This window comes from Taudactylus pleione, unplaced genomic scaffold (genome assembly GCF_031769625.1).
Source record: "Taudactylus pleione unplaced genomic scaffold, aTauple2 ptg001040l, whole genome shotgun sequence".
NCBI lineage: Eukaryota > Metazoa > Chordata > Amphibia > Anura > Myobatrachidae > Taudactylus > Taudactylus pleione.
Genome location: NW_028285441.1, coordinates 1,231 through 73,319, shown reverse-complemented (window position 1 = coordinate 73,319; position 72,089 = coordinate 1,231). Strand labels below are relative to the sequence as shown.

At 43.6% G+C, this 72,089-nt stretch overlaps 1 protein-coding gene across 1 annotated transcript; it reads left to right on the top strand.

The window, feature by feature from the left end:
* Positions 1-29,714: 29,714 nt before the first annotated feature.
* LOC148454019 (uncharacterized) lies at positions 29,715-65,995 on the top strand. The gene is given in 8 exon segments (XM_088461347.1): positions 29,715-29,738; positions 32,072-32,110; positions 37,725-38,274; positions 40,728-40,922; positions 41,016-41,873; positions 55,451-55,569; positions 55,635-55,781; positions 64,796-65,995. Coding segments are annotated over 8 exon segments (3,132 nt in total).
* Positions 65,996-72,089: the final 6,094 nt, after the last annotated feature.

The window sequence follows — 72,089 nt, the reverse complement described above, 5'->3', positions numbered from 1 at the left end:
ATCTCTATGGGGTATTACTGTTACTGGCTCCATCTGTAGGAGACACACAGTGACTGAGTACATTGTATTTATGTGATTCTCCTCTGTACAGTGCTGGGAATACAGAGGACGGGGACATTTCTCTGGGGTATTACTGTTACTGGGCCCATCTGTAGGAGACACACAGTGACTGAGTACAGTGTATTTATGTGATTCTCCTCTGTACAGTGCTGGGAATACAGAGCATGGGGACATCTCTCTGGGGTACTACTGTTACTGGCTCCATCTGTAGGAGACACACAGTGACTGAGTACATTGTATATATGTGATTCTCCTCTGTACAGTGATGGGAATAAAGAGGATGGGGACATCTCTCTGGGGTATTACTGTTATTGGGCCCATCTGTAGGAGACACACAGTGACTGAGTACATTGTATATATGAGATTCTCCTCTGTACAGTGCTGGGAATAAAGAGGATGGGGACATCTCTCTGGGGTATTACTGTTACTGGGCCCATCTGTAGGAGACACACAGTGACTGAGTACATTGTATACATGTGATTCTCCTCTGTACAGTGCTGGGAATACAGAGGACGGGGACATCTCTCTGGGGTATTACTGTTACTGGCTCCATCTGTAGGAGACACACAGTGACTGAGTACATTGTATATATGTGATTCTCCTCTGTACAGTGCTGGGAATACAGAGGACGGGGATATCTCTCTGGGGTATTACTGTTACTGGGCCCATCTGTAGGAGACACACAGTGACTGAGTACATTGTATTTATGTGATTCTCCTCTGTACAGTGCTGGGAATACAGAGGAGGGGGACATCTCTCTGGGGTATTACTGTTACTGGCTCCATCTGTAGGAGACACACAGTGACTGAGTACATTCTATATATGTGATTCTCCTCTGTACAGTGCTGGGAATACAGAGGATGGGGACATCTCTCTGGGGTATTACTGTTACTGGCTCCATCTGTAGGAGACACACAGTGACTGAGTACATTGTATATATGTGATTCTCCTCTGTACAGTGCTGGGAATACAGAGGATGGGGACATCTCTCTGGGGTATTACTGTTACTGGGCCCATCTGTAGGAGACACAGTGACTGAGTACATAGTATATATGTGATTCTCCTCTGTACAGTACTCGGAATACAGAGGACGGGACATCTCTCTTGGGTATTACTGTTACTTTGGCCCATCTGTAGGAGACACACAGTGACTGAGTACACTGTATATATGTAATTCTCCTCTGTACAGTGCTGGGAATACAGAGGACGGGGACATCTCTCTGGGGTATTACTGTTACTAGCTCCATCTGTAGGAGACACACAGTTACTGAGTACAGTGTATATATGTGATTCTCCTCTGTACAGTGCTGGGAATACAGAGGACGGGGACATCTCTCTGGGGTATTACTGTTACTGGCTCCATCTGTAGGAGACACACAGTGACTGAGTACATTGTATATATGTGATTCTCCTCTGTACAGTGATGGGAATAAAGAGGATGGGGACATCTCTCTGGGGTATTACTGTTATTGGGCCCATCTGTAGGAGACACACAGTGACTGAGTACATTGTATATATGTGATTCATCTCTGTACAGTGCTGGGAATAAAGAGGATGGGGACATCTCTCTGGGGTATTACTGTTACTGGGCCCATCTGTAGGAGACACACAGTGACTGAGCACATTGTATATATGTAATTCTCCTCTGTACAGTGCTGGGAATACAGAGGACGGGGACATCTCTCTGGGGTTTTACTGTTACTGAGCCCATCTGTAGGAGACACACAGTGACAGAGTACATTATATATATGGGATTCTCCTCTGTACAGTGCTGGGAATACAGAGGATGGGGACATCTCTCTGGGGTATTACTGTTACTGGCTCCATCTGTAGGAGACACACAGTGACTGAGTACATTGTATATATGAGATTCTCCTCTGTACAGTGCTGGGAATAAAGAGGATGGGGGCATCTCTCTGGGGTATTACTGTTACTGGCTCCATCTGTAGGAGACACACAGTGACTGAGTACATTCTATATATGTGATTCTCCTCTGTACAGTGCTGGGAATACAGAGGATGGGGACATCTCTCTGGGGTATTACTGTTACTGGCTCCATCTGTAGGAGACACACAGTGACTGAGTACATTGTATATATGTGATTCTCCTCTGTACAGTGCTGGGAATACAGAGGATGGGGACATCTCTCTGGGGTATTACTGTTACTGGGCCCATCTGTAGGAGACACAGTGACTGAGTACATAGTATATATGTGATTCTCCTCTGTACAGTACTCGGAATACAGAGGACGGGACATCTCTCTTGGGTATTACTGTTACTTTGGCCCATCTGTAGGAGACACACAGTGACTGAGTACACTGTATATATGTAATTCTCCTCTGTACAGTGCTGGGAATACAGAGGACGGGGACATCTCTCTGGGGTATTACTGTTACTAGCTCCATCTGTAGGAGACACACAGTTACTGAGTACAGTGTATATATGTGATTCTCCTCTGTACAGTGCTGGGAATACAGAGGACGGGGACATCTCTCTGGGGTATTACTGTTACTGGCTCCATCTGTAGGAGACACACAGTGACTGAGTACATTGTATATATGTGATTCTCCTCTGTACAGTGATGGGAATAAAGAGGATGGGGACATCTCTCTGGGGTATTACTGTTATTGGGCCCATCTGTAGGAGACACACAGTGACTGAGTACATTGTATATATGTGATTCATCTCTGTACAGTGCTGGGAATAAAGAGGATGGGGACATCTCTCTGGGGTGTTACTGTTACTGGGCCCATCTGTAGGAGACACACAGTGACTGAGCACATTGTATATATGTAATTCTCCTCTGTACAGTGCTGGGAATACAGAGGACGGGGACATCTCTCTGGGGTTTTACTGTTACTGAGCCCATCTGTAGGAGACACACAGTGACAGAGTACATTATATATATGGGATTCTCCTCTGTACAGTGCTGGGAATACAGAGGATGGGGACATCTCTCTGGGGTATTACTGTTACTGGCTCCATCTGTAGGAGACACACAGTGACTGAGTACATTGTATATATGAGATTCTCCTCTGTACAGTGCTGGGAATAAAGAGGATGGGGGCATCTCTCTGGGGTATTACTGTTACTGGCTCCATCTGTAGGAGACACACAGTGACTGAGTACATTGTATATATGAGATTCTCCTCTGTACAGTGCTGGGAATAAAGAGGATGGGGACATCTCTCTGGGGTATTACTGTTACTGGGCCCATCTGTAGGAGACACCCAGTGACTGAGTACATTGTATACATGTGATTCTCCTCTGTACAGTGCTGGGAATACAGAGGACGGGGACATCTCTCTGGGGTATTACTGTTACTGGCTCCATCTGTAGGAGACACACAGTGACTGAGTACATTGTATATATGTGATTCTCCTCTGTACAGTGCTGGGAATACAGAGGACGGGGATATCTCTCTGGGGTATTACTGTTACTGGGCCCATCTGTAGGAGACACACAGTGACTGAGTACATTGTATTTATGTGATTCTCCTCTGTACAGTGCTGGGAATACAGAGGAGGGGGACATCTCTCTGGGGTATTACTGTTACTGGCTCCATCTGTAGGAGACACACAGTGACTGAGTACATTCTATATATGTTATTCTCCTCTGTACAGTGCTGGGAATACAGAGGATGGGGACATCTCTCTGGGGTATTACTGTTACTGGCTCCATCTGTAGGAGACACACAGTGACTGAGTACATTGTATATATGTGATTCTCCTCTGTACAGTGCTGGGAATACAGAGGATGGGGACATCTCTCTGGGGTATTACTGTTACTGGGCCCATCTGTAGGAGACACAGTGACTGAGTACATAGTATATATGTGATTCTCCTCTGTACAGTGCTGGGAATACAGAGGATGGGGACATCTCTCTGGGGTATTACTGTTACTGGCTCCATTTGTAGGAGACACACAGTGACTGAGTACATTGTATATATGTGATTCTCCTCTGTACAGTGCTGGGAATACAGAGGATGGGGACATCTCTCTGGGGTATTACTGTTACTGGCTCCATCTGTAGGAGACACACAGTGACTGAGTACATTGTATATATATGATTCTCCTCTGTACAGTGCTGGGAATACAGAGGATGGGGACATCTCTCTGGGGTATTACTGTTACTGGGCCCATCTGTCGGAGACACAGTGACTGAGTACATTGTATATATGTGATTCTCCTCTGTACAGTACTCGGAATACAGAGGACGGGACATCTCTCTTGGGTATTACTGTTACTGGGCCCATCTGTAGGAGACACACAGTGACTGAGTACACTGTATATATGTAATTCTCCTCTGTACAGTGCAGGGAATACAGAGGACGGGGACATCTCTCTGGGGTATTACTGTTACTGGCTCCATCTGTAGGAGACACACAGTGTCTGAGTTCATTGTATATATGTGATTCTCCTCTGAACAGTGCTGGGAATACAGAGGATGGGGACATCTCTCTGGGGTATTACTGTTACTGGCTCCATCTGTAGGAGACACACAGTGACTGAGTACATTGTATATATGTGATTCTCCTCTGTACAGTGCTGGGAATACAGAGGATGGGGACATCTCTCTGGGGTATTACTGTTACTGGCTCCATCTGTAGGAGACACACAGTGACTGAGTACATTGTATATATGTGATTCTCCTCTGTACAGTGCTGGGAATACAGAGGATGGGGACATCTCTCTGGGGTATTACTGTCACTGGCTCCATCTGTAGGAGACACACAGTGACTGAGTACAATATATATATGTGATTCTCCTCTGTACAGTGCTGGGAATAAAGAGGATGGGGACATCTCTCTGGGGTATTACTGTTACTGGCTCCATCTGTAGGAGACACACAGTGACTGAGTACATTGTATATATGAGATTCTCCTCTGTACAGTGCTGGGAATAAAGAGGATGGGGACATCTCTCTGGGGTATTACTGTTACTGGGCCCATCTGTAGGAGACACCCAGTGACTGAGTACATTGTATACATGTGATTCTCCTCTGTACAGTGCTGGGAATACAGAGGACGGGGACATCTCTCTGGGGTATTACTGTTACTGGCTCCATCTGTAGGAGACACACAGTGACTGAGTACATTGTATATATGTGATTCTCCTCTGTACAGTGCTGGGAATACAGAGGACGGGGATATCTCTCTGGGGTATTACTGTTACTGGGCCCATCTGTAGGAGACACACAGTGACTGAGTACATTGTATTTATGTGATTCTCCTCTGTACAGTGCTGGGAATACAGAGGAGGGGGACATCTCTCTGGGGTATTACTGTTACTGGCTCCATCTGTAGGAGACACACAGTGACTGAGTACATTCTATATATGTGATTCTCCTCTATACAGTGCTGGGAATACAGAGGATGGGGACATCTCTCTGGGGTATTACTGTTACTGGCTCCATCTGTAGTAGACACACAGTGACTGAGTACATTGTATATATGTGATTCTCCTCTGTACAGTGCTGGGAATACAGAGGATGGGGACATCTCTCTGGGGTATTACTGTTACTGGGCCCATCTGTAGGAGACACAGTGACTGAGTACATAGTATATATGTGATTCTCCTCTGTACAGTGCTGGGAATACAGAGGATGGGGACATCTCTCTGGGGTATTACTGTTACTGGCTCCATCTGTAGGAGACACACAGTGACTGAGTACATTGTATATATGTGATTCTCCTCTGTACAGTGCTGGGAATACAGAGGATGGGGACATCTCTCTGGGGTATTACTGTTACTGGCTCCATCTGTAGGAGACACACAGTGACTGAGTACATTGTATATATATGATTCTCCTCTGTACAGTGCTGGGAATACAGAGGATGGGGACATCTCTCTGGGGTATTACTGTTACTGGGCCCATCTGTCGGAGACACAGTGACTGAGTACATTGTATATATGTGATTCTCCTCTGTACAGTACTCGGAATACAGAGGACGGGACATCTCTCTTGGGTATTACTGTTACTGGGCCCATCTGTAGGAGACACACAGTGACTGAGTACACTGTATATATGTAATTCTCCTCTGTACAGTGCAGGGAATACAGAGGACGGGGACATCTCTCTGGGGTATTACTGTTACTGGCTCCATCTGTAGGAGACACACAGTGTCTGAGTTCATTGTATATATGTGATTCTCCTCTGAACAGTGCTGGGAATACAGAGGATGGGGACATCTCTCTGGGGTATTACTGTTACTGGCTCCATCTGTAGGAGACACACAGTGACTGAGTACATTATATATATGTGATTCTCCTCTGTACAGTGCTGGGAATACAGAGGATGGGGACATCTCTCTGGGGTATTACTGTTACTGGCTCCATCTGTAGGAGACACACAGTGACTGAGTACATTGTATATATGTGATTCTCCTCTGTACAGTGCTGGGAATACAGAGGATGGGGACATCTCTCTGGGGTATTACTGTCACTGGCTCCATCTGTAGGAGACACACAGTGACTGAGTACAATATATATATGTGATTCTCCTCTGTACAGTGCTGGGAATAAAGAGGATGGGGACATCTCTCTGGGGTATTACTGTTACTGGCTCCATCTGTAGGAGACACACAGTTACTGAGTACATTGTATATATGTGATTCTCCTCTGTACAGTGCTGGGAATACAGAGGACAGGGACATCTCTCTGGGGTATTTCTGATACTGGCTCCATCTGTAGGAGACACACAGTGACTGAGTACATTGTATACATGTGATTCTCCTCTGTACAGTGCTGGGAAAACAGAGGACGGGGACATCTCTATGGGGTATTACTGTTACTGGCTCCATCTGTAGGAGACACACAGTGACTGAGTACATTGTATTTATGTGATTCTCCTCTGTACAGTGCTGGGAATACAGAGGACGGGGAAATTTCTCTGGGGTATTACTGTTACTGGGCCCATCTGTAGGAGACACACAGTGACTGAGTACAGTGTATTTATGTGATTCTCCTCTGTACAGTGCTGGGAATACAGAGGATGGGGACATCTCTCTGGGGTATTACTGTTACTGGCTCCATCTGTAGGAGACACACATTGACTGAGTACATTGTATATATGTGATTCTCCTCTGTACAGTGATGGGAATAAAGAGGATGGGGACATCTCTCTGGGGTATTACTGTTATTGGGCCCATCTGTAGGAGACACACAGTGACTGAGTACATTGTATATATGAGATTCTCCTCTGTACAGTGCTGGGAATAAAGAGGATGGGGACATCTCTCTGGGGTATTACTGTTACTGGGCCCATCTGTAGGAGACACCCAGTGACTGAGTACATTGTATACATGTGATTCTCCTCTGTACAGTGCTGGGAATACAGAGGACGGGGACATCTCTCTGGGGTATTACTGTTACTGGCTCCATCTGTAGGAGACACACAGTGACTGAGTACATTGTATATATGTGATTCTCCTCTGTACAGTGCTGGGAATACAGAGGACGGGGATATCTCTCTGGGGTATTACTGTTACTGGGCCCATCTGTAGGAGACACACAGTGACTGAGTACATTGTATTTATGTGATTCTCCTCTGTACAGTGCTGGGAATACAGAGGAGGGGGACATCTCTCTGGGGTATTACTGTTACTGGCTCCATCTGTAGGAGACACACAGTGACTGAGTACATTCTATATATGTGATTCTCCTCTGTACAGTGCTGGGAATACAGAGGATGGGGACATCTCTCTGGGGTATTACTGTTACTGGCTCCATCTGTAGGAGACACACAGTGACTGAGTACATTGTATATATGTGATTCTCCTCTGTACAGTGCTGGGAATACAGAGGATGGGGACATCTCTCTGGGGTATTACTGTTACTGGGCCCATCTGTAGGAGACACAGTGACTGAGTACATAGTATATATGTGATTCTCCTCTGTACAGTACTCGGAATACAGAGGACGGGACATCTCTCTTGGGTATTACTGTTACTTTGGCCCATCTGTAGGAGACACACAGTGACTGAGTACACTGTATATATGTAATTCTCCTCTGTACAGTGCTGGGAATACAGAGGACGGGGACATCTCTCTGGGGTATTACTGTTACTAGCTCCATCTGTAGGAGACACACAGTTACTGAGTACAGTGTATATATGTGATTCTCCTCTGTACAGTGCTGGGAATACAGAGGACGGGGACATCTCTCTGGGGTATTACTGTTACTGGCTCCATCTGTAGGAGACACACAGTGACTGAGTACATTGTATATATGTGATTCTCCTCTGTACAGTGATGGGAATAAAGAGGATGGGGACATCTCTCTGGGGTATTACTGTTATTGGGCCCATCTGTAGGAGACACACAGTGACTGAGTACATTGTATATATGTGATTCATCTCTGTACAGTGCTGGGAATAAAGAGGATGGGGACATCTCTCTGGGGTATTACTGTTACTGGGCCCATCTGTAGGAGACACACAGTGACTGAGCACATTGTATATATGTAATTCTCCTCTGTACAGTGCTGGGAATACAGAGGACGGGGACATCTCTCTGGGGTTTTACTGTTACTGGGCCCATCTGTAGGAGACACACAGTGACAGAGTACATTGTATATATGGGATTCTCCTCTGTACAGTGCTGGGAATACAGAGGACGGGGACATCTCTCTGGGGTATTACTGTTACTGGCTCCATCTGTAGGAGACACACAGTGACTGAGTACATTGTATATATGAGATTCTCCTCTGTACAGTGCTGGGAATAAAGAGGATGGGGGCATCTCTCTGGGGTATTACTGTTACTGGCTCCATCTGTAGGAGACACACAGTGACTGAGTACATTGTATATATGAGATTCTCCTCTGTACAGTGCTGGGAATAAAGAGGATGGGGACATCTCTCTGGGGTATTACTGTTACTGGGCCCATCTGTAGGAGGCACCCAGTGACTGAGTACATTGTATACATGTGATTCTCCTCTGTACAGTGCTGGGAATACAGAGGACGGGGACATCTCTCTGGGGTATTACTGTTACTGGCTCCATCTGTAGGAGACACACAGTGACTGAGTACATTGTATATATGTGATTCTCCTCTGTACAGTGCTGGGAATACAGAGGACGGGGATATCTCTCTGGGGTATTACTGTTACTGGGCCCATCTGTAGGAGACACACAGTGACTGAGTACATTGTATTTATGTGATTCTCCTCTGTACAGTGGAGGGAATACAGAGGAGGGGGACATCTCTCTGGGGTATTACTGTTACTGGCTCCATCTGTAGGAGACACACAGTGACTGAGTACATTCTATATATGTGATTCTCCTCTGTACAGTGCTGGGAATACAGAGGATGGGGACATCTCTCTGGGGTATTACTGTTACTGGCTCCATCTGTAGGAGACACACAGTGACTGAGTACATTGTATATATGTGATACTCCTCTGTACAGTGCTGGGAATACAGAGGATGGGGACATCTCTCTGGGGTATTACTGTTACTGGGCCCATCTGTAGGAGACACAGTGACTGAGTACATAGTATATATGTGATTCTCCTCTGTACAGTGCTGGGAATACAGAGGATGGGGACATCTCTCTGGGGTATTACTGTTACTGGCTCCATCTGTAGGAGACACACAGTGACTGAGTACATTGTATATATGTGATTCTCCTCTGTACAGTGCTGGGAATACAGAGGATGGGGACATCTCTCTGGGGTATTACTGTTACTGGCTCCATCTGTAGGAGACACACAGTGACTGAGTACATTGTATATATATGATTCTCCTCTGTTCAGTGCTGGGAATACAGAGGATGGGGACATCTCTCTGGGGTATTACTGTTACTGGGCCCATCTGTCGGAGACACAGTGACTGAGTACATTGTATATATGTGATTCTCCTCTGTACAGTACTCGGAATACAGAGGACGGGACATCTCTCTTGGGTATTACTGTTACTGGGCCCATCTGTAGGAGACACACAGTGACTGAGTACACTGTATATATGTAATTCTCCTCTGTACAGTGCAGGGAATACAGAGGACGGGGACATCTCTCTGGGGTTTTACTGTTACTGGCTCCATCTGTAGGAGACACACAGTGTCTGAGTTCATTGTATATATGTGATTCTCCTCTGAACAGTGCTGGGAATACAGAGGATGGGGACATCTCTCTGGGGTATTACTGTTACTGGCTCCATCTGTAGGAGACACACAGTGACTGAGTACATTATATATATGTGATTCTCCTCTGTACAGTGCTGGGAATACAGAGGATGGTGACATCTCTCTGGGGTATTACTGTTACTGGCTCCATCTGTAGGAGACACACAGTGACTGAGTACATTGTATATGTGTGATTCTCCTCTGTACAGTGCTGGGAATACAGAGGATGGGGACATCTCTCTGGGGTATTACTGTCACTGGCTCCATCTGTAGGAGACACACAGTGACTGAGTACAATATATATATGTGATTCTCCTCTGTACAGTGCTGGGAATAAAGAGGATGGGGACATCTCTCTGGGGTATTACTGTTACTGGCTCCATCTGTAGGAGACACACAGTTACTGAGTACATTGTATATATGTGATTCTCCTCTGTACAGTGCTGGGAATACAGAGGACGGGGACATCTCTCTGGGGTATTTCTGATACTGGCTCCATCTGTAGAAGACACACAGTGACTGAGTACATTGTATACATGTGATTCTCCTCTGTACAGTGCTGGGAAAACAGAGGACGGGGACATCTCTATGGGGTATTACTGTTACTGGCTCCATCTGTAGGAGACACACAGTGACTGAGTACATTGTATTTATGTGATTCTCCTCTGTACAGTGCTGGGAATACAGAGGACGGGGAAATTTCTCTGGGGTATTACTGTTACTGGGCCCATCTGTAGGAGACACACAGTGACTGAGTACAGTGTATTTATGTGATTCTCCTCTGTACAGTGCTGGGAATACAGAGGATGGGGACATCTCTCTGGGGTATTACTGTTACTGGCTCCATCTGTAGGAGACACACAGTGACTGAGTACATTGTATATATGTGATTCTCCTCTGTACAGTGATGGGAATAAAGAGGATGGGGACATCTCTCTGGGGTATTACTGTTATTGGGCCCATCTGTAGGAGACACACAGTGACTGAGTACATTGTATATATGTGATTCTCCTCTGTACAGTGCTGGGAATACAGAGGATGGGGACATCTCTCTGGGGTATTACTGTCACTGGCTCCATCTGTAGGAGACACACAGTGACTGAGTACAATATATATATGTGATTCTCCTCTGTACAGTGCTGGGAATAAAGAGGATGGGGACATCTCTCTGGGGTATTACTGTTACTGGCTCCATCTGTAGGAGACACACAGTTACTGAGTACATTGTATATATGTGATTCTCCTCTGTACAGTGCTGGGAATACAGAGGACGGGGACATCTCTCTGGGGTATTTCTGATACTGGCTCCATCTGTAGAAGACACACAGTGACTGAGTACATTGTATACATGTGATTCTCCTCTGTACAGTGCTGGGAAAACAGAGGACGGGGACATCTCTATGGGGTATTACTGTTACTGGCTCCATCTGTAGGAGACACACAGTGACTGAGTACATTGTATTTATGTGATTCTCCTCTGTACAGTGCTGGGAATACAGAGTACGGGGAAATTTCTCTGGGGTATTACTGTTACTGGGCCCATCTGTAGGAGACACACAGTGACTGAGTACAGTGTATTTATGTGATTCTCCTCTGTACAGTGCTGGGAATACAGAGGATGGGGACATCTCTCTGGGGTATTACTGTTACTGGCTCCATCTGTAGGAGACACACAGTGACTGAGTACATTGTATATATGTGATTCTCCTCTGTACAGTGATGGGAATAAAGAGGATGGGGACATCTCTCTGGGGTATTACTGTTATTGGGCCCATCTGTAGGAGACACACAGTGACTGAGTACATTGTATATATGAGATTCTCCTCTGTACAGTGCTGGGAATAAAGAGGATGGGGACATCTCTCTGGGGTATTACTGTTACTGGGCCCATCTGTAGGAGACACCCAGTGACTGAGTACATTGTATACATGTGATTCTCCTCTGTACAGTGCTGGGAATACAGAGGACGGGGACATCTCTCTGGGGTATTACTGTTACTGGCTCCATCTGTAGGAGACACACAGTGACTGAGTACATTGTATATATGTGATTCTCCTCTGTACAGTGCTGGGAATACAGAGGACGGGGATATCTCTCTGGGGTATTACTGTTACTGGGCCCATCTGTAGGAGACACACAGTGACTGAGTACATTGTATTTATGTGATTCTCCTCTGTACAGTGCTGGGAATACAGAGGAGGGGGACATCTCTCTGGGGTATTACTGTTACTGGCTCCATCTGTAGGAGACACACAGTGACTGAGTACATTCTATATATGTGATTCTCCTCTGTACAGTGCTGGGAATACAGAGGATGGGGACATCTCTCTGGGGTATTACTGTTACTGGCTCCATCTGTAGGAGACACACAGTGACTGAGTACATTGTATATATGTGATTCTCCTCTGTACAGTGCTGGGAATACAGAGGATGGGGACATCTCTCTGGGGTATTACTGTTACTGGGCCCATCTGTAGGAGACACAGTGACTGAGTACATAGTATATATGTGATCCTCCTCTGTACAGTACTCGGAATACAGAGGACGGGACATCTCTCTTGGGTATTACTGTTACTTTGGCCCATCTGTAGGAGACACACAGTGACTGAGTACACTGTATATATGTAATTCTCCTCTGTACAGTGCTGGGAATACAGAGGATGGGGACATCTCTCTGGGGTATTACTGTTACTAGCTCCATCTGTAGGAGACACACAGTTACTGAGTACAGTGTATATATGTGATTCTCCTCTGTACAGTGCTGGGAATACAGAGGACGGGGACATCTCTGTGGGGTATTTCTGATACTGGCTCCATCTGTAGGAGACACACGGTGACTGAGTACATTGTATATATGTGATTCTCCTCTGTACAGTGCTGGGAATACAGAGGACGGGGACATCTCTCTGGGGTATTACTGTTACTGAGCCCATCTGTAGGAGATACACAGTGACTGAGTACATTGTATATATGTGATTCTCCTCTGTACAGTGCTGGGAATACAGACGATGAGGACATCTCTCTGGGGTATGACTGTTACTGGGCCCATCTGTAGGAGACACACAGTGACTGAGTACATTGTATATATGTGATTCTCCAGTGTACAGTGCTGGGAATTCAGAGGACGGGGACATCTCTCTGGGGTATTACTGTTACTGGCTCCATCTGTAGGAGACACACAGTTACTGAGTACATTGTATATATGTAATTCTCCTCTGTACAGTGCTGGGAATACAGAGGACGGGGACATCTCTCTGGGGTATTTCTGATACTGGCTCCATCTGTAGGAGACACACAGTGACTGAGTACATTGTATATATGTGATTCTCCTCTGTACAGTGCTGGGAATACAGAGGATGGGGACATCTCTCTGGGGTATTACTGTTACTGGGCCCATCTGTAGGAGACACAGTGACTGAGTACATTGTATATATGTGATTCTCCTCTGTACAGTACTCGGAAAACAGAGGACGGGACATCTCTCTTGGGTATTACTGTTACTGAGCCCATCTGTAGGAGACACACAGTGACTGAGTACACTGTATATATGTAATTCTCCTCTGTACAGTGCAGGGAATACAGAGGACGGGGACATCTCTCTGGGGTATTACTGTTACTGGCTCCATCTGTAGGAGACACACAGTGTCTGAGTTCATTGTATATATGTGATTCTCCTCTGAACAGTGCTGGGAATACAGAGGATGGGGACATCTCTCTGGGGTATTACTGTTACTGGCTCCATCTGTAGGAGACACACAGTGACTGAGTACATTATATATATGTGATTCTCCTCTGTACAGTGCTGGGAATACAGAGGATGGGGACATCTCTCTGGGGTATTACTGTTACTGGCTCCATCTGTAGGAGACACACAGTGACTGAGTACATTGTATATATGTGATTCTCCTCTGGACAGTGCTGGGAATACAGAGGATGGGTACATCTCTCTGGGGTATTACTGTCACTGGCTCCATCTGTAGGAGACACACAGTGACTGAGTACAATATATATATGTGATTCTCCTCTGTACAGTGCTGGGAATACAGAGGATGGGGACATCTCTCTGGGGTATTACTGTTACTGGCTCCATCTGTAGGAGACACACAGTTACTGAGTACATTGTATATATGTGATTCTCCTCTGTACAGTGCTGGGAATACAGAGGACGGGGACATCTCTCTGGGGTATTTCTGATACTGGCTCCATCTGTAGGAGACACACAGTGACTGAGTACATTGTATATATGTGATTCTCCTCTGTACAGTGCTGGGAAAACAGAGGACGGGGACATCTCTATGGGGTATTACTGTTACTGGCTCCATCTGTAGGAGACACACAGTGACTGAGTACATTGTATTTATGTGATTCTCCTCTGTACAGTGCTGGGAATACAGAGGACGGGGACATTTCTCTGGGGTATTACTGTTACTGGGCCCATCTGTAGGAGACACACAGTGACTGAGTACAGTGTATTTATGTGATTCTCCTCTGTACAGTGCTGGGAATACAGAGGATGGGGACATCTCTCTGGGGTATTACTGTTACTGGCTCCATCTGTAGGAGACACACAGTGACTGAGTACATTGTATATATGTGATTCTCCTCTGTACAGTGCTGGGAATAAAGAGGATGGGGACATCTCTCTGGGGTATTACTGTTACTGGGCCCATCTGTAGGAGACACACAGTGACTGAGTACATTGTATATATGTGATTCTCCTCTGTACAGTGCTGGGAATAAAGAGGATGGGGACATCTCTCTGGGGTATTACTGTTACTGGGCCCATCTGTAGGAGACACACAGTGACTGAGCACATTGTATATATGTAATTCTCCTCTGTACAGTGCTGGGAATACAGAGGACGGGGACATCTCTCTGGGGTTTTACTGTTACTGGGCCCATCTGTAGGAGACACACAGTGACAGAGTACATTGTATATATGTGATTCTCCTCTGTACAGTGCTGGGAATACAGAGGACGGGGACATCTCTCTGGGGTATTACTGTTACTGGCTCCATCTGTAGGAGACACACAGTGACTGAGTACATTGTATATATGAGATTCTCCTCTGTACAGTGCTGGGAATAAAGAGGATGGGGGCATCTCTCTGGGGTATTACTGTTACTGGCTCCATCTGTAGGAGACACACAGTGACTGAGTACATTGTATATATGAGATTCTCCTCTGTACAGTGCTGGGAATAAAGAGGATGGGGACATCTCTCTGGGGTATTACTGTTACTGGGCCCATCTGTAGGAGACACCCAGTGACTGAGTACATTGTATACATGTGATTCTCCTCTGTACAGTGCTGGGAATACAGAGGACGGGGACATCTCTCTGGGGTATTACTGTTACTGGCTCCATCTGTAGGAGACACACAGTGACTGAGTACATTGTATATATGTGATTCTCCTCTGTACAGTGCTGGGAATACAGAGGACGGGGATATCTCTCTGGGGTATTACTGATACTGGGCCCATCTGTAGGAGACACACAGTGACTGAGTACATTGTATTTATGTGATTCTCCTCTGTACAGTGCTGGGAATACAGAGGATGGGTACATCTCTCTGGGGTATTACTGTTACTGGCTCCATCTGTAGGAGACACACAGTGACTGAGTACATTGTATATATGTGATTCTCCTCTGTACAGTGCTGGGAATACAGAGGATGGGGACATCTCTCTGGGGTATTACTGTTACTGGCTCCATCTGTAGGAGACACACAGTGACTGAGTACATTGTATATATGTGATTCTCCTCTGTACAGTGCTGGGAATACAGAGGATGGGGAAATCTCTCTGGGGTATTACTGTTACTGGGCCCATCTGTAGGAGACACAGTGACTGAGTACATAGTATATATGTGATTCTCCTCTGTACAGTACTCGGAATACAGAGGACAGGACATCTCTCTTGGGTATTACTGTTACTGGGCCCATCTGTAGGAGACACACAGTGACTGAGTACACTGTATATATGTAATTCTCCTCTGTACAGTGCTGGGAATACAGAGGATGGGGACATCTCTCTGGGGTATTACTGTTACTAGCTCCATCTGTAGGAGACACACAGTGTCTGAGTTCATTGCATATATGTGATTCTCCTCTGAACAGTGCTGGGAATACAGAGGATGGGGACATCTCTCTGGGGTATTACTGTTACTGGCTCCATCTGTAGGAGACACACAGTGACTGAGTACATTATATATATGTGATTCTCCTCTGTACAGTGCTGGAAATACAGAGGATGGGGACATCTCTCTGGGGTATTACTGTTACTGGCACCATCTGTAGGAGACACACAGTGACTGAGTACATTGTATATATGTGATTCTCCTCTGTACAGTGCTGGGAATAGAGAGGACGGGGACATCTCTCTGGGGTATTACTGTTACTGGCTCCATCTGTAAGAGACACACAGTGACTGAGTACATTGTATATATGTGATTCTCCTCTGTACAGTGCTGGGAATACAGAGGACAGGGACAACTCTCTGGGGTATTACTGTTACTGGCTCCATCTGTAGGAGACACACAGTTACTGAGTACATTGTATATATGTGATTCTCCTCTGTACAGTGCTGGGAATACAGAGGACGGGGACATCTCTCTGGGGTATTTCTGATACTGGCTCCATCTGTAGGAGACACACGGTGACTGAGTACATTGTATATATGTGATTCTCCTCTGTACAGTGCTGGGAATAGAGAGGACGGGGACATCTCTCTGGGGTATTACTGTTACTGGCTCCATCTGTAAGAGACACACAGTGACTGAGTACATTGTATATATGTGATTCTCCTCTGTACAGTGCTGGGAATACAGAGGATGGGGACATCTCTCTGGGGTATTACTGTTACTGGCTCCATCTGTAGGAGACACACAGTGACTGAGTACATTGTATATATGTGATTCTCCTCTGTACAGTGCTGGGAATACAGAGGATGGGGACATCTCTCTGGGGTATTACTGTTACTGGGCCCATCTGTAGGAGACACAGTGACTGAGTACATAGTATATATGTGATCCTCCTCTGTACAGTACTCGGAATACAGAGGACGGGACATCTCTCTTGGGTATTACTGTTACTTTGGCCCATCTGTAGGAGACACACAGTGACTGAGTACACTGTATATATGTAATTCTCCTCTGTACAGTGCTGGGAATACAGAGGATGGGGACATCTCTCTGGGGTATTACTGTTACTAGCTCCATCTGTAGGAGACACACAGTTACTGAGTACAGTGTATATATGTGATTCTCCTCTGTACAGTGCTGGGAATACAGAGGACGGGGACATCTCTGTGGGGTATTTCTGATACTGGCTCCATCTGTAGGAGACACACGGTGACTGAGTACATTGTATATATGTGATTCTCCTCTGTACAGTGCTGGGAATACAGAGGACGGGGACATCTCTCTGGGGTATTACTGTTACTGAGCCCATCTGTAGGAGATACACAGTGACTGAGTACATTGTATATATGTGATTCTCCTCTGTACAGTGCTGGGAATACAGACGATGAGGACATCTCTCTGGGGTATGACTGTTACTGGGCCCATCTGTAGGAGACACACAGTGACTGAGTACATTGTATATATGTGATTCTCCAGTGTACAGTGCTGGGAATTCAGAGGACGGGGACATCTCTCTGGGGTATTACTGTTACTGGCTCCATCTGTAGGAGACACACAGTTACTGAGTACATTGTATATATGTAATTCTCCTCTGTACAGTGCTGGGAATACAGAGGACGGGGACATCTCTCTGGGGTATTTCTGATACTGGCTCCATCTGTAGGAGACACACAGTGACTGAGTACATTGTATATATGTGATTCTCCTCTGTACAGTGCTGGGAATACAGAGGATGGGGACATCTCTCTGGGGTATTACTGTTACTGGGCCCATCTGTAGGAGACACAGTGACTGAGTACATTGTATATATGTGATTCTCCTCTGTACAGTACTCGGAAAACAGAGGACGGGACATCTCTCTTGGGTATTACTGTTACTGGGCCCATCTGTAGGAGACACACAGTGACTGAGTACACTGTATATATGTAATTCTCCTCTGTACAGTGCAGGGAATACAGAGGACGGGGACATCTCTCTGGGGTATTACTGTTACTGGCTCCATCTGTAGGAGACACACAGTGTCTGAGTTCATTGTATATATGTGATTCTCCTCTGAACAGTGCTGGGAATACAGAGGATGGGGACATCTCTCTGGGGTATTACTGTTACTGGCTCCATCTGTAGGAGACACACAGTGACTGAGTACATTACATATATGTGATTCTCCTCTGTACAGTGCTGGGAATACAGAGGATGGGGACATCTCTCTGGGGTATTACTGTTACTGGCTCCATCTGTAGGAGACACACAGTGACTGAGTACATTGTATATATGTGATTCTCCTCTGGACAGTGCTGGGAATACAGAGGATGGGTACATCTCTCTGGGGTATTACTGTCACTGGCTCCATCTGTAGGAGACACACAGTGACTGAGTACAATATATATATGTGATTCTCCTCTGTACAGTGCTGGGAATACAGAGGATGGGGACATCTCTCTGGGGTATTACTGTTACTGGCTCCATCTGTAGGAGACACACAGTTACTGAGTACATTGTATATATGTGATTCTCCTCTGTACAGTGCTGGGAATACAGAGGACGGGGACATCTCTCTGGGGTATTTCTGATACTGGCTCCATCTGTAGGAGACACACAGTGACTGAGTACATTGTATATATGTAATTCTCCTCTGTACAGTGCTGGGAAAACAGAGGACGGGGACATCTCTATGGGGTATTACTGTTACTGGCTCCATCTGTAGGAGACACACAGTGACTGAGTACATTGTATTTATGTGATTCTCCTCTGTACAGTGCTGGGAATACAGAGGACGGGGACATTTCTCTGGGGTATTACTGTTACTGGGCCCATCTGTAGGAGACACACAGTGACTGAGTACAGTGTATTTATGTGATTCTCCTCTGTACAGTGCTGGGAATACAGAGGATGGGGACATCTCTCTGGGGTATTACTGTTACTGGCTCCATCTGTAGGAGACACACAGTGACTGAGTACATTGTATATATGTGATTCTCCTCTGTACAGTGCTGGGAATAAAGAGGATGGGGACATCTCTCTGGGGTATTACTGTTACTGGGCCCATCTGTAGGAGACACACAGTGACTGAGTACATTGTATATATGTGATTCTCCTCTGTACAGTGCTGGGAATAAAGAGGATGGGGACATCTCTCTGGGGTATTACTGTTACTGGGCCCATCTGTAGGAGACACACAGTGACTGAGCACATTGTATATATGTAATTCTCCTCTGTACAGTGCTGGGAATACAGAGGACGGGGACATCTCTCTGGGGTTTTACTGTTACTGGGCCCATCTGTAGGAGACACACAGTGACAGAGTACATTGTATATATGTGATTCTCCTCTGTACAGTGCTGGGAATACAGAGGACGGGGACATCTCTCTGGGGTATTACTGTTACTGGCTCCATCTGTAGGAGACACACAGTGACTGAGTACATTGTATATATGAGATTCTCCTCTGTACAGTGCTGGGAATAAAGAGGATGGGGGCATCTCTCTGGGGTATTACTGTTACTGGCACCATCTGTAGGAGACACACAGTGACTGAGTACATTGTATATATGAGATTCTCCTCTGTACAGTGCTGGGAATAAAGAGGATGGGGACATCTCTCTGGGGTATTACTGTTACTGGGCCCATCTGTAGGAGACACCCAGTGACTGAGTACATTGTATACATGTGATTCTCCTCTGTACAGTGCTGGGAATACAGAGGACGGGGACATCTCTCTGGGGTATTACTGTTACTGGCTCCATCTGTAGGAGACACACAGTGACTGAGTACATTGTATATATGTGATTCTCCTCTGTACAGTGCTGGGAATACAGAGGACGGGGATATCTCTCTGGGGTATTACTGTTACTGGGCCCATCTGTAGGAGACACACAGTGACTGAGTACATTGTATTTATGTGATTCTCCTCTGTACAGTGCTGGGAACACAGAGGATGGGTACATCTCTCTGGGGTATTACTGTTACTGGCTCCATCTGTAGGAGACACACAGTGACTGAGTACATTGTATATATGTGATTCTCCTCTGTACAGTGCTGGGAATACAGAGGATGGGGACATCTCTCTGGGGTATTACTGTTACTGGCTCCATCTGTAGGAGACACACAGTGACTGAGTACATTGTATATATGTGATTCTCCTCTGTACAGTGCTGGGAATACAGAGGATGGGGAAATCTCTCTGGGGTATTACTGTTACTGGGCCCATCTGTAGGAGACACAGTGACTGAGTACATAGTATATATGTGATTCTCCTCTGTACAGTACTCGGAATACAGAGGACAGGACATCTCTCTTGGGTATTACTGTTACTGGGCCCATCTGTAGGAGACACACAGTGACTGAGTACACTGTATATATGTAATTCTCCTCTGTACAGTGCTGGGAATACAGAGGATGGGGACATCTCTCTGGGGTATTACTGTTACTAGCTCCATCTGTAGGAGACACACAGTGACTGAGTACATTGTATATATGTGATTCTCCTCTGTACAGTGCTGGGAATACAGAGGATGGGGACATCTCTCTGGGGTATTACTGTTACTGGCTCCATCTGTAGGAGACACACAGTGACTGAGTACATTTTATATATGTGATTCTCCTCTGTACAGTGCTGGAAATACAGAGGATGGGGACATCTCTCTGGGGTATTACTGTTACTGGCACCATCTGTAGGAGACACACAGTGACTGAGTACATTGTATATATGTGATTCTCCTCTGTACAGTGCTGGGAATAGAGAGGATGGGGACATCTCTCTGGGGTATTACTGTTACTGGCTCCATCTGTAAGAGACACACAGTGACTGAGTACATTGTATATATGTGATTCTCCTCTGTACAGTGCTGGGAATACAGAGGACAGGGACAACTCTCTGGGGTATTACTGTTACTGGCTCCATCTGTAGGAGACACACAGTTACTGAGTACATTGTATATATGTGATTCTCCTCTGTACAGTGCTGGGAATACAGAGGACGGGGACATCTCTCTGGGGTATTTCTGATACTGGCTCCATCTGTAGGAGACACACGGTGACTGAGTACATTGTATATATGTGATTCTCCTCTGTACAGTGCTGGGAATACAGAGGATGGGGACATCTCTCTGGGGTATTACTGTTACTGGCTCCATCTGTAGGAGATACACAGTGACTGAGTACATTGTATATATGTGATTCTCCTCTGTACAGTGCTGGGAATACAGAGGATGAGGACATCTCTCTGGGGTATTACTGTTACTGGGCCCATCTGTAGGAGACACACAGTGACTGAGTACATTGTATATATGTGATTCTCCAGTGTACAGTGCTGGGAATTCAGAGGACGGGGACATCTCTCTGGGGTATTACTGTTACTGGCTCCATCTGTAGGAGACACACAGTTACTGAGTACATTGTATATATGTGATTCTCCTCTGTACAGTGCTGGGAATACAGAGGACGGGGACATCTCTCTGGGGTATTTCTGATACTGGCTCCATCTGTAGGAGACACACAGTGACTGAGTACATTGTATATATGTGATTCTCCTCTGTACAGTGCTGGGAATACAGAGGATGGGGACATCTCTCTGGGGTATTACTGTTACTGGCTCCATCTGTAGGAGACACACAGTGACTGAGTACATTGTATATATGTGATTCTCCTCTGTACAGTGCTGGGAATACAGAGGATGGGGACATCTCTCTGGGGTATTACTGTCACTGGCTCCATCTGTAGGGGACACACAGTGACTGAGTACAATATATATATGTGATTCTCCTCTGTACAGTGCTGGGAATACAGAGGATGGGGACATCTCTCTGGGGTATTACTGTTACTGGCTCCATCTGTAGGAGACACACAGTTACTGAGTACATTGTATATATGTGATTCTCCTCTGTACAGTGCTGGGAATACAGAGGACGGGGACATCTCTCTGGGGTATTTCTGATACTGGCTCCATCTGTAGGAGACACACAGTGACAGTATATTGTATATATGTGATTCTCCTCTGTACAGTGCTGGGAATACAGAGGACGGGGACATCTCTCTGGGGTATTACTGTTACTGGCTCCATCTGTAGGAGACACACAATGACTGAGTACATTGTATTTATGTGATTCTCCTCTGTACAGTGCTGGGAATACAGAGGACGGGGACATCTCTCTGGGGTATTACTGTTACTGGGCCCATCTGTAGGAGACACACAGTGACTGAGTACAGTGTATTTATGTGATTCTCCTCTGTACAGTGCTGGGAATACAGAGGATGGGGACATCTCTCTGGGGTATTACTGTTACTGGCTCCATCTGTAGGAGACACACAGTGACTCAGTACATTGTATATATGTGATTCTCCTCTGTACAGTGCTGGGAATAAAGAGGATGGGGACATCTCTCTGGTGTATTACTGTTACTGGGCCCATCTGTAGGAGACACACAGTGACTGAGTACATTATATATATGTGATTCTCCTCTGTACAGTGCTGGGAATAAAGAGGATGGGGACATCTCTCTGGGGTATTACTGTTACTGGGCCCATCTGTAGGAGACACACAGTGACTGAGCACATTGTATATATGTAATTCTCCTCTGTACAGTGCTGGGAATACAGAGGACGGGGACATCTCTCTGGGGTTTTACTGTTACTGGGCCCATCTGTAGGAGACACACAGTGACAGAGTACATTGTATATATGAGATTCTCCTCTGTACAGTGCTGGGAATAAAGAGGATGGGGGCATCTCTCTGGGGTATTACTGTTACTGGGCCCATCTGTAGGAGACACACAGTGACAGAGTACATTGTATATATGTGATTCTCCTCTGTACAGTGCTGGGAATACAGAGGACGGTGACATCTCTCTGGGGTATTACTGTTACTGGCTCCATCTGTAGGAGACACACAGTGACTGAGTACATTGTATATATGTGATTCTCCTCTGTACAGTGCTGGGAATAAAGAGGATGGGGACATCTCTCTGGGGTATTACTGTTACTGGCTCCATCTGTAGGAGACACACAGTGACTCAGTACATTGTATATATGTGATTCTCCTCTGTACAGTGCTGGGAATACAGAGGACGGGGAAATCTCTCTGGGGTATTACTGTTACTGGCTCCATCTGTAGGAGACACACAGTGACTGAGTACATTGTATATATGTGATTCTCCTCTGTACAGTGCTGGGAATACAGAGGATGGGTACATCTCTCTGGGGTATTACTGTTACTGGGCCCATCTGTAGGAGACACAGTGACTGAGTACATTGTATATATGTGATTCTCCTCTGTACAGTACTCGGAATACAGAGGACGGGACATCTCTCTTGGGTATTACTGTTACTGGGCCCATCTGTAGGAGACACACAGTGACTGAGTACACTGTATATATGTAATTCTCCTCTGTACAGTGCTGGGAATACAGAGGACGGGGACATCTCTCTGGGGTATTACTGTTACTGGCTCCATCTGTAGGAGACACACAGAGTCTGAGTTCATTGTATATATGTGATTCTCCTCTGTACAGTGCTGGGAATATAGAGGATGGGGACATCTCTCTGGGGTATTACTGTTACTGGCTCCATCTGTAGGAGACACACAGTGACTGAGTACATTATATATATGTGATTCTCCTCTGTACAGTGCTGGAAATACAGAGGATGGGGACATATCTCTGGGGTATTACTGTTACTGGCTCCATCTGTAGGAGACACACAGTGACTGAGTACATTGTATATATGTGATTCTCCTCTGTACAGTGCTGGGAATACAGAGGACGGGGACATCTCTCTGGGGTATTACTGTTACTGGCTCCATCTGTAGAAGACACACAGTGACTGAGTACATTGTATATATGTGATTCTCCTCTGTACAGTGCTGGGAATACAGAGGATGGGGGCATCTCTCTGGGGTATTACTGTTACTGGGCCCATCTGTAGGAGACACCCATTGACTGAGTACATTGTATACAAGTGATTCTCCTCTGTACAGTGCTGGGAATACAGAGGATGGGGACATCTCTCTGGGGTATTACTGTTACTGGCTCCATCTGTAGGAGACACACAGTGACTGAGTACATTGTATACATGTGATTCTCCTCTGTTCAGTGCTGGGAATACAGAGGATGGGGACATCTCTCTGGGGTATTACTGTTACTGGCTCCATCTGTAGGAGACACACAGTGACTGAGTACATTGTATATATGTGATTCTCCTCTGTACAGGGCTGGGAATACAGAGGATGGGGACATCTCTCTGGGGTATTACTGTTACTGGCTACATCTGTAGGAGACACACAGTGACTGAGTACATTGTATATATGCGATTCTCCTCTGTACAGTACTCGGAATACAGAGGATGGAACATCTCTCTTGGGTATTACTGTTACTGGGCCCATCTGTAGGAGACACACAGTGACTGAGTACACTGTATTTATGTAATTCTCCTCTGTACAGTGCTGGGAATACAGAGGACGGGGACATCTTTCTGGGGTATTACTGTTACTGGCTCCATCTGTAGGAGACACACAGTGTCTGAGTTCATTGTATATATGAGATTCTCCTCTGTACAGTGCTGGGAATACAGAGGATGGGGACATCTCTCTGGGGTATTACTGTTACTGGCTCCATCTGTAGGAGACACACAGTGACTGAGTACATTATATATATGTGATTCTCCTCTGTACAGTGCTGGAAATACAGAGGATGGGGACATCTCTCTGGGGTATTACTGTTACTGGCTCCATCTGTAGGAGACACACAGTGACTGAGTACATTGCATATATATGTGATTCTCCTCTGTACAGTGCTGGGAATACAGAGGACGGGGACATCTCTCTGGGGTATTACTGTTACTGGGCCCATCTGTAGGAGACACACAGAGTCTGAGTTCATTGTATATATGTGATTCTCCTCTGTACAGTGCTGGGAATATAGAGGATGGGGACATCTCTCTGGGGTATTACTGTTACTGGCTCCATCTGTAGGAGACACACAGTGACAGAGTACATTATATATATGTGATTCTCCTCTGTACAGTGCTGGAAATACAGAGGATGGGGACATCTCTCTGGGGTATTACTGTTACTGGCTCCATCTGTAGGAGACACACATTGACTGAGTACATTGTATATATGTGATTCTCCTCTGTACAGTGCTGGGAATACAGAGGACGGGGACATCTCTCTGGGGTATTACTGTTACTGGCTCCATCTGTAGAAGACACACAGTGACTGAGTACATTGTATATATGTGATTCTCCTCTGTACAGTGCTGGGAATACAGAGGATGGGGACATCTCTCTGGGGTATTACTGTTACTGGCTCCATCTGTAGGAGACACACAGTGAATGAGTACATTGTATATATGTGATTCTCCTCTGTACAGTGCTGGGAATAAAGAGGATGGGGGCATCTCTCTGGGGTATTACTGTTACTGGGCCCATCTGTAGGAGACACCCATTGACTGAGTACATTGTATACAAGTGATTCTCCTCTGTACAGTGCTGGGAATACAGAGGATGGGGACATCTCTCTGGGGTATTACTGTTACTGGCTCCATCTGTAGGAGACACGCAGTGACTGAGTACATTGTATACATGTGATTCTCCTCTGTTCAGTGCTGGGAATACAGAGGATGGGGACATCTCTCTGGGGTATTACTGTTACTGGCTCCATCTGTAGGAGACACACAGTGACTGAGTACATTGTATATATGTGATTCTCCTCTGTACAGGGCTGGGAATACAGAGGATGGGGACATCTCTCTGGGGTATTACTGTTACTGGCTACATCTGTAGGAGACACACAGTGACTGAGTACATTGTATATATGTGATTCTCCTCTGTACAGTACTCGGAATACAGAGGATGGGACATCTCTCTTGGGTATTACTGTTACTGGGCCCATCTGTAGGAGACACACAGTGACTGAGTACACTGTATTTATGTAATTCTCCTCTGTACAGTGCTGGGAATACAGAGGACGGGGACATCTCTCTGGGGTATTACTGTTACTGGCTCCATCTGTAGGAGACACACAGTGTCTGAGTTCATTGTATATATGAGATTCTCCTCTGTACAGTGCTGGGAATACAGAGGATGGGGACATCTCTCTGGGGTATTACTGTTACTGGCTCCATCTGTAGGAGACACACAGTGACTGAGTACATTATATATATGTGATTCTCCTCTGTACAGTGCTGGAAATACAGAGGATGGGGACATCTCTCTGGGGTATTACTGTTACTGGCTCCATCTGTAGGAGACACACAGTGACTGAGTACATTGCATATATATGTGATTCTCCTCTGTACAGTGCTGGGAATACAGAGGACGGGGACATCTCTCTGGGGGTATTTCTGATACTGGCTCCATCTGTAGGAGACACACAGTGACTGAGTATATTGTATATATCATGTGATTCTCCTCTGTACAGTGCTGGGAATACAGAGGACGGGGACATCTCTCTGGGGTATTACTGTTACTGAGCCCATCTGTAGGAGATACACAGTGACTGAGTACATTGTATATATGTGATTCTCCTCTGTACAGTGCTGGGAATACAGAGGATGGGGACATCTCTCTGGGGTATTACTGTTACTGCGCCCATCTGTAGGAGACACACAGTGACTGAGTACATTGTATATATGTGATTCTCCTGTGTACAGTGCTGGGAATACAGAGGACGGGGACATCTCTCTGGGGTATTACTGTTACTGGCTCCATCTGTAGGAGACACACAGTTACTGAGGACATTGTATATATGTGATTCTCCTCTGTACAGTGCTGGGAATACAGAGGACGGGGACATCTCTCTGGGGTATTTCTGATACTGGCTCCATCTGTAGGAGACACACAGTGACTGAGTACATTGTATATATCTGATTCTCCTCTGTACAGTGCTGGGAATACAGAGGATGGGGACATCTCTCTGGGGTATTACTGTTACTGGCTCCATCTGTAGGAGACACACAGTGACTGAGTACATTGTATATATCTGATTCTCCTCTGTACAGTGCTGGGAATACAGAGGATGGGGACATCTCTCTGGGGTATTACTGTTACTGGCTCCATCTGTAGCAGACGCACAGTGACTGAGTACATTGTATATATGAGATTCTCCTCTGTACAGTGCTGGGAATAAAGAGGATGGGGACATCTCTCTGGGGTATTACTGTTACTGGCTCCATCTGTAGGAGACACACAGTGACTGAGTACATTGTATATATGTGATTCTCCTCTGTACAGTGCTGGGAATACAGAGGACGGGGACATCTCTCTGGGGTATTACTGTTACTGGCTCCATCTGTAGGAGACACACAGTGACTGAGTACATTGTATTTATGTGATTCTCCTCTGTACAGTGCTGGGAATACAGAGGACGGGGACATCTCTCTGGGGTATTACTGTTACTGGCTCCATCTGTAGGAGACACACAGTGACTGAGTACATTGTATATATGTGATTCTCCTCTGTACAGTGCTGGGAATACAGAGGATGGGGACATCTCTCTGGGGTATTACTGTTACTGGGCCCATCTGTAGGAGACACACAGTGACTGAGTACATTGTATTTATGTGATTCTCCTCTGTACATTGCTGGGAATACAGAGGATGGGGACATCTCTCTGGGGTATAACTGTTACTGGCTCCATCTGTAGGAGACACACAGTGACTGAGTACATTGTATATATGTGATTCTCCTCTGTACAGTGCTGGGAATAAAGAGGATGGGGACATCTCTCTGGGGTATTACTGTTACTGGGCCCATCTGTAGGAGACACACAGTGACTGAGTACATTGTATATATGTGATTCTCCTCTGTACAGTGCTGGGAATAAAGAGGATGGGGACATCTCTCTGGGGTATTACTGTTACTGGGCCCATCTGTAGGAGACACACAGTGACTGAGCACATTGTATATATGTAATTCTCCTCTGTACAGTGCTGGGAATACAGAGGACAGGGACATCTCTCTGGGGTATTACTGTTACTGGCTCCATCTGTAGGAGACACACAGTAACTGAGTACATTGTATACATGTGATTATCAGGTGATGTGTGTATATAGGGGGCCCCCATACCTGCTCTCCCCTGTAAAATAAATGACAGTCTCCTCTTACCCAGTGATGTGAGGGGCCGGTGATTCTCCATCATCACGTCCTTGTACAAACCCCTGTGTTCCTCTATATTCTCCCCCTCCTGCATGGATACATAGAGAGTGACATCCTGACACCTTCTAGGAACCTGACACACACAATGATACAGTCATCACCCAGACACATCCCCTGGTGTTACTGTATAATGTCCCATTCCCAGAAGTCACCTCTCCAGTCATCACCCAGACACATCCCCTGGTGTTGCTGTATAATGTCCCATTCCCAGCAGTCACCTCTCCAGTCAGCTCCCAGACACATCCCCTGGTGTTACTGCATAATGTCCCATTCCCAGCAGTCACCTCTCCAGTCATCACCCAGACACATCCCCTGGTGTTACTGTATAATGTCCCATTCCCAGCGGTCACCTCTCCAGTCATCACTTAGACACATCATACCCTGGTGTTACTGTATAATGTCCCATTCCCAGCAGTCACCTCTCCAGTCATCACCTAGACACGTCCCCTGGTGTTACTGTATAATGTCCCATTCCCAGCAGTCACCTCTCCAGTCATCACCCAGACACATCCCCTGGTGTTACTGTATAATGTCCCATTCCCAGCAGTGACCTCTCCAGTCATCACCCAGACACGTCCCCTGGTGTTACTGTATAATGTCCCATTCCCAGCAGTCACCTCTCCAGTCATCACCCAGACACTTCCCCTGGTGTTACTGTATAATGTCCCATTCCCAGCGGTCACCTCTCCAGTCATCACTCAGACACATCATCCCCTGGTGTTACTGTATAATGTCCCATTCCCAGCAGTCACCTCTCCAGTCATCACCTAGACACATCCCCCGGTGTTACTGTATAATGTCCCATTCCCAGCAGTCACCTCTCCAGTCATCACCCAGACACATCCCCCGGTTACTGTATAATGTCCCATTCCCAGCAGTCACCTCTCCAGTCATCACCCAGGCACATCCACCGGTGTTACTGTATAATGTCCCATTCCCAGCAGTCAGCTCTCCAGTCATCACCCAGACACATCCCCTGGTGTTACTGTATAATGTCCCATTCCCAGCGGTCACCTCTCCAGTCATCACCCTGACACATCCCCTGGTGTTACTGTATAATGTCCCATTCCCAGCGGTCACCTCTCCAGTCATCACCCAGACACCTCCCCTGGTGTTACTGTATAATGTCCAATTCCCAGCAGTCACCTCTCCAGTCAGCAGGTGAATGTTCTTTTTGGTGAATTCCAGGATCTTCTGGTCATTGGGTCTCTTATGAATCAGTGAGTAAGGTGGAGGCACTGTGATGGGGCGCAGGATCCTGCTCAGTGTACCTGATACAAGGGGGTGTCTCACACTCACCGGATGTCTTCTTCACTACTGTGTAACCCTGTTTATTGGGGAAGACACCAAATATCACTGCATACAGTCCCAGATCCCCCCAACTACTTAGTCATGTCCCTGTATTATTACTATAGATATAAGAGATGTCATTGCTACGCTCCCAGAAACCCTCACCTCCATAGTCATGTCCCTGTATTATTACCCTAGATTTACTAAGCAGTGTTTGGAGACAGAGTGAAAAGTGATAAGAAAGTGATAAGGTGCCAGCCAATCAGCTCCCAACTGTCATTTTTCAAACACAGCCTGTGAGATGACAGTTGGGAGCTGATTGGCTGGCACCTTATCACTTTCTTATCACATTTCACTCTGCCTCCTAACACTGCTTAGTAAATAGTCATATAGGTCATATAGGACAAGTCAGGGCAGTAACTAGACTTTTTTAAATATGGACATAAGATTGTGCACCTGTAAAAAAGAGCCATGGCCTCATGGGGAAGGGCCAGGGAAGAGATAGGGGAGGCCAGGAGGTGCTGGGTGTAATAGAGGAGGAAATTACAAGTGAGAATGATAATAAACAGGAAAATTGACAGGCCCAAACAGCGCCCCCTGCCCTGCGGTGCCCTGTGTCATGGCACTGGTCGCTCTACCCTATTTACGGTCCTGGGACAAGTGTTAGGGGAGAGAATAGATGGGATTGGAAAGGAAGAGACAGGAGAGAGACTGGAAGGAGAATCAGTTACATAACAGACAGGAGTAAGGACAGAAGGGTCATTATTATATAATCACCACATGGGGGAATGTGACATACATGGAATATAATATGGAGAGGATAAAATATACATAACAGACAGGAGTAAGGACAGAAGGGTCATTATTATATAATCACCACATGGGGGAATGTGACATACATGGAATATAATATGGAGAGGATAAAGTATACGTAACAGAAAGGAGTAAGGACAGAAGGGTCATTATTATATAATCACCACATGGGGGAATGTGACATACATGGAATATAATATGGAGAGGATAAAGTATACATACCAGACAGGAGTAAGGACAGAAGGGTAATTATTATATAATCACCACATGGGGGAATGTGACATACATGGAATATAATATGGAGAGATAAAGTATACATAACAGACAGGAGTAAGGACAGAAGGGTCATTATTATATAATCACCACATGGGGGAATGTGACATACAGGGAATATAATATGGAGAGGATAAAGTATACATAACACACAGGAGTAAGGACAGAAGGGTCATTATTATATAATCACCACATGGGGGAATGTGACATACATGGAATATAATATGGAAATGATAAAGTATACATAACAGACAGGAGTAAGGACAGAAGGATAATTATTATATAATCACCACATGGGGGAATGTGACATACATGGAACATAATATGGAGAGGATAAAGTATACATAACAGACAGGAGTAAGGACAGAAGGGTCATTATTATATAGTCACCACATGGGGGAATGTGACAAACATGGAATATAATATGGAGAGGATAAAGTATACATAACAGACAGGAGTAAGGACAGAAGGGTAATTATTATATAATCACCACATGGGGGAATGTGACATACATGGAATATAATACGGAGAGGATAAAGTATACATAACAGACAGGAGTAAGGACAGAAGGGTCATTATTATATTATCACCACATGGGGGAATGTGACATACATGGAATATAATATGGAGAAGATAAAGTATACATAACAGACAGGAGGGTAATTATTATATAATCACCACATGGGGGAATGTGACATACAGGGAATATAATATGGAGAGGATAAAGTATACATAACAGACAGGAGTAAGGAAAGAAGGGTAATTATTATATTATCACCACGTGGGAGAATGTGACATACAGGGAATATAATATAGAGAGGATAAAGTATACATAACAGACAGGAGTAAGGACAGAGGGGTAATCATTATATAATCACCACATGGGAGAATGTGACATACATGGAATATAATATGGAGAGGATAAAGTATACATAACAGACAGGAGTAAGAACAGAAGGGTCATTATTATATAATCACCACGTGGGAGAATGTGACTTACAGGGAATATAATATGGAGAAGATAAAGTATACATAACAGACAGGAGTAAGGACAGAAGGGTAATTATTATATAGTCACCACATGGGGGAATGTGACATACATGGAATATAATATGGATGGAGAGGATAAAGTATACGTAACAGACAGGAGTAAGGACAGAAGGCTAATTATTATATAATCACCACATGGGAGAATGTGACATACAGGGAACATAATATGGAGAGGATAAAGTATACGTAACAGACAGGAGTAAGGACAGAAGGGTAATTATATAATCACCACATGGGGGAATGTCCCATAAGGGAAGCAGAAGCTGCGGAGGTCTCATGGGGGAGGGTAGAAAAGTATCACTGGAACAGCATGGAGATGCAGGGGATTACAGCCTCACAGGAAGGCAAATGGGAAATAAACAGTTAAATAAACAGAGTGGAGACATGAGAGCCATATAACAACAGGAAGGAGGTGGTAGATGCTCAGGAAACAGCGTCCAGGCACACTGTGGAGAGCAGACTGTGTCTTAAAATGGTGGCTCCCGTCGATCCCCAGGCACACTGTGGAGAGCAGACTGTGTCTTAAAATGGTGGCTCCCGTCGATCCCCAGGCACACTTGGGTAAACCAGGAGAGAAACACTAGGAAGACTAGGGGCAGAGGCAGGGCTGTGTGGGGAGTGCAGCGGTGGCCGCGACGATGACATCATGCAGCCCGCCAGCGAAGCTCCAAAATTTAGGCCGCGACTTGTGGAGGCTCACTAGGCCGCAATTCACTGGGTGCCATGGAGCCGCTTTAGCGTTCAGGAATCAGACCAGGGGGACTGCAGACACACCAGGAAGGGAGGACAAGCCGTCAGGGAGGTAATAGATGGGGTTATATTGCCATTAAAGGTGCATAAATCGGGAGCTCCGGGAAAGTGCTGCTGCCCAGGAAGCCAGTCAGACCATGCCCCCCCTTTAAAGCATTTTAAATATACACTCTGTGTGCACCCGGCTTTTCTCACCCAGACTGTCACAACTCTCGGACGGATTGTGGATGCGACCCATATTCAGCGAATTGGCTTGACCTATACCTGAGGCATGGAGTCTAATGTGCTGTTCACCAGGGACCCTCGAAAGAAGGTATGTGCTTGGCTGCGTCCGACACACAGGTCGCGGCCCTCAGGTTAGGTTTCCTTATACAGGTGCTGGTGAACTTTGGTCGGTCTGCAGGAGACTTTAGCGTAGTCGACGAGCCGGGTCAAAACAGACAAGACGGTACCAGGGAGCCGCCGATCTGGTAAGTACAAACCGGCATCCGGCGCACTGTGATGCAGACACTGCAGCCCTGTGATGTTCCTAGATGCAGTGCTCTACAGCCCTGTGATGTTCCTAGATGCAGTGCCCTACAGCCCTGTGATGTTCCTAGATGCAGTGCCCCATGGCACTGTAATGTTCCTAGATGCAGTGCCCCACGGCACTGTAATGTTCCTAGATGCAGTGCCCTACGACACTGTGATGTTCCTAAATGCAGTGCCCCACAGCATTGTAATGTTCCTAGATGCAGTGCCCTACAGCACTGTAATGTTCCTAGATGCAGTGCCCTGCAGCCCTGTGATGTTCCTTTATTTGCAGTACCCTACAGCACTGTGATGTTCCTAGATGCAGTGCCCTACAGCCCTGTGATGTTCCTAGATGCAGTGCCCTACAGCACTGTGATGTTCCTAGATGCAGTGCACTACAGCACTGTGATGTTCCTAGATGCAGTGCCCCACAGCATTGTAATGTTCCTAGATGCAGTGCCCCACAGCACTGTGATGTTCCTAGATGCCGTGCCCTGCGGCACTGTGATGTTTCTAGATGCCGTGCCCTGCGGCACTGTGATGTTCCTAGTTGCAGTGCACTACGGCATTGTGATGTTCCTAGATGCAGTGCACTACAGCACTGTGATGTTCCTAGATGCAGGGCACTACAGTACTGTGATGTTCCTAGATGCCATGCCCTACAGCACTGTGATGTTCCTAGTTGCAGTGCACTACAGCATTGTGATGTTCCTAGATGCAATACCCTACAGCCCTGTGATGTTCCTAGATGCAGTACCCTACAGCACTGTAATGTTCCTAGATGCAGTACCCTACAGCACTGTAATGTTCCTAGATGCAGTGCCCCACAGCACTGTAATGTTCCTAGATGCCGTGCCCCACAGCACTGTGATGTTCCTAGATGCAGTGCCCCACAGCACTGTGATGTTCCTAGATGCAGTGCCCCACAGCACTGTGATGTTCCTAGATGCAGTGCCCTACAGCCATATGATGTTCCTAGATGCAGTGCCCCACAGCACCGTGATGTTCCTAGATGCAGTGTCCTACGACACTGTGATGTTCCTAAATGCAGTGCCCTACAGCACTGTGATGTTCCTAGATGCAGTGCCCCACAGCATTGTAATGTTCCTAGATGCAGTGCCCCACAGCACTGTGATGTTCCTAGATGCAGTGCCTGCAGCCCTGTGATGTTCCTTTATTTGCAGTACCCTACAGCACTGTGATGTTCCTAGATGCAGTGCCCTACAGCCCTGTGATGTTCCTAGATGCAGTACCCTACAGCCCTGTGATGTTCCTAGATGCAGTGCCCTACAGCACTGTGATGTTCCTAGATGCAGTGCACTACAGCACTGTGATGTTCCTAGATGCAGTGCCCCACAGCATTGTAATGTTCCTAGATGCAGTGCCCCACAGCACTGTGATGTTCCTAGATGCAGTGCCCCACAGCACTGTGATGTTCCTAGTTGCAGTGCACTACAGCATTGTGATGTTCCTAGATGCAGTGCACTACAGCACTGTGATGTTCATAGATGCAGGGCTCTACAGTACTGTGATGTTCCTAGATGCCATGCCCTACAGCACTGTGATGTTCCTAGTTGCAGTGCACTACAGCATTGTGATGTTCCTAGATGCAGTACCCTACAGCCCTGTGATGTTCCTAGATGCAGTACCCTACAGCACTGTAATGTTCCTAGATGCAGTACCCTACAGCAGTGTAATGTTCCTAGATGCAGTGCCCCACAGCACTGTAATGTTCCTAGATGCCGTGCTCTACAGCACTGTGATGTTCCTAGATGCAGTGCTCTACAGCACTGTGATGTTCCTAGATGCAGTGCTCTACAGCACTGTGTTAAAACACATTTTTACTGTTTAATAAATATAAACATTTTATAGCAACTTGTTTCTTAGCCATGGTATGTAAACTAATCTTGGCACATGTCATTGGGACTTTATCCCCCTTACTGCTGGGTGGTGCTGCTAGCTGCCCTCCCTGTCCCTAGCATACACTGTATGCCAGCCCTGCGACCTTGAAGCTCCGCAGCCACCAGAAGTACTCCGATGCTGCTTAAATACGTCCCAGCACATCGTTGAACTTTCCTCAGCACCGGGAATTAGACATTTCCACGTCACAGCTGCTGGGCCCAGACGCACATACTATTATACATAGGAAAAGAGCAAGAATGAGGCGCTGGTCAGTTATAGGATTTATTCATTAACAAGGGGAAAACATACATAATCACAACAAAACACATAATTGCACCTTTGATAAAAGCCCAAAACCTTCATTAGTAAAAACACATTCTATATTGTTACAATAATTAGACATATAGATTAGCTAATTAGTAGGACTTCACTATAGCAATGCCTAACATAAAAGTGGCTGAATTATCTCCAGCTGATGCTGACAATCGCTCAGTAGCACAAGAAATGTTACTTCTGCTCACACACCTCAATCAGCAGCAGGAAAACGCCTGCTTAGTACTGTAGCACAGCACATTGTTAGTTCAGCAGCAGGAAAACGCCTGCTTAGTAATTGTAGCACAGCACATTGTTAGTTCAGCAGCAGGAAAACGCCTGCTTAGTAATTGTAGCACAGCACATTGTTAGTTCAGCAGCAGGAAAATGCCTGCTTAGTAATTGTAGCACAGCACATTGTTAGTTCAGCAGCAGGAAAACGCCTGCTTAGTAATTGTAGTGCAGCACATTGTTAGTTCAGCAGCAGCTGGCAGTATATCTCTCATACTCAGGGACTTGTCCACCTCCTTCCTGCATTGTACATGGGACTGTCACCCAATGACATATTTCTGGAGAGGTTTTCAGTTGTATTCCTCTACTCACTTAAATGCACCACTCTTCTCCCCCCTCCCCAGGTATGTGCAGTGTCAGGGATCCTCCACTCGCAGAAAAGGGGTAACTGATAGTCTCAGCTGTATCTGGTAACTGTGTCCTCCAAACCATGATACGGACATACCCTCCTTCCGTAGTTTTATTCAAGAATATTGTTTCTTTTAGTGCATGTGTTATATGAATTGGGTGGTATCCTCTTTCCACACTTGTGTCAGGGGACTCTAAGTCTTTTGGAAAAATGTTATTAATTATATATATATATATATATATATATTTATATATATATATATGTATATATATATGTGTGTATATATATATATATATATATATATATAGGTGAAGGTGTATGTAAGGACAGTGAACGATCACAAATTCCCCCAGAGCAAATTAATTGTTAAACATTATATAAAAAATAAGTGTATACATAAAGTGCAGTAAAGTGGTCAAATAGCACAAAAGTCAGTGATCCTTAAAATGAAAGGTGGCCGCAGTCTTCTTTAGACCCTGTTTGGCAGACGGAGAAGGCCGTTCTGGAAAGCGGTTAATAAGACATGCGCCTGATAGTGTAATATTATTAAAGTTGCAACCAGTGCTCAAATCAAATGTGCGTACCAAAAGAAAACACTTTAAAGCTTATCTGAATTCCAAATTGCAAAGTTCACACTGAATGGGATGGACTCAGGATGTCATCAGTTGGATCACCTTAAAAGAGTTAATTCAAGCCCATAAGGGAGAGGGATAATATAGTGTAGTATTTTCTACATATATATTGTGCAAATATAATAAAGGCTGCGTACCAAATAATGCTATATTTATAGCCTGTAGTAATGTCTTTCCAAAAATCTCCTAGTATCCCTTTTTAGTACTCCACAGGAATGTATATGATGAGTACACACAAGCAGGCTATAAATATAGCATTATTTGGTACGCAGCCTTATATTTGCTACAATATATATGAAGGAAATACTGCACTATATTATCCCTCTCCCTTATGGGCTTGAATTAGCTCTTTTAAGGTGATCCAGCTGATGACATCCTGAGTCCATCCCATTCTGTGTGAACTTTGCAATTTGGAATTCAAATAAGCTATAAAGTTTTTCCTTTTGGTACGCACATTTGATTTGAGCGCCGGTTGCCACTTTAATAATATTACACTATCAGGGGCATGTTTATTTAACATATATATATTATTTATATATATATAATATATATATGCACACTCACCCCCTCCTTCCAGAGAAGATTCCTGGACTTGCACTCCACCACAAAAAAAAACAGGTTTAATCCAACATAAAGGTTACATAATACAGACCAATTTTGGGCCTCTGAATTGGTCTGTATTATGTAACCTTTATATTGGATTAGACCTGTTTTTTTTTTGTGGTGGAGTGCAAGTCCTGGAATCTTCTCTGGAAGGAGCAGGTGAGTGTGCATTTTTACTTTACAAATGGACTCTGCGTCTGCACCAGTCGAATGTGAATTAGTATGGTTGTGTGCCTGCTCGGATTGAACATATATATATATGTATGTATGTATGTGTATATATATATATATACATATATATATATATATATATATATATGTCCATACATTTCTAATTAATAAAAATATTTATAAATAATGGTGTAGGATGTGTTTCACCACAAGTTTGTTGCTTCCACAGTGGGTTTTCTTTCTAGAAGGATGTATTTTTTTGTGTTTAGTAATTTTTTAGGTTGATGTTACGACTAATATAGAGGGAGAAGAAGAGACATATGTGACTGATAATAAGGCAGAAGATATAGAGGGAGAAGTTGAGACGTATGTTACTGATATGAAGCCAGAAGATATAAAGGGCGAAGAAGAGATGTATGTGACTGATATAAAGGCAGAAGATATAGAGGGAGAAGAGACGTATGTGACTGATATTAAGGCAGAAGATACAGAGGGAGAAGAAGAGACATATGTGACTGATAATAAGGCAGAAGATACAGAGGGAGAAGAAGAGACGTCTGTTACTGATATGAAGCCAGAAGATATAAAGGGCGAAGAAGAGACGTATGTGACTGATATAAAGGCAGAAGATGTAGAGAGAGAAGAAGAGATGTATGTGACTGATATTGAGGCAGAAGATACAGAGGGAGGAGAACAGACGTATGTGACTGATATTAAGGCAGAAGATATAGAGGGAGGAGAAGAGACATATGTGACTGATATGAAGGCAGAAGATATAGAGGGAGAAGAAGAGATGTATGTGAGGGGTGATCAGCAGTGTAAGGAGGAGGAAAACCCTACAGATATCAGCACAGGTGAGTAATAAAGACTTGTTACAGAAAAGAGTCAAATACTCCTTGCACTACATCACAGGGCTGTAACTAGCTATGGGCAACCGGTGCTGTCGCACAGGTTGCAGAGGCTCTGTGGGCAGCACCTTTAACCGGCCCTTGCTCCTGGCTAGCAGTATGCCTGCAGCCAGGATTGCTGTGGAGTACCCGGGGAGCATCCTGTGTACACTCCAGATAAGCATCCTGGCCAGTATATGCAGCATTTCGTCGCACTTACTGAAGTAGTGGGTCACGCCTCTTCCATGTAATGTAATGACGTTGCATGCTCAATGGGTGGGGTCAGCACAAGGTGCAACTGTACCCTGCTACAGCCTGCTACAACAATCCCTTATTCTACACGCTCAGCCAAAGCTTGGCCTGCCCTACTAATACTACATAGAATAATATGATGAATATTGTGCTCACTTCCTAATAAGAAGGACTAGTAGACTGAAGGGATCACCATGAGGGCGGGGAACACGTCTTTTGGGATGAAATAATTTCCGCCCACACTACTCGCCTGCTTTTTTATAATGGAAATTTGCAATGAAAACAAATATTCATGTAAATATTCCCCAAAATGGCGACCTCTGCGCATTTCCAGCTTCTCTCTCCGTACATCCCATGGACATTGCGCATCTTTCCTGTAAGCCTGGAGGCAGCAGTGTCTTGTTCACGTGCCTTCAGCTTTCATGGTCTAGTACAGGCCTGGCCAACCTGTGGCCCTCCAGCTGTTGTATAACTACACATCCCGACATGCCCTGCCACAGTTTTAGCATTTCCTAATAGCCAAGCTGCGGCAGGTCATGCTGGGACTTATAGTTTCACAGCAGCTGGAGAGCTACATGATGGCCAGGCCTGGTCTAGTATGTCAGAACACATTATATCTATAGTATATGAGATATTCTCCTGTGATGGCTCAAAGTTATCTCCAGCGCAAGTAAATTATTAAAACAAACATGTCTGTGCCTGGATTACTCATATTGTCCATTTGCCCCGGTGACGCCTTTGCCTTTTGCATATTGGAGTTTCCTATTCATGCCTTCCGTACTAAGGAGACCAGTCATGTAACAAGTCACAGTAATTTAGTTTTCTTCATGATGAGTAAATAATCTGTGTAATAAGTGTCAGGGTTATCACAGGAGGAATGTAATTATCCTGTTATTGTGAAATTTTAATTATATTTAATTTTGGTTTCCTGATGCGATAATTTATGTAGAGAGGTTTGGGCTGGATCCCCGCTGTGTTATATACATTTTCTGTATGTAAAGAACTGATGTGGCTCTGTAAGGTGTATACCCTCTGACTATCTGACAGGAGAGAACCTGTGTAATACACTGTATGTTTGGGGTAACTGTCTTTGTAAAGACAAATTCTATGAGCAATAAATACCCAATTGCCTTAGACACCTGCATCTGCTCGTATCCTGTTACTACCAGAGTAGTACCAAACACTACTTCCAGCTGTTCTGGTTGAGTCCAGTGTCTCCAAGCTCTCTGCCAGCTGCCCTGTGCAGACTGGTCCACAGTGAGAGATCAGTGGCAATTAGCCAACACCACCCAGAAGTCAGTAACAGGTGGTTGCTGACAGTAACAATCCCTATGAGTGTTAAAGTAAGCCCAAAATAATTCTACGATCACCTGGAGGAACAAGGACATCTGGCACTTTGGGGCTTGTCACCTCCGCCAACTATCTGTGTGTATCCAGCAAAGGACGGTATAGGGATTTGTTCATAGTTTGCTTAAAACATTTAAGCTTGCAGCCCAGCATCAGGAGTTCCTACTATTCTGCAAGTTCCTACTCTGTGAATGATCCTTCATACACCACTAACTTGTAGTTACAATCTTCCTCACCTCCCAGCTACAGAAGATAATTGTGAAACAAAAACCTATTGCCATGTGACTGGTACCATGTAACGTATGGGTAACAGCCAGCGCTGGCCTATTTCTTTTGTTTCAAAATTGCACCTAAAGTCCTGAATGCTGTCAATCAAGCCAATATGATACCGTTTTGGGTGTGTCTCACTAGCCTATGCTTGTTTAGGCGTTAGCCTCTGGATCTGGGAGGTGAGCACATGTTACCAGCAGTATAATGGTGTGTGATGTATATACAATATAGATACTTGCAGGAACCTTGATACTGGGCTGTAAGCTTAAATGTTTTGCTTACGTCCTTGTGCTTGGATTGCTAGATGCACCCAGGTTTGTAGTGATGGCGCCAATGCCGACAACAATTGTCTTTATGTTTTGTATTAGAATAAACATGTAAACCCTGTGATAATTATAACATAATAAGTGACCGTTATACATTGTACCATGACACAACGGAACTTCCCCATTTGTTGCTAATTTGGGGACCTGTCACCGTAATCTCTATTGGGAAAACTATCCCTGGTACAGGGAAACATTACTTTTATCATATATTTATTTTATTCCCAGCAGATGTATGTAACAGAAGGAAAATCTCAGAGGGACATCTCATCTTATCTACAGTTGGTGACATAGAAGATCACAACATCATCCGAGATTCTCTAGGACAAAACCCTAAAACCACAATTATACATCCAGCACCTCACAGTGCACATGTGTCATCTGATCCCTCTGATTATGGGGAATGTTCTCCTGATACCTCAGATAGTGGTACACCTATTACAGCTCCTGCAGTAGATACAATATTTTCCTGTTCTATAGGTGCCCAACAGAAGACATACGTCATTAATGATCAACCAATGAAGACCAGTGCAAAACCCCATACATGCTCTGAGTGTGAAAAATGATTCACCTATAAATCAGCTCTTGTTACACATCAGAGACATCACACAGGTGAGAAACCATTTCCATGCTCTGATTGTGGGAAGTGTTTCAAAGACAAAACATATCTTGTTAGACATCAAAGATGTCACACAGGTGAGAAACCGTTTCCATGCTCTGAGTGTGGGAAATGTTTTACACAGAAGTCAGATCTTGTTATACATCAAAGAATTCACAGAGGTGAGAAACCATTTACATGCTCTGAGTGTGCGAAATGTTTTACCAGAAAATCAATTCTTGTTATGCATCAGAGAAGTCACACAGGTGAGAAACCAATTTCATGCTCTGAGTGTGGAAAATGTTTTACAAGAAAATCAAGTCTACTTACACATCAGAGACGTCACACAAGTGAGAAACCATTTCCGTGCTCTGACTGTGGGAAATGTTTTACAAATAAATCAAATCTTATAAGACATCAGAGAAATCACACAGATGAGAAACCATTTCCATGCTCTGAGTGTGGGAAATGTTTTACACAGAAATCAGAACTTGTTATACATCAGAGAAATCACACAGGTGAGAAACCATTTCCATGCTCTGAGTGTGGGAAATGTTTTACACAGAAATCAGAACTTGTTATACATCAGAGAAATCACACAGGTGAGAAACCATTTTCTTGCTCTGAGTGTGGGAAATGTTTTACCAGAAAATCAGTTCTTATTAAACATCAGAAACGTCACACAGGTGAGAAACCATTTTCATGCTCTGAGTGTGGGAAATGTTTTACACAGAAATCAAATCTTGTTACACATCAAATAATACATAAAAAAAGAGGTAATAGACATAAAACACAGTACTTTAGCCAAAATATTTTAAACATTTGAATTGCTTAATCTATTATGTTTTGAGGGTATGCAGCCGGGATGCCGATGGTCTAAATGCCGACTGTCGGCAACCCGAATGTCTAATCCCAGCAAGGGTCTAATGACAGGCGTCAAAATCCCAACGCCTGTCATTTTACCTATGCCGAAAGCCCGACGCCTGGCATACCGATCAAAATTGCGCCAAGCGCGGACAGTTGCGGGGGGGAGAGGGTTAGGTTAGGGGCTCCTGGGGGGGACTTAGGGTTAGGCACCCCCCCTGGGAGACGTAGGCTTCAGCTGTGGGGAAGGGGAGGTTAGGGTTAGGCACTTGGGGGAGAGGTTAGGGTTAGGCACACCTTAGGGGGGGTTAGGTTAGCGATACTTACCTTTAATGAACAATCGGGATTTTCAACCCTGCCAGGCTGCTGCTGTCGGGATTAGAAACATGCGGCCGGTGATATTACATACTGATTCCATTTTGAGTATCAGTAATAGTAGAATGGACAATACACAGCGCCATCAGTGAACAAACATTGGTACATTTTTCACACAACAATCTACCTTAATAAAAGGAAAGTATATATTACACAGTCATGGACAACGAAAGGGAACAGGGAGGGAAAGGTGTATTTTGTGTTGCTAATCAAAAGCAAGTAATCCTCAATCTTCTTGAACTTTACCCAAGAGATCCATGTGGTGACAAATTCCCAATGTCAGTCCATCGTGGAGAACATCACATCTTCCATCTGATGTTATACGTATGTGATGTAATGAGTTGCTGTAATTGTCATTACCTGTGTGTGATGGGGATCAGTGAAGCATAGATTATAGTAGCACACTGCCTGTTATATACTCACACACACATAGTGCTATGTATGTCCTCTCATCACTCTGCATTTCATTCCACTGACCAATAGGCTCAGATGTAGGCCTGTGTCTTATCAGCCAGACTATATCTTACCATTCAGTCTTAGGGGGCAGATAGCTGAGGGGGCAACTAACTGTGGTAATACACAAAGTGTGCAATAACTAAGTGGGTTTTCTAAACAAGTTAAAATAAAAACAGTGTAACAAACATTGATCACCATCTGTAACCAGGTAACTTCATATTCAAACCTGATATTTGTTTATGTACTGTCCTACAAATTTCACCTTTTAATCCAAAATCAAAATGTTTTAAAAATTGATTGTTCTAATATCACTCCATGGTATCTTCTCTAACGCTATTACATCCGTCACTCTCCCTGTATGTCACCCCTCTGTACACATTGCCTCCTCATTGCTCTACTCCCCTCTTATATACACACATGATCTTTTTCCTATATCACTCCATGGTATCTTCTCTAAGGCGATTACATCCGTCACTCTCCCTGTATATCACCCCTCTGTACACATTGTCTCCTCATTACTCTACTCCTCTCTTATATACACACATGATCTTTTTCCTATATCACTCCAAGGTATCTTCTCTAAGGCTATTACATCCGTCACTCTCCCTGTATATCACCCCTCTGTACACATTGTCTCCTCATTACTCTACTCCCCTCTTATATACACACATGAGCTGTTTCCTATATCACTCCATGGTATCTTCTCTAAGGCTATTACATCCATCACTCTCCCTGTATCTCACCCCTCTGTACACATTGCCTCCTCATTACTCTACTCCCCTCTTATATACACACATGAGCTTTTTCCTATATCACTCCATGGTATCTTCTCTAAGGCTATTACATCCATCACTCTCCCTGTATCTCACCCATCTGTACACATTGTCTCCTCATTACTCTACTCCTCTCTTATATACACACACAAGTTTTTTCCTATATCACTCCATGGTATCTTCTCTAAGGCAATTACATCCGTCACTCTCCCTGTATCTCACCCCTCTGTGCACATTGTCTCCTCATTACTCTACTCCCCTCTTATATACACACATGAGCTTTTTCCTATATCACTCCACGGTATCTTCTCTAAGGCTATTACATCCATCACTCTCCCTGTATGTCACCCCTCTGTACACATTGCCTCCTCATTACTCTCCTCCCCTCTTATATACACACATGAGCTTTTCCTATATCACTCCATGGTATCTTCTCTAAGGCTATTACATCCATCACTCTCCCTGTATCTCATCCCTCTGTACACATTGCCTCCTCATTACTCTATTCCCCTCTTATAAACACACATGGGCTTTTTCCTATATCACTCCATGGTATCTTCTCTAAGGCTATTACATCCGTCACTCTCCCTGTATGTCACCACTCTGTACACATTGCCACCTCATTAATCTACTCCCCTCTTATATACACACATGAGCTTTTCCTATATCACTCCATGGTATCTTCTCTAAGGCTATTACATCTGTCACTCTCCCTTTATCTCACCCCTCTGTACACATTGCCTCCTCATTTCTCTAATCCCCTCTTATATACATACATGAGCATTTTCCTATATCACTCCATGATATCTTCTCTAAGGCTATTACACCCATCACTCTCCCTGTATGTCACCCCTCTGTACACATTGCCTCCTCATTACTCTACTCCCCTCTTATATACATACATGAGCTTTTTTCCTATATCACTCCATGGTATCTTCTCTAAGGCTATTACATCCATCACTCTCCCTGTATGTCACCCCTCTGTACACATTGCCACCTCATTAATCTACTCCCCTCTTATATACACACATGAGCTTTTCCTATATCACTCCATGGTATCTTCTCTAAGGCTATTACATCTGTCACTCTCCCTGTATCTCACCCCTCTGTACACATTGCCTCCTCATTTCTCTAATCCCCTCTTATATACATACATGAGCTTTTTCCTATATCACTCCATGATATCTTCTCTAAGGCTATTACACCCATCACTCTCCCTGTATGTCACCCCTCTGTACACATTGCCTCCTCATTACTCTACTCCCCTCTTATATACATACATGAGCTTTTTTCCTATATCACTCCATGGTATCTTCTCTAAGGTTATTACATCCGTCACTCTCCCTGTATGTCACCCCTCTGTACACATTGCCACCTCATTACTCTACTCCCCTCTTATATACACACATGAGCTTTTCCTATATCACTCCATGGTATCTTCTCTAAGGCTATTACATCTGTCACTCTCCCTGTATATCACCCCTCTGTACACATTGCCTCCTCATTACTCTACTCCCCTCTTATATACACACAAGCTTTTTCCTATATCACTCCATGGTATCTTCTCTAAGGCTATTACATCCGTCATTCTCCGTGTATGTCACCCCTCTGTACACATTGCCTCCTCATTACTCTACTCCCCTCTTATATACACACATGGGCTTTTTCCTATATCACTCCATGGTATCTTCTCTAAGGCTATTACATCCATCACTCTCCCTGTATGTCACCCCTCTGTACACATTGCCACCTCATTACTCTACTCCCCTCTTATATACATACATGAGCTATTTTCTTATTTCACTGCATGGTATCTTCTCTAAGGCTATTACATCCATCACTCTCCCTGTATCTCACCCCTCTGTACACATTGCCGCCTCATTTCTCTAATCCCCTCTTATATACACACATGAGATTTTTCCTATATCACTCCATGATATCTTCTCTAAGGCTATTACACCCATCACTCTCCCTGTATGTCACCCCTCTGTACACATTGCCTCCTCATTACTCTACTCCCCTCTTATATATACACATGAGCTTTTCCTATATCACTCCATGGTATCTTCTCTAAGGCTATTACATCTGTCACTCTCCCTGTATCTCACCCCTCTGTACACATTGCCTCCTCATTAATCTACTCCCCTCTTATATACACACATGAGCTTTTTCCTATATCACTCCATGGTATCTTCTCTAAGGCTATTACATCCGTCACTCTCCCTGTATCTCACCCCTGTGTACACATTGCCACCTCATTACTCTACTCCCCTCTTATATACACACATGAGCTTTTTACTATATCACTCCATGGTATATTCTCTGAGGCTATTACATCCGTCACTGCGTTGCCTCCTCATTACTTTATGCCTCTCTTATATATACATATGAGCTTTTTTGTTATCTATATACACTGACAAACATCCTTAACCTGTCACCATAAAAATCTTTCATACACCTCCTACAACTATAATTATCTCTATCCTACTTCTAGTAGCTAGTTACATATCACCAAATCCAGGCCCCACTCAAAACAGAATATAAATCCAGCTAACTTCATAAACATCATGTTTCTCCCATCACCCTCCCAGTTACTATAATGTGCCTTATGGCATGCTGCTCTGTTTGTAACAAATTTACATCCATCCATGACTCTTAACCTCAACCTTCTGGCGATAACAGAAACATGGCTCACACAATCAGACACTCCCTCCCCTGCAGCACTGTCACACAATCAGACGCTCCCTCCCCTGCAGCACTGTCACACAATCAGACACTCCCTCCCCTGCAGCACTGTCACACAATCAGACACTCCCTCCCCTGCAGCACTGTCACACAATCAGACACTCCCTCCCCTGCAGCACTGTCACACGGTGACTACACGTCACACACACCTCCAGGCCTGGTAATAGTAAAGGAGGTGGGGTAGGATTATTACTGTCCCAATCTATCACATACACAGTTCTCCCACAGGTACCATCACTCACATTTACATAATTTGTACATTCTATCAGGACTGTCACCCCTTTCTCTCTGTGTGTTACTGTTTATCACCCACCTGGGCCACCCCAACAATCTCTAGAACATATTTCTGCCTGGCTCCCTCACTTCCTATCCTCAGACATCTCCACCATCATCATGGGTGATATCAGTATCTCTACTGACATTCCCCAATCACCTCATTTCTCCTATCTACTCTCTGTAACCTCCTCTCTCTGCCTCTCCCATTGGTCTCCCCTACTCATCAGGAGGGTCTCTGCCTTGTTCTGCTAACACCAAGGAAGAACTAGAAGAGGTTGTCTATCATTGGTGCACATGTATAATATATAACTTATTGTTAGCTGTAACGTGTATAGTTTATATACAGTCAGTGAGTTATTATTATAGAATGAAGCGTGTGTAATAAGGAAATACTGAGCCCTACGGCCCTACCATTAATTGCTCATATTTATGTGTATATATACGTGTCTTTCTCACTTGTTGTATATCGTTATATAGTTATATAGTGTGATAATAAATTATTTATTCCAAATCCCTCAATATTGATCAGCGTTTTATTCTCTGTACTTTTATGTCTATATCACATTCATTGGTGATCCCAAAACATCTCTCTCCTTCATCCACTATGATCTTTCATAGAGAATATCATCTGATTCCTTTTACAGTACTGACAAATTAGCCAGAGAATAGTGTTTTCTACAATGTATCTCTTATTATAATCCTCATATAGTTGCTGTATCTATTCTGCAGCTCATATACACTCTGTGGTCTGTGGTTACTACAATGTATCATTTATTATACTCCTCATATGTATACTGTATCTATTCTGCAGCTCATATACACTCTGTGGTTACTACAATGTATCATTTATTATACTCCTCATATGTATACTGTATCTATTCTGCAGCTCATATACTCTCCGTGGTTACTACAATGTATCATTTATTATACTCATAGGTTTACTGTATCTATTCTGCAGCTCATATACACTGTGGTGTCTACAATGTATCATTTATTATACTCCTCATAGGTATACTGTATCTATTCTGCAGCTCATATACACTCCGTGGTTACTACAATGTATCATTTATTATATTCCTCATATGTATACTGTATCTATTCTGCAGCTCATATACACTCCATGGTTATTACAATGTATCATTTATTATACTCCTCATATGTATACTGTATCTATTCTGCAGCTCATATACACTCCGTGGTGTCTACACTGTATCATTTATTATACTCACATGTATACTGCTTTTATTCTGCAGGTCATATACACTCCGTGGTTACTACAATGTATCATTTATTATATTCCTCATATGTATACTGTATCTATTCTACAGCTCATATACACTCCGTGGTTACTACAATGTATCAATTATTATACTCATATGTATACTGTATCTATTCTGCAGCTCATATACACTCTGTGGTGACTACAATGTATATATTATTATACTCCATTATGTATACCGTATCTATACTGCAGATCATATGCACTCCGTGGTTACTACAATGTATCATTTATTATACTCCTCATATTTATACTGTATCTATTCTGCAGCTCATATACACTCTGGTTACTACAATGTATCATTTATTATACTCATATGTATACTGTATCTATTCTGCAGCTCATATACACTCCGTGGTTACTACAATGTATAATTTATTATACTCCTCATAGGTATACTGTATCTATTCTGCAGCTCAAATACACTCTGTGGTGTCTACACTGTATAATTTATTATACTCACATGTATGATGTATCTATTCTGCAGCTCATATACACTCCATGGTGTCTACAATGTATCATTTATTATACTCATATGTATACTGTATCTATTCTGCAGCTCATATACACTCTGTGGTGTTTACAATGTATCTTTTATTATACTCCTCATATGTATGATGTATCTATTCTGCAGCTCATATACACTCCGTGGTGTCTACAATGTATCATTTATTATACTCATATGTATACTGTATCTATTCTGCAGCTCATATACACTCTGTGGTGTCTACAATGTATCATTTATTATACTCATATGTTTAATGTATCTATTCTGCAGCTCATATACACTCCGTGGTAACTACAATGTAACATTTATTATACTCCTCATATGTATACTGTATCTATTCTGCAGCTCATATACACTCCGTGGTAACTACAATGTATAATTTATAATACTCCTCATATGTATACTGTATCTATTCTGCAGCTCATATACACTCTGTGGTTACTACAATGTATAATTTATTATACTCCTCATATGTATACTGTATCTATTCTGCAGCTCATATACACTCCGTGTTTACTACAATTTATCATTTATTATACTCCTCATATGTATACTGTATCTATTCTGCAGCTCATATACACTCCGTATTTACTACAATGTATCATTTATTATACTCCTCATATGTATACTGTATCTATTCTGCAGCTCATATATACTCTGGTGTCTACAATGTATCATTTATTATATTCCTCATATGTATACTGTATCTATTCTGCAGCTCATATACACTCCGCGGTTACTACAATGTATCATTTATTACACACCTCATATGTATACTGTATCTATTCTGCAGCTCGTATACACTCCGTTGTTACTACAATGTATCATTTATTATACTCCTCATTTGTTTACTGTATCTATTCTGCAGCTCATATACACTCCGTGGTGTCTACAATGTATCATTTATTATACTCCTCATATGTATACTGTATCTATTCTGCAGCTCATATACACTCCATGGTTACTACAATGTATCATTTATTATACTCATATGTATACTGTATCTATTCTGCAGCTCATATACACTCCGTGGTTACTACAATGTTTCATTTATTATACTCATAGGTTTACTGTATCTATTCTGCAGCTCATATACACTCTGTGGTGTCTACAATGTATCATTTATTATACTCCTCATAGGTATACTGTATCTATTCTGCAGCTCATATACACTCCCTGGTTACTACAATGTATCATTTATTATATTCCTCATATGTATACTGGATCTATTCTGCAGCTCATATACACTCCATGGTTACTACAATGTATAATTTATTATACTCCTCATATGTATACTGTATCTATTCTGCAGCTCATATACACTCCGTGGTGTCTACACTGTATCATTTATTATACTCACATGTATACTGTATCTATTCTGCAGGTCATATACACTCCGTGGTTACTACAATGTATCATTTATTATATTCCTCATATGTATACTGTATCTATTCTACAGCTCATATACACTCCGTGGTTACTACAATGTATCAATTATTATACTCATATGTATACTGTATCTATTCTGCAGCTCATATACACTCCGTGGTGACTACAATGTATATATTATTATACTCCTCATATGTATACCGTATCTATACTGCTGATCATATACACTCCGTGGTTACTACAATGTATCATTTATTATACTCCTCATATGTATACTGTATCTATTTTGCAGCTCATATACACTCTGGTTACTACAATGTATCATTTATTATACTCATGTATACTGTATCTATTCTGCAGCTCATATACACTCCGTGGTTACTACAATGTATAATTTATTATACTCCTCATAGGTATACTGTATCTATTCTGCAGCTCATATACACTCTGTGGTGTCTACTCTGTATAATTTATAATGCTCACATGTATGATGTATCTATTCTGCAGCTCATATTCACTCCGTGGTGTCTACAATGTATCATTTATTATACTCATATGTATACTGTATCTATTCTGTTGCTCATATACACTCTGTGGTGTCTACAATGTATCTTTTATTATACTCCTCATATGTATGATGTATCTATTCTGCAGCTCATATACACTCCGTGGTGTCTACAATGTATCATTTATTATACTCATATGTATACTGTATCTATTCTGCAGCTCATATACACTCCGTGGTTACTACAATGTATAATTTATTATACTCCTCATAGGTATACTGTATCTATTCTGCAGCTCAAATACACTCTGTGGTGTCTACACTGTATAATTTATTATACTCACATGTATGATGTATCTATTCTGCAGCTCATATACACTCCATGGTGTCTACAATGTATCATTTATTATACTCATATGTATACTGTATCTATTCTGCAGCTCATATACACTCTGTGGTGTTTACAATGTATCTTTTATTATACTCCTCATATGTATGATGTATCTATTCTGCAGCTCATATACACTCCGTGGTGTCTACAATGTATCATTTATTATACTCATATGTATACTGTATCTATTCTGCAGCTCATATACACTCTGTGGTGTCTACAATGTATCATTTATTATACTCATATGTTTAATGTATCTATTCTGCAGCTCATATACACTCCGTGGTAACTACAATGTAACATTTATTATACTCCTCATATGTATACTGTATCTATTCTGCAGCTCATATACACTCCGTGGTAACTACAATGTATAATTTATAATACTCCTCATATGTATACTGTATCTATTCTGCAGCTCATATACACTCTGTGGTTACTACAATGTATAATTTATTATACTCCTCATATGTATACTGTATCTATTCTGCAGCTCATATACACTCCGTGTTTACTACAATTTATCATTTATTATACTCCTCATATGTATACTGTATCTATTCTGCAGCTCATATACACTCCGTATTTACTACAATGTATCATTTATTATACTCCTCATATGTATACTGTATCTATTCTGCAGCTCATATATACTCTGGTGTCTACAATGTATCATTTATTATATTCCTCATATGTATACTGTATCTATTCTGCAGCTCATATACACTCCGCGGTTACTACAATGTATCATTTATTACACACCTCATATGTATACTGTATCTATTCTGCAGCTCGTATACACTCCGTTGTTACTACAATGTATCATTTATTATACTCCTCATTTGTTTACTGTATCTATTCTGCAGCTCATATACACTCCGTGGTGTCTACAATGTATCATTTATTATACTCCTCATATGTATACTGTATCTATTCTGCAGCTCATATACACTCCATGGTTACTACAATGTATCATTTATTATACTCATATGTATACTGTATCTATTCTGCAGCTCATATACACTCCGTGGTTACTACAATGTTTCATTTATTATACTCATAGGTTTACTGTATCTATTCTGCAGCTCATATACACTCTGTGGTGTCTACAATGTATCATTTATTATACTCCTCATAGGTATACTGTATCTATTCTGCAGCTCATATACACTCCCTGGTTACTACAATGTATCATTTATTATATTCCTCATATGTATACTGGATCTATTCTGCAGCTCATATACACTCCATGGTTACTACAATGTATAATTTATTATACTCCTCATATGTATACTGTATCTATTCTGCAGCTCATATACACTCCGTGGTGTCTACACTGTATCATTTATTATACTCACATGTATACTGTATCTATTCTGCAGGTCATATACACTCCGTGGTTACTACAATGTATCATTTATTATATTCCTCATATGTATACTGTATCTATTCTACAGCTCATATACACTCCGTGGTTACTACAATGTATCAATTATTATACTCATATGTATACTGTATCTATTCTGCAGCTCATATACACTCCGTGGTGACTACAATGTATATATTATTATACTCCTCATATGTATACCGTATCTATACTGCTGATCATATACACTCCGTGGTTACTACAATGTATCATTTATTATACTCCTCATATGTATACTGTATCTATTTTGCAGCTCATATACACTCTGGTTACTACAATGTATCATTTATTATACTCATGTATACTGTATCTATTCTGCAGCTCATATACACTCCGTGGTTACTACAATGTATAATTTATTATACTCCTCATAGGTATACTGTATCTATTCTGCAGCTCATATACACTCTGTGGTGTCTACTCTGTATAATTTATAATGCTCACATGTATGATGTATCTATTCTGCAGCTCATATTCACTCCGTGGTGTCTACAATGTATCATTTATTATACTCATATGTATACTGTATCTATTCTGTTGCTCATATACACTCTGTGGTGTCTACAATGTATCTTTTATTATACTCCTCATATGTATGATGTATCTATTCTGCAGCTCATATACACTCCGTGGTGTCTACAATGTATCATTTATTATACTCATATGTATACTGTATCTATTCTGCAGCTCATATACACTCTGTGGTGTCTACAATGTATCATTTATTATACTCATATGTATAATGTATCTATTCTGCAGCTCATATACACTCCGTGGTAACTACAATGTAACATTTATTATACTCCTCATATGTATACTGTATCTATTCTGCAGCTTATATACACTCCGTGGTAACTACAATGTATAATTTATTATACTCCTCATATGTATACTGTATCTATTCTGCAGCTCATATACACTCTGTGGTTTCTACAATGTATAATTTATTATACTCCTCATATGTATACTGTATCTATTCTGCAGCTCATATACACTCCGTGTTTACTACAATGTATCATTTATTATACTCCTCATATGTATACTGTATCTATTCTGCAGCTCATATACACTCCGTGGTTACTACAATGTATCATTTATTATACTCCTCATATGTATACTGTATCTATTCTGCAGCTCATATATACTCTGGTGTCTACAATGTGTCATTTATTATATTCCTCATATGTATACTGTATCTATTCTGCAGCTCATATACACTCCGTGGTTACTACAATGTATCATTTATTACACACCTCATATGTATACTGTATCTATTCTGCAGCTCATATACTCTCCGTGGTTACTACAATATATCATTTATTATACTCCTCATAAGTTTACTGTATCTATTCTGCAGCTCATATACACTCCGTGGTGTCTGCAATGTATCATTTATTATACTCCTCATATGTATACTGTATCTATTCTGCAGTTCATATACACTCCATGGTTACTACAATGTATCATTTATTATACTCATATGTATACTGTATCTATTTCTGCAGCTCATATACACTCTGTGGTGTCTACAATGTATCATTTATTATACTCATATGTATACTGTATCTATTCTGCAGCTCATATACACTCCGTGGTTACTACAATATATCATTTATTATACTCCTCATATGTATACTGTATCTATTCTGCAGCTCATATACACTACGTGGTCACTACAATATATCATTTATAATACTCCTCATATGTATACTGTATCTATTCTGCAGCTCACATACACTCTGTGGTGTCTACAATATATCATTTATTATACTCCTCATATGTATACTGTATCTATTCTGCAGCTCACATACACTCTGTGGTTTCTACAATATATCATTTATAATCCTCATATGTACACTGTATCTATTCTGCAGCTCATATACACTCAGTGGTGTCTACAATGTATCATTTATTATACTCCTCATATGTATACTGTATCTATTCTGCAGCTCACATACACTCTGTGGTGTCTACAATGTATCATTTATAATCCTCATATGTATACTGTATCTCTTCTGCAGCTCATATACACTCCGTGGTGTCTACAATGTATCATTTATTATACTCCTCATATGTATACTGTATCTATTCTGCAGCTCACATACACTCTGTGGTGTCTACAATGTATCATTTATAATCCTCATATGTATACTGTATCTATTCTGCAGCTCATATACACTCCGTGGTGTCTACAATGTATCATTTATTATACTCCTCATATGTATACTGTATCTATTCTGCAGCTCATATACACTCCGTGGTGTCTACAATGTATCATTTATTATACTCATATGTATACTGTATCTATTCTGCAGCTCATATGCACTCCGTGGTTACTACAATGTATCATTTATTATAGTCCTCATATGTATACTGTATCTATTCTGCAGCTCATATACACTCCGTGGTGTCTAATATGTATCATTTATTATACTCATATATATACTGTATCTATTCTGCAGCTCATATACACTCTGTGGTGTCTACAATGTATCATTTATTATACTCCTCATGTATATACTGTATCTATTCTGCAGCTCATATACACTCCGTGGTGTCTACAATGTATCATTTATTATACTCATATGTATACTTTATCTATTCTGTAGCTCATATACACTCCGTGGTGTCTACAATGTATCATTTATTATACTCATATGTATACTGTATCTATTCTGCAGCTCATATGCACTCCGTGGTTACTACAATGTATCATTTATTATACTCATATGTATACTGTATCTATTCTGCAGCTCATATACACTCCGTGGTGTCTACAATGTATCATTTATTATACTCATATGTATACTGTATCTATTCTGCAGCTCATATACACTCCGTGGTTACTACAATGTATCATTTATTATACTCATATGTATACTGTATCTATTCTGCAGCTCATATACACTCCGTGGTTACTACAATGTAACATTTATTATACTCCTCATATGTATAATGTATCTATTCTGCAGCTCATATACACTCTGTGGTTACTACAATGTATCATTTATTATACTCATATGTATACTGTATCTATTCTGCTGCTCATATACACTCTGTGGTTACTACAATGTATCATTTATTATACTCATATGTATACTGTATCTATTCTGCAGCTCATATACACTCCGTGGTAACTACAATGTAACATTTATTATACTCCTCATATGTATACTGTATCTATTCTGCAGCTCATATACACTCTGTGGTTACTACAATGTATCATTTATTATACTCATATGTATACTGTATCTATTCTGCTGCTCATATACACTCTGTGGTTACTACAATGCATCATTTATTATACCCATATATATACTGTATCTATCAGGGTTGCACGATTTAAATCAAATGATGTATCAGTAGCTCTGGATCGTGCACAGAGACGTAACTGCACAATCAGTGAGGTCGTACAAGTATGGAAGAAGCTGTTAGATGATCATGAAGAGATTGGACACCACAGCAATGTAGTAAAGATGGCAAAGGCAATAGCTGAAATTGCACTCACAGATGCCCACTTGCTGGCTAATCTACTTGGTTTTATGTACAGGGGAAAATGCTTAGTTCTGCTGAAATTGAGACTGCTATAGAGTTTGCTCATGTCAATAATCATCAGATTATGCCGGTCATCATCAACTTTCGTGCATCCATGACACCATTTGCACCATACATGTTTGAAGTGGACACTTTAAGCCAGGTATCTCCTCTAGCCTGGTGGATGTCCTACGCAGCTCCACGTCAGTTAGACACTTCTGTAGTAAATCCTCTGAAGCAGATGGTCACCGCAGTTTCATCAAGTGCAGGAACTGAAAGGATTTTTTTCAACGTACGTTTTGTACAATTCAAACCATGCAAAGATTGGGAAATGAAAAAGCAGCTAAGCTGGTTCCATGCTACGGAGCCTTTTCTGTTGAGGACAAACGTGAGGACGTGGACAAAGACATGTACATGATTGACTCAGACTCAAACAACTGATTCCGTGAAATTCAGAGCCTAATTGTACTTCTTGATGCAACTGTTTAGTGTGTATTTATTCTATTACTGTGTTCATTTTGTTACTGCCCTCACTTCAAAAATTGTTCATTTATTACTAAAACATGGTTTAAACATCTAAAATTAAACAATTTACTTAGGATTTTTTTTTTTATAAAAAATTTTTTTATTTAAATCCAAAAAAAATCAAATTTAAATCAAATCAGATTTTTTTTTAATTATTATTATTATAAAAAAATCCGATTTTCATGCAACCCTGGTATCTTTTCTGCAGCTCATATACACTCTGTGGTGTCTACAATGTAATTTATTATAATCATATGAATACTGTATCTATTCTGCAGCTCCTATACACTCCGTGGTTACTACACTGTATCTTTTATTATCCTCATATGAATATGAATTATATTTTATTTTCTTTGCTTTTTGGGTTAGCAGTGCTGAGCGTTTGAATTAAGACGAATATACTGCAACTTCATCTACCTCCACCGGGCCGCAACACCAGTAATGGGTGGTGATTTTGGTGGCTCAGTTTGCTAGCAGCGATGCTGGGACCCAGACTGAAACTGGACACACGGAAATGTCAGGCAAGGTGATTCCCCTCTTACAGGGAGTCGTGCACAGCAGTCCTTGCTTCCGGCACTGTAGACACACCGGAATCTGCTCCATTGAGGGCCTGGCGCGTCCACAACCTCACTAGACCACCGGGTCCCTATTGTTTGACACCAGGGATGGCAGCAGATGCTTTTGCTGCCATGAGACCAGCGTAACCAGCCAGTTGATGCAGCTTAGGGGAGGTAAGTGCATCCACAGCAGCCCCAACCCAGATCCGTCGAAGGTTTTCTTGTATCTGGGTCGCTCCTACTACCCTCCTCGTGTATATGAGAAACTCATAGTCCACTATCAGTGCACTGAAGCGATTTGGTCTCCGGAGGTTTTGGGTCAGTCTCCATGTATACCTCTCCCCCTGGGTCAGGGATGTGGTGATCTATATTCTACCGAGCCTCCAGTTTGAGTAGTTGATTAAGTTGAATGCAACTAATTTCCATATGCATAGTATGTGACTGCTAGCTGCTGCCTTTTATTTCTGACAGTTACACCTATCACTGTGTTTCTCCTCATCCCTCTGGTTCGGGTGAATGGGGTTTTTTTTTCTGTGTATTTCACATTTACTAGTATTTGTGAAGGCTGTCACATAGGCAAAGGGAACCAGGAGTTATAGCCCTGGTGCTGGTTTCATATAAAGTTGGCGGGCTTTTCCCCTTTATACAGGAAGGTTTATGTGCCGTCTGTTATAAAGAACCATATCACCAGCCCAGTCTACGAGCCCCTGTACAGGAGCCATCTTGGGTGCCTCCTTGTCTCAGGTGATGACGCAGCTAGTGGATTAGTTGGCTCCTCCCACATTGCCTCCTTTAATGGGATACCCACAGCCTGCTATGTTTATCCCCCCTTTACATCCTTACTGGATGGAGGTTTATACCCACTCAGGTCAGAGTATGACTGCGAACAGAACGGTAGTCACTAAAATGCTTATGGGAACATTAATTTTATCAGTCTGCTCAGCATGTAGATTCAGATGCATCATCAGAGGAATCAGATGATACGCCGGATTTTTCGTCAGGGTTTTACCGGGGAGAGGAGGACCATCCTTCTACAATGGATGTCTTTTCTTTGGTGACGGCGGTTAAATCAATCCTAAATATACAGGATGCTGATCTGGCTCCTAGAATAAAGGCTCCAGGAGTTAAACACCAGAAGGTGGGTCAAGCTGAGTTTCCTAAATCTGAGGGGAGGGGGATGATCAGCTCACTGGGCTGATAGATAAGGCATGGAGTAACTCGGATAAATGGAAAGATTAGCATAGTTTTTTTTTTTATCCTTTTCCAGTTACTGAATGTACTAAGTGAGAATTCCCTCCTACAGTGGATTCTCAGGTGACATATTGATTATTCTATCAGCATCTTCTCTTAAAGATCCTACAGATAGAAAAATTTAAAACATGTTTTAAAGCAGTATTTTCATCATCTAGAGCTATTACTGGATCACCTATGGCTGGGGCGTGGGTATCCAATGCTGTTGAAGGTGAGGGCATTGGAAGATACTCTATGAAATGCTACCAGAGAACAGCTGACATATATCTCCCACATACAGGAATCAGCCCCTATTTGGGTGAAGCTACAATAGATGCTGGGCTCCTAGCTTCTAAAGCATCAGCAGCCTTGGTTGTGGCTCGTAGAGCCTTTTGATTAAGGCTCTGAAATCATTACTTTGGAAATATACTTTTTGGAGCAGACAAGGTACTGGCTACTCTGGCAGGTTCAAAATTTTGCAGGTCTGCCATCAACAGCCACATTTACGTCTAGGAAGTCTTTGCAGGACCAATAAACAGGGGTGTAGCCATGGCGCCCAGAGCATGTGTGTGCTACTGCACCCCCACCCCCTAAGTGTGCCAGGTATCGGGCATGTCCAGAATGTAGGGGCAAATTAAAGGGAAATATAATTAAACATATGTGGCAGTATCAAACTGGGATATGGAGGGCTAGATATATTCTAACCCACTAATGAAATTCCTCCAATTAAAAATAAGCCACACAGTAGTGCCCCTTATTCACATTACACCACACAGTAGTGCCCCTTATTCACATTATGCCACACAGTAGTCAATTTTATTCTTGATACGCCACAGTTGTTCCCCTTATGTTACACAATAATGGCCCCAATGCTCATTATGCCACACAGTGTCCATTAATTGGCGTTATACCACAGTTCTGGTTATTTTTCACATTATGCTACACAGTAATCCCAACAGTTCATATTATGCCACAGTAATGTCCATAGCTCACATTATGCCACAATAGTGCCCCTTATTCACATTATGCCCCTTATTTATGTTATGCCCCAGTAGTGTCCCTTTTACACATTATACCACAGTAGTGCCCCTTATACACATACCATAGTAGTGCCCCTACTAGTCAGGCATGACCTCACCAGACTCACCGCTTAGGCTTCAACCTGTCACAGGTGCCATGACTCAGGCCTCCCCTCAGCACCAGGGACACAGCCGCCATGTTCTTTCCTCCGTGCAAACCATGCTGGGTGACATCAGGGCCAGGGTGGTAGGTGGGACCCACCTCAGAGGTGGGAAAGAGAAGCCGGGGGCTGATGATGGGAGAGCGCCTCCCTTTTCATTATTGCCTGTGACAATGATCGCCCCTCATTCAGACACTGCCACAACTCTTCCCTTATACAGCTCACCTCCCCTTACATAGCTCTACCTGCTTACTCAGCCTCCCCTCCAATACAGTGCTCCCCCTTACACAGATCTTCTCACTTAGATCCCCCTACACACCAATACATAGTTCTCCCCCTCACAAAGATCCTCCTCACACAGGCCAACCACCGCATACACTCATACACACAAAGCTCTTCCACTTCACAAAGCTCCCCTGCCTTCACACACTCAGATATTCCCCCTTACTCAGATCTCCTCCCCCCTCCTTACTGTTGCAGGGCACCAGAGATCAGCCATTTGAGTGGGTGGGAGGGAAATCACCTGCTGATGTGCTGAGCCTGAAGCACATAAAGAGATCAGTGCATCCATACTGGGGGTGTGGTGTGGCCACAGCCACAAGCGTCGCTCTGCCCATACCATGCCCCTGTCTGGAGGCACTGATTTACAGGCTCAGCTTAGATGCTCTGACCTTCATCAGATGCTGATCTCCGGTGCCCTGGCCAGAGCAGGCGCCTAGAGCAGGTGCTCCACTGGAACCACCTCACTACTGCCCTGCCACCAAGCAAGCTATAAAGGTCCTGGTCGGCTAGAGGTCCAGCTTCTAAGCTGCACAACGAACACTGCATGATGGGACGGGTCTCATCCTGGGGGAACCCACATATCAGTGTATGCTGGGAGCTGTTATTCCCCGTCATATATCACTGTTCAGTCCCCGCTCCCCTATATAATAATAATACCACATATCAGTGTGTGCTGGGAGCTGTGTTATTCCCCCTCATATATCACTGTATAGTCCCCTCTCCCCCTATATAATAATAATACCACTTATCAGTGTGTGCTGGGAGCTGTGTTATTCCCCCTCATATATCACTGTACAGTCCCCTCCCCCTATATAATAATAATACCACATATCAGTGTGTGCTGGGAGCTGTTATTCCCCCTCATATATCACTGTACAGTCCCCTCTCCCCTATATAATTATAATACCACATATCAGTGTGTGCTGGGAGCTGTGTTATTCCCCCTCATATATCACTGTACAGTCCCCTCTCCCCTTATATAATAATAATACCACATATCAGTGTGTGCTGGGAGCTGTGTTATTCCTCATATATCACTGTACAGTCCCCTCCCCCCTATATAATAACAATACCACATGTCAGTGTGTGCTGGGAGCTGTTATTCCCCATCATATATCACTATACAGTCCCCTCCCCCCTAAATAATAACAAAACCACATATCAGTGTGTGCTGGGAGCTATGTTATCCCCCCACATATATCACTGTACGGTCCCCTCTCCCCCTATATAATAATAATACCACATATCAGTGTGTGCTGGGAGCTGTGTTATTCCCCCTCATATATCACTGTACAGCCCCCTCCCCCTATATAATAATAATACCACATATCAGTGTGTGCTGGGAGCTGTTATTCCCCCTCATATGTCACTGTACAGTCCCCTCCCCCTATATAATAATAATACCACATATCAGTGTGTGCTGGGAGCTGTTATTCCCCCTCATATGTCACTGTACAGTCCCCTCCCCCTATATAATAATAATACCACATATCAGTGGTATTAAATCCACTTCGGTATCGAAGTTGGGAATAACTTGTGCACCAGGCAAAAACAAATCATCTTCTTTATATGATGTTTCTATATCAGGGAATTATAAGTCAGCAGTCATTGGCATATAGATATCGCACAGTCAGCAGCAGTGACATGTATGTCTCGGCTTCAATTCTGAAAGCTAATTATCTCATTACAACAGTCGCTTTATATATCATAGCTCATTACAGTATTCATAAGTAACCAGTGCCAACATGTAATCTTTGTCCTCAGTCTTCATCTTGGAGAATGTAATGTGACATTACCTAATTCCTATTGCTTGTATGCAAATGTACTAGGTTGTAACTCAATGTCCATAGGTCCAGAGTCCTCTTGGATCCCAGGAATGTCTCATACATCATACAGGGGATGGGCTTTCAGCTAACACTGTGCCAGCTTGGTTTGGCTTCTCTCCACAATTTCAGGAAATGAAGTTACTTGGTCACAGATGGTCACACAGGGCTGGTTATCTCACACGTGGGATCTTACACAGCAGGGTGGTCATTGTGATTATGCTTGTCATTGGTGTGACCCACCAGTACAGCTCTTATCTATGGGCTCTCAGACGCTTTGCTGGTTATCTCACATGCGGGATTTTACACAGCAGGGTGGTCATTGTGATTGTGCTTAGTCATTGGTGTGACCCACCAGGATAGCTATCTATAGGGTCTCAGATGGTCACACAGGGCTGGTTATCTCACACGCGGGATCTTACACAGCAGGGTGGTCATTGGTGACCCACCAGTATAGCTCTTATCTATGGGTGCTCAGATGGTCACACAGGGCTGGTTATCTCACACGTGGGATCTTACACAGCAGGGTGGTCATTGTGATTATGCTTGTCATTGGTGTGACCCACCAGTACAGCTCTTATCTATGGGCTCTTAGACGCTTTGCTGGTTATCTCACATGCGGGATCTTACACAGCAGGGTGGTCATTGTGATTGTGCTTAGTCATTGGTGTGACCCACCAGGATAGCGCTATCTATAGGGTCTCAGATGGTCACACAGGGCTGGTTATCTCACACGCGGGATCTTACACAGCAGGGTGGTCATTGGTGACCCACCAGTATAGCTCTTATCTATGGGTGCTCAGATGGTCACACAGGGCTGGTTATCTCACACGTGGGATCTTACACAGCAGGGTGGTCATTGTGATTATGCTTGTCATTGGTGTGACCCACCAGTACAGCTCTTATCTATGGGCTCTTAGACGCTTTGCTGGTTATCTCACATGCGGGATCTTACACAGCAGGGTGGTCATTGTGATTGTACTTAGTCATTGGTGTGACCCACCAGGACAGCTCTTATATATGGGCTCTCAGATGGTCACAGGTGTATATGAGTCTCAGATACATGATTTATATATCACTCAGCTTTTCTGGCATCTTGTCCTCTTGGAAGTGTAAAATACATAAATTTCTACAATGTGTATCTTCGATATGTTACATTTTATTAACGTAAAACATTAATTCTAGATCAGATATATAGTAATATTTAAATCAAACATCAGTGGAGCGCTTTTTCCTCATAAGGGATCTCAGTGATTACACAGCAGCTGACATATAATCTACAACTGCATCTGTTCCTGGATAAAATTGGAGACCGCATCAGCTTTCCACTAAGCCGCCAGCAGCCGCTATCAGCAGCCCCACCGCACAATCCATCTCCTGTAATAGGAGCCTGCCGGAGCAGACGGATTTCCAGGGTGCCTGTGCTGACGGCGTGTGGCACTGCACGTATACAGATTGGAGTGCAGCAGCACGTGTCCACCACTGTAGCAGACAACGCGGTTCCAACCACCGGAGCTCCTTGTCCCATTGAGGAATCGATCTACGGCGAGTAGCCATTCCTTGGTTCATCCCTTTATTGGAGTAATATATTGCTACTTTCTATATCAGCTGCTCCATACATCCATTAGGAGCTCTACAGGACTCACTTGGAATTCCCTTTCAGGTAGTCTACGGGGAAGCGGTGAGTGCTTTACATCCACAGACACTCGGCTGACCCCTTTCTCCCTCCCCCTTTTTTCCCCCTTCCACCATTGGGGGTCCAAATTTATTCATTGATTTTCAATGCTCTTTTATGGACATTTATATACATGAATATTAGCGCACTATATGTATCTTATGCATTAATACCTTGTACTATTGTATTTTGCTGAGTATTATTTATTTTTATTTGTATTTTAATTCAAGAACTGCAGTTCTAGTTTACATGTTTAAATAAATGTTATATTTTATCAATCATCCATTTGATTATTTGTGTACACAAGCGCAGACATATACATTTTTGTCTAGATATATGGTAATATTACCTATCAATTTTTGTATCACTTATAATAATTGCAAGGTTATTTTAATAGCTTAATTCACTTCATACAAATGGTTTAGCTAAAAAAGAACATGTGCACCACCGAGAGGACAACTGGTCACTATTCCAGCTTTACTAACAATGTACAAAAATGTTCAGGTCAAACAATGTGATAAATACTAACATACAAGCACCACATGCAGCTGTGTTATCCCACATGGTCGTCAGACAGGTCCATATCTCACAGATCCAGTGAGATAACATCAGAGGTTACAGATGTCATTATATCGCCCATCTCACACCATCACTTACAGCCCAGTCATCACATGATGTCATAGTTTCCCACTTCCCATATTACATCCCCAGCACATTGTCATGATGACAGATTAGTTATGTCCCTATATTACATCACGTGGTCTTGTTACTGCACAAATAGGCCATCACAACTGCATATGTCACACTGCGCACACACAGTGATCACATTGCGGTTACAGATGTACAGAGGAATACATCACATAGTGAGTGGCAGGTTGACAGCGTTTGGGGGAGGTAACGGGGGTGGATAGAAAACTGCAGGCGTGTGTGTCCGTGTGATCGCCATGTCATGGGCGTGTGTGTCTGTGTGATCGCCATGTCATAGGCGTGTGTGTCTGTGTGATCGCCATGTCATAGGTGTGTCTGTCCGTGTGATCGCCATGTCATGGGCGTGTGTGTCCATGTGATCGCCATGTCATGGGCGTGTGTGTCTGTGATCGCCATGTCATGCAGGCGTGTCTGTCCGTGTGATCGCCTTGTCCTGCAGGCGTGTCTCTCCATGTGATCGCCATGTCATGGGCATGACTGTCCGTGTGATCGCCATGTCATGGGCTTGTTTGTCCGTGTGATTGCCATGTCATAGGCGTGTGTGTCTGTGTGATCGCCATGTCATGGGCGTGTATAAATTAGCCATAATGATGGCATCTGCAGCATGAGACCTCTCTGGGTGTCAGGAGAGCTGCAGTGTTTGCGGCTGGTCAGACCTGATGTAAACGCTGTGTAACTGCTTGATGTGCGGCGATGGTACCGATGATTACACAGGAGGGCGACATTGGACTATGAGAAGGCAGCAGTGGGCGTGGTTATGGCGGCTGTGCCTCGGCATTAGCATATATTAGCACCTGAGATCTGTAAGAGACTGCAGCTACATTTGCTTCCACTGCTGAATCAGGCCCATAGTGTGATAATGTAAATGTCATTTACCCTTCATCAAACAGGGACATCAATCTAGGCTAACATTGTATTTATGCCTGTTCTGATAATTCCCAATGATAAAAGGATTTTTGTACTTACCGATAAATCCCTTTCTCCAATTCCATAAGGGACACTGGAGGCCAAAGACAGTGGTGATATAGACGGTGCTAAGTGGGAGCTGGCACTTGAAATCTTTTGAAGTGTGACTAGCTCCTCCCCCTCTATTTCCCTCTACAAGCCCAGTCTTAGGAAACTGTGCCCGAGGAGAGCTGAGAAGAAAAAAAAAAAAAGGAAGAGGAGGCGAAGCCAGCACACACCACATATGAAAAGGAGGAGGCAAAGCCAGTACATGCCACATATGAAAAGGAGGAGGCAAAGCCAGTACACACCACATATGAAAAGGAGGAGGCAAAGCCAGTACACGCCACATATGAAAAGGAGGAGGCGAAGCCAGTACACGCCACATATGAAAAGGAGGAGGCGAAGCCAGTACACGCCACATATGAAAAGGAGGAGGCGAAGCCAGTACACGCCACATATGAAAAGGAGGCAAAGCCAGTACACGCCACATATGAAAAGGAGGAGGCGAAGCCAGTACACGCCACATATGAAAAGGAGGAGGCAAAGCCAGTACACGCCACATATGAAAAGGAGGAGGCAAAGCCAGTACACGCCACATGTGAAAAGGAGGAGGCGAAGCCAGTACACGCCACATGTGAAAAGGAGGAGGCGAAGCCAGTACACGCCACATGTGAAAAGGAGGAGGCAAAGCCAGTACACGCCACATGTGAAAAGGAGGAGGCAAAGCCAGTACACGCCACATGTGAAAAGGAGGAGGCAAAGCCAGTACACGCCACATGTGAAAAGGAGGAGGCAAAGCCAGTACACGCCACATGTGAAAAGGAGGAGGCAAAGCCAGTACACGCCACATGTGAAAAGGAGGAGGCAAAGCCAGTACACGCCACATATGAAAAGGAGGAGGCGAAGCCAGTACACGCCACATATGAAAAGGAGGAGGCGAAGCCAGTACACGCCACATATGAAAAGGAGGAGGCGAAGCCAGTACACGCCACATATGAAAAGGAGGCAAAGCCAGTACACGCCACATATGAAAAGGAGGAGGCGAAGCCAGTACACGCCACATATGAAAAGGAGGAGGCAAAGCCAGTACACACCACATATGAAAAGGAGGAGGCAAAGCCAGTACACGCCACATGTGAAAAGGAGGAGGCGAAGCCAGTACACGCCACATGTGAAAAGGAGGAGGCGAAGCCAGTACACGCCACATGTGAAAAGGAGGAGGCGAAGCCAGTACACGCCACATGTGAAAAGGAGGAGGCGAAGCAAGTACACGCCACATGTGAAAAGGAGGAGGCGAAGCCAGTACACGCCACATATGAAAAGGAGGAGGCAAAGCCAGGACACGCAACATGTGAAAAGGAGGAGGCAAAGCCAGTACACGCAACATGTGAAAAGGAGGAGGCGAAGCCAGTACACACAACATGTGAAAAGCCAGTACACAGAACATAGTCAATAGGTTGAAAAAACAGTAACACAACCAGAGACATGGAACCATTCTCTAACAGTCATAACATAAAATGACCACAATCCTGGCAGGAAGGAGCAGCGCAGGGTGGGCATCCAGTGTCCCCTATGGAATTGGAGAAAGGGAGGCAGAGGCCAAAGACAATGGGGACATCCCAGAGCTCCCATTACGGGCGGGAAAGCACTGAGAGCCCTGCAAAACAGACCGGCCATACTGCACTGCAGAGGCTGCAAACATGTCAAATCTATAAAAAAGAATAAAGGAATGCCAGCCAGACCAAATAGCCGCTCGGCAAAGTAACTCCATGGAAGCCCAGCGAGCAGCCGCCCACGAGGAACCCACAGAGAGTGGAATACACTGTAATAGAAATCGGAGGTTCCCTAGATGAAGCCATATACACCTGTCTGAAGGTCAGACGAATCCAGTGGATCAGTGACTGTTTGGAAGCTGACCAACCCGGACGAGCAGCATTATACAAAACAAATTGAGTCTGTTTTACATATGGCTGCAGTCATCTCCACAAAAATACGAAGAGCCCTAACAACATCCAAGGATCATAATGAAGGTGAGTGTTGTGGAAGAACCGGTACCACAATAGGTTGGTTTATGTGGAAAACCAAAAACACCATGGAAGAAAGTCCATTCCTGTACAGAGATTCGCTTTATCCTCATGAAATACCAATTATGGAGGATGACAGAATAGAGCTTCTAGTTCCAACACCCTCCTGACTGCGGCCAGTGTGAGAAGAAGTGTTATCTTCCACGAAAGGTATTTTAACTCCACCGACTGCATAAGTTCAAACAGAGGAGACTGTAAGAAAGAAAGTATGAGATCTAAATCCCATGTAGCCATAGGAGGAACACAGGGTGGTTGTACCCGAATCACACCTTGTAGAAAAGTTTGTACCTCTGGTATGCAATACCAACTTCTTCTGAAAGAAAACCATCAGAGCTGAAATTTGAGCCTTCGGCAAACCCAACTGCAGACTGGCTGAGAAACCTGCTTGCAGAAAAAGTAGAAATCTGGCTAGGGTGAATTCTGTAGGAGGAGCCCCTCTACATTTACGCCCAGAAACATAAGTCTTCCAATTACGGTGGTAATGTTTAGAAGTACCTTCCTTCCTAGCTCTAAGCATAGTAGGGATTATCCTGGATGGGATCTCTTTACATCTCAAAATAGCCTTTTTTACAGCCATGCCTTCAAACAAAGCTGCCTTTAGTCTGGTTAGACTAAAGGACCCTGTAGTAAGAGAGCTTCTCTCAGATGCCATGGCCACGGATCCTTGGCCTTCTCCCTTTTGATGTAGAATCCAAGGGAGAAGAGGAAATGGAGGAAACATAAACAAATTTTAACCGCCATGGTGTTGACAATGCGTTCACCACCACTGCATCCAGGTCTCTCGTACTAGAACAGTAGAAAGGCAGTTGATTTTGTCTGGATGCCATGAGGTCAATTTGGGGAAAACCCCACCATTGGTAACCAACCTGCGGGTGTAGTGCTCATTCCCCTGTATGCACGTCCTGCCGGCTGAGGCATTCTGCTTTCCAATTTGCTTCACCTGGAATGAAGATTGTGGAGATTGCCATTGCAAACTTTTCCGCCCAGGTTAGATTCCGGCTTACTTCTTTTAAAGCCGGCTGTCTGAAGCCGCCGTGGTTAATGTACGCCACTGTCATGGCATTGTCCAACTGGACCCTGCCTGCTCAGTGCCACAACAGGTGATCTGCTGTCTGAATAGTGTAGAACACTACCCACAATTCCAATATGTTTATTAGCAGACTCGCTTCCAGTGATATCCAGCAGCCGTGGAAGTGCTGTTCCTGAATAAACGCTTCACATCCTCTCAGACTCATGTCTGTCGTGAAAAGATTCCCATTCCACACTCAAAATCTTTCCCTCCAGTAGGAGTATCGAGTTCAACCACCAAAAAAAAGAGTATCAGAGTTCTGGGACTTAACTTTACCCGTTGGTGAAGGAAAAGATAGGATCCTGTTCACAGACATAAGGACTAGCTGAAAAATCCTGGCGAGAAATCATCCATAAGGAAAAGGCCTCTAATGCCCTGACCATCTTCTCCAGGAGTCGAATGCAAACATGCACAGATACCAGATAATGTTGAAGGACCGTCCTCACCATTTCCTGAATGGAAGTTGCATTTTGCTGATGAAGGAACACTTTCTGACATAAGGTGTCCATGAGCATTCCCAGAAACTGTAGCCTCTGAGTCGGTTGCAGATGAAACGTGGGAAAATTCAGAATCCACCCATGACGAATGAGACGGCTGTAAGTCAGTATGATGTTCTGCAGTAATTGGTCCTTGGAATGGGCCTTCAGCAGAAGATCGTCCAGGTAAAAGATAATAGTGATCCCATTTCCAAAGGAGTCGTCATCACAGCCTTGAGCTTTGTAAATAACCTGAGGACTGATGATAAGCTGAAGAGTAAGCCCTGAGTCTGGAAATGAGAGTTCCTAAATACAAATCTCAGAAACGCTTGGTGAGGCGACAGAGAGTCTCCGACACGGCCCCCTCCTCTCTGGCCGGCAGCACACTGAGCTGTGCGCGGCCAGCGCCGGAGTTATAGACTCTGGGCACTAGAGAGTCTATAGAGTATGCACAGGTCACTGGGAAAAAGGCCATGGCGGCCATTTTCCCTGTACTGCATATACGATGGGAAAATGGCCACAGTGGCCATTTTCCAGTCATTTTTAGAGCATCGGACCCCCGCTCCGACGTGGGATTCTGGAGAGGTAAGTATGCTATGGGTGCAGGGTGTGCGGTGCGGGGCTGCGCACCCATTATAGATACACCCCTGTGAGGCGGCCACATAGGGATTTGAATAAGTCATCCTTGATATCCAGAGATATCGTGAATCGCCATCCTCTAGTCCAGCAATCCCCGACTGAAGGGACTCTATCTTGAACTTGTTGAAAATCCTTAGGAATAGATTGAAATTCTACAAGTTCAGAGTAGGTCTGACCAAGTCGTAAGGCTTCGGAACCACAAAAAGACTGGAGTAAAATTTTTTTATCTGGTCTGATGTCTGGGAACCTGGACCACCACTCTCATGGATAGAAGCTAGAGTATAGTTGGCTGTAAAATAATACTCCTGTCATTGGAAACTGGCAAACTGTAAAAAACCAAGGTAGAGACTAAAAAGTCAAGCTTGTATCCCCGAGTGATGAGGTCCTAGACCCAAACGTCCGTACAAGATTCCGTCCATACTACTCTGAAGTCCTAAAGACTTCTCTGATGTCTCTGGGGTCCCCCAGGTGAGAGGAAAGCCCATCATGCACTAGGCTTAATAGTGGACTAAACCTCATGTTGAGTAGATGTAGTTGCGACTCTGCCCCGACCTCCGGAACCACGGGAAGTTGATGGTCCTAAAGGACCAAAACGAGGGTCCTGAATAAGAACCTCTAGGGGGAGGAGCCGTAAATGGAATATAAGAGGATTTACCCCCAGTAGCTTGAGAAATCCATATATCTAGATTCACTGCAAGAAAAAACACTATCCTCCAATGGAAGTGTTTACACAGCTTCTTTAATACTGCTCTCACCTTCATGCAGCTTACAATGACAGGATGCAGTATCACACCTGCAGCTGTACAAATGGAATTGAGAGTATACTTTAAACTCTTGACCGATGTCTTTAAAAGTCATGTCCCCAGGAACCAGTAGCGTTGACTTCTTAAGCAGCCGCGAAACTGATATATCTACTTTAGTGGGATTTTCACAAGATATTCTGCTATGCATAAAAAAGAGAATAAAGATAATAACCGCCGGGACATCTGAAATTTGTTTATTCAGAAATTCCCAAGCTGACAACAGAACATAATCCAGCTATATTGAAACTGGAAATGCAATAAGCTTGTCTTTTATTTCTTTAGAAAGAAATACTGTAGAGCAGGACTAGTGTCCTCCTCCTGTATCTACAATACCAAGCGGAATTCAGAAGATAAATCTATCCCATCTGACACTGATTAGTGATACTGGTCAGAGCCATGGTTTTGAGATTCCAAGGCCCCCATGCTTCTAGAACCCCTGACCTGGAAGCCCTCTATTTCCAAGAAGCCTCCAGCTCAGCAGAGGGAAGCCATTGCATCACAGCGATTTACATGCCGAAATCATCTCCTGTAAGCGATAAGGCAAACGTCATTGTATCTCATGCTGACGGAATAAGCTCCTTAATGGCAGCTAATTTCTTATCCCCTCAACCAATTGGCCAAAGGTCATTTGCTTTGTTAGTGTAACCAGCGCCATCCACGACAGCGAAGCTGACATCATTGATGTTCATTGTTTAGGATGCAATTTTCACAGGGAAAATATACAAACTCCACACAGCCAGAGCCATAGTAGGTTATCGAACCCCAGTGCTGTGACGCAGCAAGGCCAATGTAATGGGATTCGAACATAGATCAGCCAGCAGTGTGCTAGGCACTTTCTGTGTTGTGCCACAATGTTAACACATTTCCACAATAGGGAGTTAGATGATTGCCCCTCTGTAAACTAATCTGCACAATCCCTGCAGGTAAATAATTGTAGAGACGCCTTAGAGCCTCATGATACATACAGACCCCACACACACAACATTAAAGTAGTGAAAAAGGTCATCAGAAGAAACTGGGATACAGAGACAGGAGAGAGCCACACTTGCCCTAATAGCGCTCCTAGCAGTGCCAGAAAACGCTAGGCATAGAAGTAATCACAGATAGAGAGACAGGAGAGAGCCACACTTGCCCTAATAGCGCTCCTAGCAGTGCCAGAAAACGCTAGGCATAGAAGTAATCACAGATAGAGAGACAGGAGAGAGCCACACTTGCCCTAATAGCGCTCCTAGCAGTGTCAGAAAACGCTAGGCATAGAAGTAATCACAGATACAGAGACAGGAGAGAGCCACACTTGCCCTAATAGCGCTCCTAGCAGTGTCAGAAAACGCTAGGCATAGAAGTAATCACATATACAGAGACAGGAGAGAGCCACACTTGCCCTAATAGCGCTCCTAGCAGTGACAGAAAACGCTAGGCATAGAAGTAATCACATATACAGAGACAGGAGAGAGCCACACTTGCCCTAATAGCGCTCCTAGCAGTGTCAGAAAACGCTAGGCATAGAAGTAATCACATATACAGAGACAGGAGAGAGCCACACTTGCCCTAATAGCGCTCCTAGCAGTGTCAGAAAATGCTAGGCATAGAAGTAATCACATATACAGAGACAGGAGAGAGCCACACTTGCCCTAATAGCGCTCCTAGCAGTGTCAGAAAACGCTAGGCATAGAAGTAATCACAGACACAGAGACAGGAGAGAGCCACACTTGCCCTAATAGCGCTCCTAGCAGTGCCAGAAAACGCTAGGCATAGAAGTAATCACATATACAGAGACAGGAGAGAGCCACACTTGGCCTAATAGCGCTCCTAGCAGTGTCAGAAAACGCTAGGCATAGAAGTAATCACATATACAGAGACAGGAGAGAGCCACACTTGCCCTAATAGCGCTCCTAGCAGTGTCAGAAAACGCTAGGCATAGAAGTAATCACATATACAGAGACAGGAGAGAGCCACACTTGCCCTAATAGCGCTCCTAGCAGTGCCAGAAAACGCTAGGCTAAGAAGTAATCACAGATACAGAGACAGGAGAGAGCCACACTTGCCCTAATAGCGCTCCTAGCAGTGCCAGAAAACGCTAGGCATAGAAGTAATCACAGACACAGAGACAGGAGAGAGCCACACTTGCCCTAATAGCGCTCCTAGCAGTGCCAGAAAACGCTAGGCATAGAAGTAATCACAGATACAGAGACAGGAGAGAGCCACACTTGCCCTAATAGCGCTCCTAGCAGTGCCAGAAAACGCTAGGCATAGAAGTAATCACAGATACAGAGACAGGAGAGAGCCACACTTGCCCTAATAGCGCTCCTAGCAGTGCCAGAAAACGCTAGGCATAGAAGTAATCACAGATACAGAGTCAGGAGAGAGACACTCTTGCCCTAATAGCGCTCCTAGCAGTGCCAGAAAACGCTAGGCATAGAAGTAATCACAGATACAGAGACAGGAGAGAGCCACACTTGCCCTAATAGCGCT